Genomic DNA, 71,663 nt, shown 5'->3' with positions numbered 1-71,663 from the left:
ACTGAGGTATCTGCAGCAGACGTGGATTTAGCAGAGACGTTTTTACCGACCCTGTAGCGGAAGGGGTTAGAGGATGAGAAGAAAGAGAATAGTGGAGCTGAGTAAGGGAGAGGAGGTGGATTTACCATTAGCGAGGAAGGAACTTATAAAAGAGCAGAGACCTGATGAGGAGCTTGTGGCATTGAAGGAGACAGCTCTCTCTGAAGCGGGATTTAAGAAGGAACCAGTGGGCTACTATATGAAGGAGGGAGTATTAATGAGAAAGTGGAGGCCGACCACCGTGCCGGCAGATGACGAATGGGCGGGTGGTACACCAGGTGGTGGTTCTGAAGGTTCATCGGAACGAAATATTGAACCTGGCCAAACAAGATACCCCTAAGTGGACACTTTGGAGTAGGGGAAACGGTACATAGGGTTAAGAGGGACACGATTGAGGAGACCCTGGGGTTCAGCCCATTAGAGATTGTTTTTCGGTCACAAGCCCAAGGGACCTCTGGCCTTACTTAAAGTTAAATGGTCTAACCCGACAGTGCATGTCAATGTGATTGACTATGTTTTGAAATCCGAGAGAGGCTCGGCAGAATATGTGACATTGCCGAGGAAAATCTGCGAGACTCCCAAATTAAAACGAAGCAGTGGTGTGATAGACGAGCACAAGAACAGGGATTTCAAATGGGCGATAAGGTCTTGGTTCTGTTCCCATTCGTGACCAACCCCCAACAGGCGAACTTCCAAGGTCGGTACAAGGTAATTAAGAAAATACACTCTCCGAACTATGTTATTGAAACCCCTGACAGGAGGAAGCCGAGACAGTTGATACACGTTGATGTGCTGAAAGATTATTGTGATTCAAAAACTGCGCCAGTCGGTGCTGTCACGAAAACAAATGAGGCTGTAAGGATTGATAATGAGGGGCCCGAGCATCTTGAATAGATAAACATAGTGCCCACCAGACTAGAGAACTCTGTTATTTTGGCCAATTTTGCTGATAAGCTCAGTCATTTGAAGCCTGGACAGAGGGAGCAGCTGACAAAGCTAATTAACCGGCATGCAGATTTATGCCCAGACGTTCCGTGGAGATGCGAGGGAACAACACATGATGTTATTGTTACTTCAGCCCAGCCTATTAAGCAGACCCCCCCCCCCCCCCCATTGGATGAATTGGGAAAAGATCAAGCTCGTGGAAAAAGAAATTGAACATATGCAAGCTGCTGGTATTATCCAGGAATCTTCCTCAGCGTGGGCATCTCCATGTGTGGTTGTCCCGAAGCCTGATGGTAGTGGTAAGGTTCTGTACAGATTACAGATAGGTGAATGCCATCACAAATATTGATGCTTACCCTATCCCAAGGGTGGATGATTGCATTGATAAAGTGGGTAAAGCGAGATACATCACCAAGATTGACTTGCTAGACAGATACTGGTGTGTTCCTTTAACTGACAGGGCTCGATAAATTTCAGCATTTGTCACTCCATCAGGGTTATATGAGTATAATATCTTTCCTTCTGGAACGAAAAAAGCTCCAGGGACATTTCAGAGAATGATTGACTCAGTGATTAAAGGATTAAAGAACACAGGGGCTTATATTGACGATTTAGTGGTTTGGAGTGATACGTACGACGAGCACATTGAGGCTGTGGAGGAGTTGTTTACTCGAATATCTGCAGCCAATCTCACAGTGAACCTCGCCAAAAGTGAGTTCGGCCATGCCACGGTCACGTACCTGGGGTATGTGGTAGGACAGGGGCAGCTGGCTCCTGTGCAGGCGAAAGTACTGGCTATTTCTGAAGTTCCCGTGCCGACTGATAAGAGGGCACTGAGAAGGTTTCTGGAAATGGTGGGGTACTATCGGAAGTTTTGTAAGAACTTTGCGGATATTGCCCTCCCGCTTACAAAGCTCTTGCAAAAGGATGAAACGTTTGTGTGGAGCAATCCTGCCAAGAAACCTTTGAGAGGCTGAGAACTATACTATGTTACCTCCCTGAGTTAAAAGCACCTGACTTCGAAACCCTTCTCCCTGGCAACCGACGCAAGTGACGAGGCTGCAGGGGCAGTCCTACTGCAGAGAGCTGAGGGCGAAATTGAACACCCAGTGGCTTATTTCTCTAGGAAGTTCTATGTGCATCAGAGGTATTATTCCACTGTAGAAAAAAGAATTACGGTCACTTGTTCTGGAGTAACAGCATTTTGAGGTTTATATTTGTCCGGCACAGAAGCCAGTGATAGTTTATACTGATCACAACCCATTGGTATTTTTGACTAACAAGAAGAATAAAATAGACAGTTATTAAGTTGGAGTCTGGTCTTATAAGATTTTGATATTAAAATACAGCATGTAAAGGGAACTGACGCTGTAACTGCGGATTGTTTATCTAGATGTTAGATTTGAAATTATATCTGTGTTACTTTGTTGGTTAATGACTGCATCCGTATTAATATTAGATTCTGTAATGTGCCCTACTATTGAATCCCCCCCCCCGGTAAAAATACTTTTAAGGGTGGGGGTGTTATGTGTGAAGAGAAAACCAGTTGGAGATGGGGTCCAGAGTTGACCCCCCTGTGAACTATGCTGCTAACGAGAGAGAGATGAGGGGGGCAGGAGGCATCCTGTTGCAGATGGGGGGGGGGGGAGAGAGAGAGAGAGAGAGAGAGAGAGAGAGAGAGAGGAGAGAGAGAGAGAGAGAGGAGAGAGAGAGAGAGAGAGAGAGAGAGAGAGAGAGAGAGAGAGAGAGAGAGAGAGAAGGATTAAAATGGATGATTTAGTATTATGGCTTCTTCGCTGATTGTTGACTTTAACGCCAAGGACATTTGGCCTGTTTGTGTGGATCCCTGCTGACACAGCAGAGTGATACCAGGTGCCTGCTGAGACAGGGGGAAGTGGCCAGTTTGATGGACATGGACATGGTCAGTTGATGGATTGCTGATACCTCATCAGGAGAGATAAAAGACGGGTCTGCTGAGAACATCGGGAGACACGCCACGAGACCACTGCCAAGAGTGTTGTGCACCCACAGGAAGGTGGGGGCTTGGAGGACCGAATCTGGAGATCGGTCACAAAGCTCACAGTGTGACGGCAGGACCGATGGGGGCTTGTGTGTGTGTTCCACTCACGCCACAGTGACGAGTCCACCACGGAAGAACGGTCCAGCCGAGAACGGAGGGGTCATAACCGAATGACCACATCAGTACAACGGAACAAGAAGACAACGGAAGGTTTGCCTGCTGCAGCTGCTCACATCTCTCTCTCTCTCTCTCTCTCTCTCTGTCCAACGTCACAGCAACAACTACCTCGACTTAAACTGAACTGAACTGAACTCTGCATTATCTTAAAACTATTCATTTACCCCCAGACTACGATAGAGCATGGTTTTTTTTTCTTATTTCTACGCTTCTGTATTTATCATTGCTAACCTGTTTTATATGTATATTTGCATTTTTGATACTGTATTGCTTAGTTTACTAATAATCACCTTTAGTTTCAGTACCACCAGACTCCAACGTATCATTCCATTTCTGCTGGTTTGGTAACCCGGTCACGGGGTACGTGACAGTATACTCACTTTGCCCTGTTTTCTGTCCTTGCTCGTATGAAGGTGGTTTACCTACTTATGCAAGCACTTCTCTGACAATCGATGTGTAACAGCCTAATGTAACATTGTATGGAAAAACAAGATAACACTGATGCAGACATGTTTTATACATACAGTCAGTCTTTCAATGTTCGTCGTCAGCCGGGTCAATCTGTCCGTTGAACTCCCTGTCAGATGCTGCCGTACGCTCCAGTATTTGTTTTTTTTTAAGTTTTAAGTTCTCCTGCGAGTGAGCCAACGGCTGTCCGTCGTTTCAAGTTTTTCTATCTGTAACTACACAAACGCGCACTTCAACGGAGAGATTCGACACCAAACATGTCGCTTGTATTCGGTAGTTGTGTCCTGCGCATGCGCAGCAGGAGGAGATTCGCCGAAATCCCCGTTTCAGTGTGGATAGAGATATTTTCAAAAACGCATAGTGTGGACGCCTATTGTTTTTACGCGAAACCGGCGTTTTCAAATTATCCGGTCTAGTGTGGATGTAGCCCAAGAGTTAGCAATGTTATGCATATATATAGGTATAAATATAGTTCTCAATCTCATTCAAGCTCAGTGGCAGGAGTTACAGTCTTACGATGGTACGTCAGGAAGTTCCGTTCACTCCACAGAACTGAGGCGAGAGAGAGAGGTATTTGTAATCCGAATAGACAGGTGTCGCTGATCTTCCCGTTGCTCACCGAATCCTTCAGGTGAGCCAAATGTTGACTACACCATGGGTACCGTCTTCAGGTGCTACTGACCCAGGCAGGGGTTAAACACAGCGGTAGTTCCCACACTGTGACAGCCCACTGGTCCAGTTCCACGACGTACGAAGTAACTCCAACAGTGATTTCCCTTCTTCAGTGAACTATCACGCCCAGACAAGGGTAAACACGCAAGTGGTATTCACAATGGCTTCCGCCTCACCAGAGAACCCACTCCTGTGGATTAACGGTCTGACAATCACACTTCCGTATTCGAACGGGATCGAACTCACCACTCACGGGCTACTTGGAGGGAGAGTCCAAACAGAGATCTCTTTGTCACTAGGTTTTCTCTGTTTCAAACCTTCCTCTCCTCTCTGCAAACTTCTTCTCGCTGCAGCGCTTGTGAGAGTCATTTATCAACACTCTGGATCGATCTCCACTCACCCCTTTTAAACTCCTGAATGTTTAAATCAGCCACCCCATGCACTGGTGTATTTCATTGACCGAAGCCTTCTCGACTCTAACAGTGCCCTTGTATATTGCAACTCTACAAACCTCTGGTGAGACCGCAATTAGAGTATTGTGTTCAATTCCGGTCACCTCATTATAGGAAGGATGTGGAAGCTATGGAGAGGGTGCGGAGGAGACTTACCAGGGTGTTGCCTGGTTTGGAGAACAAGTCACATGAAGTAAGATTAGCAGAGCTGGGACTTTTCTCTTTGGAGTGTAGAGGTCTACAAGATTATGAGTGGCATAGATAGGGTGGATAGTCAGTCCCTGTTTCCCAGGGCACCAAGAGCAAACACCAGAGGGCATCAGTACAAAATTAAGAGGGGAAGTTTAGGGCAGACATCAGGGGTAAGATTTTTACACAGAGGGTTGTGAGTGCCTGGAATGACTTCCCAGGGATGGTGGTGGAGGCTAAAACATTATGGATATTTATGAACCTCTTGGACAGGCAGATGGATGCAAGAAAAATGGATTTATTTATTTATTTATTTGTTTATTTATTTATTTATTTATTTATTTATTTATTTATTTATCTTTATTCTCTTTCGGGAAAATCCTTATCCGTGAAGGTTCGGAGATAACCGGAAGGATTTTTTTTCCTCTCACTTTTTAAAAATTTTATCCTCAATTGGGACTGCCCAATGTTTCTTTTTCTTTATTTTTTTCGTTCTTTTTTTGTTTCAGTTTAGTTAGTGGGGGTGTTTGTTCCCTTTATCAAATAACAATTCCAATCGTTTTTTATGATTGCTATGAGGAGTTGTAATTTTTTTTGACCGTTGTATATATAACAGCGTAACATTTTACCTGTCTGATTTTGACATTATATACGTTCTGAATTGTATTACTCTTTATATGTCTTTTATATTATCTGTTTGCTAAACTCCTCCTCTGCTTTGTATATTCTTTATTGGAAGATCAATAAAAAGATTGAAAAATGAAATGAAATGAAAAACTGGAGGGTTACAGGGTAGTGTGGGTTTAGTACTATTTTTTAAGGATTATATGTGTCGGCACATCATGAAGGGCTGAAGGGCCTGTACTGTGCTGTAGTGTTCTATTCAAAACAAGCCGCAGGGAAAAACATTCATTGTCCATCAGATAACTCCACCTCCCGCACCATAGTAAACAAGTCTTTCTCACCCCCCCCACCTCCTTTCCAATTTCTCTCTCTTCTCCCCCCCCCCCGTTCCAATCTCCTCTTCCTTTCGACTTTCTGGCTCTCTCTCTCTCTCTCTCTCTCTCTCTCTCTCTCTCTCTCTCTCTCTCTCTCTCTCTCTCTCTCTCATCTCTCTCTCTCTCTCTCTCTCTCTCTCCTCCCCTCTCTCTCTCCATCGCCCCCCGTCTCATCGCTCTCTATCACCGTCCCCCTCTCTTTCTTCATCCCTCTCTGTCTCTCACCCACTCTCTATCTTCCCTCTCTGTCTCCTCCCTTTTCAATTCCTCTCCCACTCTCTCTCTGTCCCTCCTCCCGCACCCTTTCCACACACACTCCTTCGCTTCTCCCCTTCACCTCGCTGCTTTCCCTATTCAGTTTGTCTCCTTTCTCTCTCACATCCACTGTCCCTTTCAAACGCATCTCTCTCACTCTTTGTCCTCTCCACACCTCTCTTTCTCTCTCTCTCCTCCTCCCCCACCCCGTCTCTTCTCAATTTATCTCTCTCTCTTTCTCTACGGCAGACCATCGCCTGCCTGGTTGCGAATGTGATCTGCGCCCTCGCCTGCACTCCCGCCGTCATCCTGTACTCGCTGAACGTCCGCACCTTCCCCTGCATCGGGTACTGCTACACTGGATGCCGGATGGTGAGTGTTTCGCCCGCCCCCCAACACACACACACACACACGCTAGCGAGCCAGCCCTCATCAACACACCCCCACCTCGCACCCACGGCCTTCCCCATCTCCCGTGGCGCAACCTTGCTCCCCTCGCGGTAGCGCTCCCCTCTCTCCATGCCAAGCCTCCTCCGAACCCTCCCTCCCCTCTGTTGTAGCGGCCTCTTACTCCTCTCCTCCCCCCTCCCTCCCTCGACCACTTCCTCCGGAAGCTCCTTCCACAGACGGACCATCCATATCCCTCTAAACCTTTCCTATCCGTGTCCCTGTCCGAGTGTCGTTAATGTACCTGCCCCGACCACTTCCTCCGGCAGCTCCTTCCACAGACGGACCACCCGTATCACTCTAAACCTTTCCTATCCCTGTCCCTGTCCGAGTGTCGTTAATGTACCTGCCTCGACCACTTCCTCTGGCAGCTCCTTCCACAGACGGACCACCCCGTATCCGTCTAAACCTTTCCTATCCGTGTCCCTGTCCGAGTGTCGATAATGTACCTGCCTCGACCACTTCCTCCGGCAGCTCCTTCCACAGACGGACCACCCGTATCTCTCTAAACCTTCCCTGTCCGAGTGTCGTTAATGTACCTGCCTCGACCACTTCCTCCGGCAGCTCCTTCCACAGACGGACCACCCGTATCCCCCTAAACCTTTCCTATCCGTGTCCCTGTCCGAGTGTCGTTAATGTACCTGCCTCGACCACTTCCTCTGGCAGCTCCTTCCACAGACGGACTACCCTCTGGGCGAAAAAGTTCCCCTCGGGGTCCCCTATTAAATCTCTAAAATCTGTGCCCTCTGGTTCAAGATTCCCCGACCCTGGGGGAAAAGTCTGTTCACATTCACCCTATCTGTGCCCCTCGTGGTTTTCACACCTCTGTAAGGCCCCGTACGCTCCAGGGAATAAAGTCCTTAGCTGCCCGACCTCTCTCCGTAACTCAGCCTCTCGAGCCCCCGGCGACACCGTCGTAAATCCTCGTGAGCTCCCGCCTCCGGTCCACGGTGCCCTGTCCGACGATGGCGGTCATGCTAAACGCCGCCTTCACCGCCCCGTCTGACTGTGACCCCCACTTCCAGGGAACCAAAAATCTAGGAAAATCTAGGAATCTAGGAATAATGGTGCATAAATCCCTGAAGGTGGAATCTCATGTGAATAGGGTGGTGAAGAAAGGCTTTTGAAAGCCTTTATAAATTAGAACATTGAGTATAGGAGTTGGGATGTAATGTTAAAATTGTACAAGGCATTGGTGAGGCCAAATTTGGAGTATTGTGTACAGTTCTGGTCACCGAATCATAGGAAAGATGTCAACAAAATAGAGAGAGTACAGAGGAGACTTACTAGAATGTTACCTGGGTTTCAGCACCTACGTTACAGGGAAAGGTTGAACAAGTTAGGTCTTTATTCTTTGGAGCGTAGAAGGTTGAGGGGGGGACTTGATAGAGGTATTTAAAATTATGAGGAGGATAGATAGAGTTGGAGTGAATAGGCTTTTTCCATTGAGAGTAGGGGAGATTCAAACAAGAGGACATGAGTTGAGAGTTAAGGGGCAAAACGAGGGGGAACTTCTTTACTCAGAGCGTGGTAGCTGTGTTGAACGAGCTTCCAGTAGAAGTGGTAGAGGCAGGTTCAGTATTGTCATTTAAAGTAAAATTGGATAGGTATATGGACAGGGAAGAATGGAGGGTTATGGGCTGAGTGCAGGTCGGTGGGACTAGGTGAGAGTAAGCGTTCGGCACGGACTAGAAGGGTCGAGATGGCCTGTTTCTGTGCTGTAATTGTTATATGGTTATAAACCAAAACTTGGCGCGTTCCGTTAATCGAAGGCTAAAGTTCTCCGTCTCTCAACCCTCTCCCTCTTTCACCCCCTCTTCACCTCTCACCCTGTCCATGTCTCACTCTCTCTGTCTCTGCCTCCTGTGTTATCCACCTTTCTTTCCTCTCCCTGTCCGACCTCTCTTATCTCCTGCCTCTCACCTCTCTCCCCATCTGACTCTCATGTCTCTCCCTCTACCAACTGTCCTCTGCCACCTCTCTTCTTTCTCCCCCTTCCCTACCCCCATCTCTCTTCCACCCACCCCCTCTCTTCCTCACCCATTGCCCCCCTTCTCTTCCTCCCCGTCTGGGTCACCCCACCTCCGCCTACCCCAATATCCACTCTCGCTCACATCCTCTCTCTTCCCCGGCCATCTCCACCCATGCTCCTCCCTCTCTCTCTCTCTCTCTTCTCTGTCTCTCACCTCTCCTCACACCCCATTTCTCTCTCTTTCTCTCTCCCCCGCTCCACTCCTCTCTTTCCGTCTGGCTCTCCCCCCTCCCATGCTTCCTTCGCTCTGTCCCTCTGCCAAACAGCGAATCTCGCAGAGGTTTGTCAGCGGGATCACGGTGATCTTGCTGGTCAACTGCCTGGTCTCGCTGGTGATATCCGACCTCACGGCCATCGCCAACTGCAGGGACCTCGAGTGCTGCGCCGCACAGCCTCCGGTGGTGAGTGGGATCTTCCTGTGCACGGGGGGCGGGTGTGTGTGGGCGGCGAGGAATGAGGCATGGGTACAAGAGACGGGGGGAGGTGAACACCGTGGGGAGGGAGCAAGAGAGCGGGAGGGGTAGAGAGATATGGAGGCAGAAAAGGAATAAAAGGGTGCGGAGAGGGGTGGAGAGAGGAGGATAGGGTGGGGAGAGAGAGGTCGGGGAAGAGATGGAGAGAGAAGAGGTGACAGAGAGAGAGGCTGAGGGAGTGGATCTCATCTCCTCTCCTCACCTTCTCTTTCTACCCTCCCATCCTCAATCTGACCCCTCCCTCTCACCCCACCCCCCTGCAGAAAATGGTGGTGATCCACGCCAACCAGCCCGCACCGCCAGACTCGCCTCCCATCTTCTCCGGTAAGCCGGCGCCCACTCCTGCCTTTGACGGGCCCCAGTGACGACACGTCCCCCTACTCCACGGGACAAGCCTGAACGATTCGGGCCGAGCGATCTGAGGCTCAGCCCGATAGAAAAGTCAAAGCAGGACTTTCGAAATTGAGGAGGGGAGGGGGAGGGGTAACGGTGCTAGCCTCTTCCCGTAGTCACATTCCTCCCCCGTGGGAACCCCCCAGTTCCATCTCCCTTGTTACGAGCCGCCGTCTTCCACCCTCGGCTCCCGTCACTTCTGAAACACTCCGCCCTCTGTCCCCCTCCGCTCTCACCCTCTATCACCGCCCATCTCACCCTGGCTGGCGGCCATTTTGTGATGGTTACCATTGACAACTGCTCTCCCTGCATCATAGAATGAGGCAAACGCTTTTCCTCACCTTCCACTCACTTCCCTTCCTGTTTATCCAATCTCAACTCCTCATCCCTCCTCTCCTTCCCCTCGGTGCCCGATCTCCCGACTCTCCATTTAACCTTCTGCTGACAGCCATTTTGTGACAGTGTGAGACCCTCCTTCCCACTTCCTCCACCACGAAGTGTGTCACTCCCTCACCATCTTGTCACCCTCCTTCCCATCCCAACACTCGCAAACTCCTTCCCTCCCTCCCCTCGCTCTCCTCTCCCCACCATCTCGATCCTCTGCATCGTACGCTGTTTGGCTACCATTTTGCGATGCCAATCTTCACCTCTCCTCATCGCCCTCTCTCTCTCTCTGTTACCCAGTGATTCACTCCCCTACTCAGCCCGTCACTCCTGACACCCCTCCCCTCTCTGACCCCTTGCCCTTTCTCCCGTCATCCACCACATCTTGGGTGGTGAACATTTTCTGATGGGAAATTCTGCTCCCGCACCTGATCCCTTCCCTCCGTCGTTGAGTGAGTCGCTCCTCTCTCCCTCTGTTGGGACACTCAACTCTCCGTCTCATCAGCCCTGGCCGCGTCCCCGACTCCCCCCACCCCCGCTCCCCCCTTGCCTTCGAGCACGCCCCCTTTCTTGCAGCTCGTCTTATTTGCGAAGGCAACTGTCCACCACCCATTCATCTTCCACTATTGAAAACGTCACTCCCCCACACTCCACATCCCGTCCAATCAGAACACCCTCGCGTCCCATTACATCCCCTCCCTCCCCGTCCCATCACTCCCACTCCCTTCCTGTCGTTTCACTCCTCCTCACCCCGTCTTTGTCTTCTCCATGTCGGCCACCAGTATGTGACAGGAACTTTCGCCCCTCCCCTTTCCGTCCCCTATTGAGTCAGTGACTTCGCCACGCTCACCGTCTCATCAGTCCACTCCTCATCCCATCACTCCTCTTCCTCCCAAACCCCTCACCCCTCCTCCCCAAAACCCACATGTATATTGTGTATGTGTGAATATCTGAGATATGTACATTAGTTTATTCAATGACAATATTATTGGACTTAAAACATATGTACAACGCCCAAGACTATATAAAGCACAAATTAAAATAGTTATTACAATCAATAACACACTCGATCCCGGGATTGTATCCATGGGCACCCGCATGTTCCTTCGCCATAGATTCTGTGTGTGACAGTGGCCATTGTAAGTCAGTGTCTCACTCCATCCCTGGCGGCCACATTAACCAAAGATTCGCCCATTTTAAATCAGCGCGTCCCTCCCTCTCTTGTGCTCACTTCTACCAAAGCCATCACTCCCTCTCCAGCGGCCATTTCAAGTGAAGCGTCGGACATCCCACCTCTCCCGAAGTCCCGGGAGTCTCCTGCATATTGATAGCGGCTCCCTGATGCCCGCAAATTATATACAATCTCCCGCAAATCGATTTTTTTTGAGAGGGGGAGAGAGAGGGGAAGGGAGGGGGAGAGAGTGGGAGAGAGTGGGAGGGAAAGGGAGGGAGCACTCCATGGCAGAGTATTTAAAAAAAAGAAAATACAAAACGTACTTCACCCCAGACTACACTAAAGTGTACCCCTGCCTAATAGGGGTCAGGAATAATGACAGTGTTGCTCGCTGCAACTGTTCGCAACAGTGACTTTTCTATTGCTCATGGGGGGGTTAAATCACTGTTGAGGTGAGTTTAAACGGGTGTCATTCGTTCATTAGCATAGCTAACGCTATTTAAACTAGCTGGCTAGCCGCCAAGGAGCTGCTCTATTGCAGACATCCCACATCTCCCGGGAGTTCCGGGAGTCTCCCACAAATTGATGGTGCCTGCTTCCCTGAAATGAGATTTTGCAGGGTGGAATTAATTGAGTGATGGAATGGTGCAGACGGAGCTTCACTGTGTGTTTGGCATTGCAAATGTGTGATGGGACGGTGTGGAGGGAGATTCACTCTGTGTCTGACCCCGGGAGTGTGTGATGGGACGGTGTGGAGGGAGATTCACTGTGTCTGACCCCGGGAGTGTGTGATGGGACGGTGTGGAGGGAGATTCACTCTGTGTCTGACCCCGGGGAGTGTGTGATGGGACGGTGTGGAGGGAGATTCACTCTGTGTCTGACCCCGGGAGTGTGTGATGGGACGGTGCGGAGGGAGATTCACTCTGTGTCTGACCCCGGGAGTGTGTAATGGGACGGTGTGGAGGGAGATTCACTCTGTGTCTGATCCCGGGAGTGTGTGATGGGACGGTGTGGAGGGAGATTCACTCTGTGTCTGATCCGGGAGTGTGTGATGGAACGGTGTGGAGGGAAATTCACTGTGTCTGACCCAGGGAGTGTGTGATGGGACAGTGTGGAGGGAGATTCACTCTGTGTCTGGTCCCGGGTGTGAGTAAATTTACAAATGTAAGTTAAACAACGTGTGAGCTGCTGACGTGCGGGAATAAATAAGCTGCTCCCGACTCACTCACAGTCACACACAATTAACTGACCGGAGACAACGAGTGACAGTTTGAATGATCAGTCCGGTTTCTCACCGTCACTCTGCATCGGGGAACCGATGATTATAAAATCACACTTCAGGGCCGTGTCCGGGATCACTGCAGATCCAGGGTCACTGCTGAGGGATTTGTCAATTTAACATCATTATATCGGCCAGGCTGCCGAATGCACCGTCCACAGCAAAGGGAGCAAAAGGATTCTCTCCCAGGATAATACCCCCCACCCCGGGACACCGGTGTCCCAGACTGAGCCCCGGTCCCCCGGCTCTTCCTGTCTGGGTAATTCTCCGGGGTGTCACGTGGGAGTCTCGAACACGCACATCCGGCGGTATGTGAGCTGCTGGAGAGGAGGCGGAAATACGTCACTGCGGGACCGCTCCGAACGACGCACGCAGCGCGAGACTGAAGCCTGTAATGTTCCGTTAAAACCGTTGGGAATCAGCCCCCGCCGCGCGGCCCATTAAAGGTAAGGGCGGGAGTTAAAGGGGGAGGGCGGGGAGTCGGCCAAATGTCCCCATCCCGCGGGAGAGGATGTTCACACATTCAGATCTTCACAGTACACTCCCAGTCCGGGTCTGACTCCCTGCAGAGGCTCCAATTCCTTCCTCCCGGTCACACTGAACCGATTCTCGTACAGCCTGAAACAGATGGGAGAATAAAGATGAAATAAACAGATTACACAACAGTGTCAGTAACAGGGGACCGGGGTTAATGTTTCAACAACACTCACAGACAAATATCACCAGAAAAACCCGCGGGATCCGCTGATATTTTATCACTTTGAACATCAAACCAAACACTCACCAGATCCGCTCCAGACTCGGGAGGGTCAGTATGAGGCGGCGGAGAGCAGGGACAGATCCGTCTGTCAGAGAGTTTGATCTCAGGTCCAGCTCCGTCAGTGATGGGTTTGTACTGAGAGCGGAGACGAGATCCTCGGCACCAGAATCTGTGAGACCGACATCCCTCAGCCTGGAGATGAGAGAGAGTGAGGGTGAAGGACACAGAGAGACAGGAGATGGTACAAATCCCCAGTGTTTATCAGTAACACAATTACTGATCACATTAATGTTCAGGGTCAGACAGCCAGTGACTGTAAACACAATCTCCCACAGTCTGGTGCTTACCACAGTTTCTGTATTTTACACTCCGGGTTCCTCAGAGCCGCAGACACCAGTTTCACTCCTGAATCCCCCAGTTTATTATAACTCAGGTTCAGCCCCGTCAGTGATGGGTTTGTACTGAGAGCGGAGCCGAGATCCTCGGCACCAGAATCTGTGAGACCGACACCCCTCAGCCTGGAGATAAGAGAGAGTGAGGGTGAAGGACACAGAGAGACAGGAGACGGTACAAATCCCCAGTGCTTATCAGTAACACAATCACTTTTTTTTTCTTCAGCACGACTGTGCAAGTCGGCCAGTGAGAACAGCGAGAAGAGTTTAAAAGGAAGACAGATTTACAGAGCGAGCGTCAGAGGAGAGGGAGACAGAGTAGGAAGGCTTTGGCTCAACGGGGCTTCGGCGATAAAGGGTCGAGGCGAGGTAGGTTATCTGTTTACACACAGACAGAGAGTATGTGTGTGAGGCTGGTTTTCTGTGCTCGGTGTCAGATGTGGGAGATCCTGGAGACTCCCAGCCTCCTGGACGGCAACATCTGCACCCGGTGTGTCGAGCTGCAGCTCCTTAGGGACCGAGTTAGGGAACTGGAGATGCAGCTCGATGACCTTCGTCTGGTCAGGGAGAGCGAGGAGGTGATAGAGAGGAGTTACAGGCAGGTGGTCACACCGGGGCCACGGGAGACTGAAGAAGTGAGTCACAGTCAGGAGACGGATGGGCAAGAAGCAGGAACTAGTGAATACCCCTGTGGCTGTACCCCTTGACAATAAGTTCTCCTGTTCGAGTACTGCCAGAGGGGGCTGGCCTACGGGGTTGGGTAGCATCAGTGTCAGTGCATCTGGCACAGAGTCTGGCCCTGTGGCTCAAGAGGGCAGGGAAAGGAAGAGGATGGCAGTAGAGATAGAGGACTATAGTTAAGGGGGTCAGACAGACGATTCTGTGGACACAGGAAAGAGACTCGGATGGTAGTTTGCCTCCCAGGTGCCAGGGCCCGGGATGTTTCTGATCATGTCCAAGATATCCTGCAGTGGGAGGGAGAACAGCCAGAGGTCGTGGTACATATTGGTACCAGTGACATAGGTAGGAAAAGGGAAGAGGTCCTGAAAGTAGACTACAGGGAGTTAGGAAGGAAGTTGAGAAGCAGGACCTCAGAGGTAGTGATCTTGGAATTACTGCCTGTGCCACGTGACAGTGAGAATAAGATTAGGATGAGGTGGAGGATAAATGCATTGACTGAGGGATTGGAGCAGGAGGCAGGGATTCAGATTTCTGGATCATTGGGACCTCTTTTGGGGCAGGTGTGACCTGTACAAAAATGACGGGTTGCACTTGAATCCCAGGGGGAACAATATCCTGGCAGGAAGGTTTGCTAAGGCTACTGGGGAGAGTTTAAACTAGAATTGCTGGGGGGAGGGAACCAAATTGATGTGATGGAGGAGAGGGAGGTTGGCTCACAAATAGAGAGAATTTGGAGACAGTGTGAAAGGGAGGATACGCGGGTGATAGAGAAGGAGGCACTCAGTCCGATGGTTTGAGATGTGTCTATTTTAATGCAAGGAGTATGATGAATAAAACGGATGAGCTTCGAGTGTGGATCAGCTCTCGGAGCGATGATGTGGTGCCCATTACAGAGACTAGGATGGTGCAGGGGCAGGAATGGCTACTTCAAGTGTCAGGATTTAATTGTTTCAGAAAGGACAGGGAGGGAGGCAAAAGAGGTGGGGACGTGGCACTGTTGATCAGAGATAGTGTCATGGCTACAGAAAAGGAGGACACTACGGCATCTCTGGGTGGAAGTTAGGAACAGGAAGGGGTCAATAACACTACTGGGTGTTTTGTATAGACCACCCAACAGTAACAGGGACATTGAGGAGCAGATAGGGAGACAGATTCTGGAAAGGAGTTTTTAATAACAGGGTTGTTGAGGAGTGAGATTTTAATTTCCCAAATATTGATTGGTATCTCCCTAGAGTGAGGGGTTTAGATGGAGTGGAGTTTGTTAGGTGTGTTCAGGAAGGTTTTCTGACACAATATGTAGATAAGCCTACAAGAGGAGAGGTTGTACTTGATCTGCTATTGGGAAATGAACCTGGTCAGGTGTCAGGTCTCTCAGTGGGAGAGCATTTTGGAGATAGTGATCACAATTTTGTCTCTTTTACCACACCTTTGGAGAGGTATGGGTCAGTTAAGTTAGGGAAACCTTTAATTAGGGTAAGGGGAACTATGGGGCTATCAGGTTGGAACTTGTAAGCATGAATTGGAAACAGATGTTGTCAGAGAATAGTACCGAAGCAATATAGAAAATGTTCAAGGGATATTTACATGGGGTTCTGAGAAGGTGCGTTCCAGTGAGACATGGAAAGGATGGTAGGGGACAAGATCTGTGATGTACAAAGGCTGTTGTAAATCTAGTCAAGAAGAAAAGAAGAGCTTACAAAAGGTTCAAAAACGAGATAGTGATATGAATCTGGAAGATTATAAGGCTATCAGGAAGGAGCTTAAGAATGAAATCAGGAGAGCTAGAAGCGGCCATGAGAAGGCCTTGGTGGACAGGATTAAGGAAAACCCCAAAGCATTCTGCAAGTATGTGAAGAGCAAGAGGATAAGATGTGACAGAATAGGACGAATCAAGTGTGACAATGGAAAAGAGCGTATTGAACCGGAGGAAATAGCGGAGATATTTAATGAACCATTTGCTTCAGTATTCATGACGGAAAAGGATCTTGGCAATTGTAGGGATGACTTGCAGTGGACTGAAAAGCTTGAGAATGTAGATATTAAGAAATATGTGGTGGAGCTTTTGGAAAGCATCAAGTTGGATAAGTCACCGCGACCGGGAAAAGGTGTACACGAGGCGACTGTTGGAAGCAAGGGAAGAGATTGCTGAGCCTCTGGCGATGATCTTTGCATCATCAATGAGGACATGAGAGGTTCCGGAGGATTGGAGGGTTGCGAATCTCGTTCACTTATTCAAGAAAGGGAGTAGGGTTAGCCCAGGAAATTATAGACCAGTGAGTCTTACTTCAGTGGTTGGTAAGTTGATGGAGAAGATCCTGAGAGGTAGGATTTATGAACATCTGGAGAGGCAAAATATGATTAGGAATAGTCAGCATGGCTTTGTCAAAGGCAGGTTGTGCCTTACGAGTCTGAATGATTTTGTTGAGGATGTGACTAAACACATTGATGAAGGAAGGAAGAAGATGCAGTGTATATTGATTTCAGCAAGGCATTTGATAAGGTACACCATGCAAGACTTATTGAGAAAGTAAGGAGGCATGGGATCCAAGGGGACATTGCTTTGTGGATCCAGAACTGGCTTGCCCACAGAAGGCAAAGAGTGGTAGTAGACAGGTCATATTCTGCATGGAGACCAGTGACCAGTGGAGTGCCTCAGGGATCTGTTCTGGGACCCCAAGTCTTTGTGATTTTTATAAATGACCTGGATGAGGAAGTGGAGGGTAGGGTTAGTAAATATGATGATGACACAAAGCTTGGGGGTGTTGTGGATAGTGTGGTGGGCTGTCAGAGTTTACAATGGGACATTGATAGGATGCAAAACTGGGCTGAGAAGTGGCAGATGGAGTTCAACCCAAATAAGTGTGAAGTGGTTTATTTGGTAGGTCAAATATGATGGCAGAATATAGTATTAATGGTAAGACTCTTAGCAGTGTGGAGGATCAGAGGGATCTTGGGGTCCGAGTACATAGGACACTCAAAGATGCTATGCAGGTTGACTCTGTAGTTAAAAGGGCGTACAGTGTATTGGCCTTCATCAGTCGTGGGATTGAGTTTAAGAATCGAGAGGTAATGTTTAACAGTTGAGAGATTATGAGGGGGGATAGATCGAGTTGACGTGGATAGACTTTTTCCATTGAGAGTAGGGGAGATTCAAACAAGAGGACATGATTTGAGAGTTAGGGGGCAAAAGTTTAAGGGTAACAAGAGGGGGAATTTCTTTACTCAGAGAGTGGTAGCTGTGTGGAGCGAGCTTCCAGTAGAAGTGGTAGAGGCAGGTTCAGTATTGTCATTTAAAGTAAAATTGGATAGGTATATGGACAGGAAAGGAAAGGAGGATTATGGGCTGAGTGCCGGTCAGTGGGACTAGGTGAGAGTAAGCGTTCGGCACAGACTAGAAGGGCCGAGATGGCCTGTTTCCGTGCTGTAATTGTTATATGGTTATATGTTGCAGCTATACAGGACCCTGGTCAGACCCTACTTGGAATACTGTGCTCAATTCTGGTCGCCTCACTATAGGAAGGACGTGGAAACCATAGAAAGGGTGCGGAGGAGATTTACAAGGATGTTGCCTGGATTGGGGAGCAAGCCTTATGAGAATAGGTTGAGTGAACTCGGCCTTTTCTCTTGGAGTGACGGAGGATGAGAGGTGATTTGATAGAGGTGTACACGATAATGAGATCATTGATCATGTAGATAGTCAGAGGCTTTTCCCCAGGGCTGAAATGGCTAACACGAGAGGGCATAGTTTTAAGGTGCTTGGAAGTAGGTACAGAGGAGATGTCAGGGGTAAGTTTTTCTACACAGAGAGTGGTGAGTGCGTGGAATGGGCTGCTGGCGGCGGTGGTGGAGGCGGAAACGATCGGATCTTTAAACTCCAGGAAGGCTACATGGAGGGCTATGGGTAAAACCGAGGTAATTCTAAATTAGAAACATGTTCGGCACAGCGTTGTGGGCTGAAGGGCCTGTATTGTGCTGTAGGTTTTCTATGTTTCTTTGTTTCTACTGATCACATTAATGTTCAGTGTCAGACACCCAGTGACTGTAAACACAATCTCCCACAGTCTGGTACTTACCACAGTTTCTGTATTTTACACTCCAGGTTCCTCAGAGCCGCAGACACCAGTTTCACTCCTGAATCTCCCAGGTCATTCTCCTCAAGTCTAAACACAAACAGACTGATTGATGAACAAAGTGATTCAAACCGTGGGTCTGGGGGAATTTCTCTCACTTGGATATTTCAGGAAACATTAAACCCTTCAGTAAATCACTGATCGGAGTTCCCATCACTATCAATGTCCCTCCCTGCCCAGCACCAGCGTATTCACCAAATGTCGGTAATTTTGTCTGTCGGTGTGACTCTGTAAACTCCACATATTCTGTCCCATTCCCCGATGGCTAAACAAAATGTTCCTGACAGAAAAGCAGAAATGTCAATGGGACACAGTGAAATAGACCCACCCGAGCTAAAGGGATGGGGAAGAGAGATCCCACAAGAAGAGTGGGGGATGGGAACAGAGGCCCCACACGGGAAAGGGTGATGGTGAATAGAGATCCCACAGGAGGAAGGGGGATGGGGGAGAGAGATCCCGCAGGAGGAAGGGGAATGGGGGAGAGGGATCCCATAGGATGAAGCGGGATGGGGGAGAGAGATCCCACAGGAGGAAGGGAGATGGGGAAGAGAGATCCCACAGGAGGAAGGGGGAGGGGGAAGAGAGATCCCACAGGAGTTCGGATGGACGAGAGATTTGAAAGTAGGAAGGGGGATGGGGAAGAGAGATACCACAGGAGGAAGGGGGATGGGGAAGAGAGATCCCACAGGAGGAAGGGGGATGGGGAAGAGAGATCCCACAGGAGGAAGGGGGATGGGGAAGAGAGACCCCACAGGAGGAAGGGGGATGGGGAAAAGCGATCCCACCGGAGGAAGGGGGATGGGGAAGAGAGATCCCACAGGAGGAAGGGAGATGGGGAAGAGAGATCCCACAGGAGGAAGGGGGAGGGGGAAGAGAGATCCCACAGGAGTTCGGATGGACGAGAGATTTGAAAGTAGGAAGGGGGATGGGGAAGAGAGATACCACAGGAGGAAGGGGGATGGGGAAGAGAGATCCCACAGGAGGATGGGGGATGGGGAAGAGCGATCCCACAGGAGGGGGGATGTGGTAGAGAGATCCCACAGGTGGAAGGGGGAAGGGGAAGTGATAGATCCCTGAAGAGGAAGGAAGATGTGGAAGGGAGACCCACAAGAAGGGTGAGGTATGACAACAGAAGCCCCACAGAAGAAAGGTGGATGGGGAATAGAGATCCCACAGGAGGAAGGGGGATGGGGAAGTGAGATCCCACAGGAGGAAGGGGGATGGGGAAGAGAGATCCCACAGGAGGAGGGGGGATGGGGAAGTGAGATCCCACAGGAGGAGGGGGGACGGGGAAGAGAGATCCCACAGGAGGAAGGGGGACGGGGAAGAGAGATCCCACAGGAGGAGGGGGGATGGGGAAGTGAGATCCCACAGGAGGAAGGGGGACGGGGAAGAGAGATCCCACAGGAGGAAGGGGGATGGGGAAGTGAGATCCCACAGGAGGAAGGGGGACGGGGAAGGGACATCCCACAGGAGGAAGGGGGACGGGGAAGGGACATCGCACAGGAAGAAGGGGGAAGGGGAAGGGAGATCCCACAGGTGGATTGCTCCCCGTGCTATGTGCTAGTGAGGCTAGAAATAGGAAGATAATGCAGCTAAATACGTGGCTGAGGGGATGGTGCATGAGGGTGGGGTTCATGTTTCTGGACAATTGGGCTTTCTTCCAGGAGAGGTGCGACCAGTTTGAATTGGACAGTTTGCACCTGAACTGGAGGGGACTAACATCCTTGCCGGTAGGTTAGGCAAGTTCTGCTCAGGGGATTTTAAACCAGATTGTAAGCGGAGGGTGCAGTGTGTTAGAGCTGATAGTGATGTGGAGGAGGATACGGGTCATGTGAGGACTGCTTGTATAGACAGATATCAAAGATTTGTACGTGATAGAAATGTTCTCAGGTACATCTATTTCCATACGAGGAGTATTGTAGGTGAGGCAGATATGTTTAGGTCGTGGATTGGCACATGATGATATTGACATCATTGCTATTAGTAAGACTTGGTTGCAGGAGGGGCAGGACTAATAACTATATAAACATATAACAATTACAGCACGGAAACAGGCCATTTTGGCCCTTCTAGTCCGTGCCGAATGCTTACACTCACCTAGTCCCACTGACCCGTACTCAGCCCATAACCCTCCATTCCTTTCCTGTCCATATGCCTATCCAATTTTACTTTAAATGACAATACCGAACCTGCCTCTACCACTTCTACTGGAAGCTCGTTCCACACAGCGACCACTCTCTGAGTAAAGAAATTACCCGTCATATTACCCTTAAACGTTTGCCCCCTAACTCTCAACTGATGTCCTCTTGTTTGAATCTCCACTATTCTCAATGGAAAAAGCCTATCCACGTCAACTCTATCTATCCCCCCATAAGTTTAAATACCTCTATCGTCCCCCCTCAACCTTCTATGCTCCAAAGAATAAAGACCTAACTTGTTCAATCTTTCTGTGTAACTTAGGTGCTGAAACCCAGGTAACATTCTAGTAAATCTTCTCTGTACTCTCTCTATTTTATTGACATCTTTCCTATAATTCGGTGACCAGAACTGTACACAATACTCCAAATTTGGCCTTACCAATGCCTTGTACAATTTTAACATTACATCCCAACTCCTATACTCAATGCTCTGATTTATAAAGGCCAACATACCAAAAGCTTTCTTCACCACCCTATTCACATGAGATTCCACCTTCAGGGAACTATGCACCATTATTCCTAGATCACCCTGTTCTACTGCATTCTTCAATGCCCTACAATTTACCATGTATGTCCTATTTGGATTATTCCTACTAAAATGCAGTACCTCACACTTATCAGCATTAAACTCCATCTGCCATCGTTCAGCCCACTCCTCTAACTGTTCTAAATCTCTCTGCAAACTTTTAAATCCTACTTCATTATCCACAACGCCACCTACCTTAGTATCATCTGCATACTTACCAATCCAATTTACCACCCCATCATCCAGATCATTAATGTATATGACAAACAACATTAGACCCAGTACAGATCCCTGAGGCCCACCACTAGTCACCGGCCTCCAACCTGACAGTTATCCACCACTACTCTCTGGCATCTCCCATCCAGACACTGTTGAATCCATTTTACTGCTTCAGTATTAACACCTAACGATCAAATCTTCCTTATTAACCTTCTGTGCGGAACCTTGTCAAGGGCCTTAATGAAGTCCATATAGACAACATCCACTGCTTTACTCTCGTCAACTTTACTTGTAACCTCTTCAAAAAATTCAATAAGGTATGTCAAACATGACCTTTCACGCACAAATCCATGATGACTGTTCCTAATCAGACCCTGTCTATCCAGATAATTATATATACCATTTCTAAGAATACCTTCCATTAATTTACCCACCACTGACGTCAAACTGGCAGGCCTATAATTGCTTGATTTATTCTTAGAACCCTTTTTAAACAATGGAACCACATGAGCAATATGCCAATCCTACGGCACCATCCCCGTTTCTAATGACATTTGAAATATTTCTGTCAGAGCCCCTGCTATTTCTACACTAACGTCCCTCATGGTCCTAGAGAATATCCTGTCAGGATCCGGAGATTTATCCACTTTTATATTCCTTAAAAGCGCCAGCTTCATGTTCCGGCGTTCCGTTGTTTCAGACGTGATAGGGGTGAAGGATGAAAGGAGAAGGAGTGGCATTACTAGTCAGGGAGAATATCACAGCTGTGCGTAGATGGGACAGCCTGGACAGTCTATAGAGGCCATATGGGTGGAGCTGAGGAACGGGGAAAATGTGAGCACACGAATAGGGTTGTATTATAGGCAGAGAGAATTGGAGGAGCAAATCTGTAGAGAGTTAGCAGACCGATGTAAGAAACAGAAAGTTGTAATCGTAGAGGATTTTAAATTTCCACATATTGACGGGGACTCCCACTCTGAGAAAGGGTTAGATGGCGTGGAGTTTGTCAAATGTGTTCAGGAAAGTTTTCTAAATCAATATATTGAGGTACCAACGAGAGAGGGTGCAGTACCTGATCCCCTATTAGGGAACCAGACAGGTCAGGTGACAGAAGTATATGTAAGCAAACATTTTGGGTCCAGTGACCATAATGTCATTAGTTTCAAGATAATTATGGATAAGGATAGGACTGGTCCACCAGTTAAGGTTCTGAATTGGAGAAGGGCCAATTTTGTGGAAATGAGAGAGGATCTGGGAAAAGTGGATTGGGATAAGTTGTTTTCTGGCAAGGATGTGTTCAGTAAGTGGAAGGCCTTCAAGGGTGAAATTTTGAGAGTTCAGAGTTTGCATGTTCCTGCCAGGATTAAAGGCAAAGTTAACAGGCATAGGGAACCTTGGTTTTCAAGGGATATTGGCGATCTGGTTAAGTAGGTGATTAGCAGGTATAGGCAACAAGGAACAATTGAGGTACTTGAAGAGTATAGAAAATGTAAGCAAATACTAAAGAAGGAAATCAGGAAAGCAAAAAGAAGACATGAGGTTGCTTTGGCAGATAATGTGAAGGTAAACCAGAAGGGTTCCTACAAGTATATTGAGAGTAAAAGGATAGTAAAGGACAAAATTGGTCCCCTAGAAGATCAGAGTGGTCGTCTATGTGTGGAGCCTCACGAGATGGGGGAGATCTTAAACAGTTTTTTTGCATCAGTGTTTACTCAGGAAACTGGCATAGCGGATATGGAATTAAGGCAAACAAACAGTTGTGTCATGGAACATATAGAGATTAAAGAGGAGGAGCTGCTTGCTGCCTTACAGTGAATACAGGTAGATAAATCCCCCGGGCCTGACATGATTTTTTCTCGGACCTTGAGAGAGACTAGTGTAGAAATTGCAGGGGCCCTGGCAGAAATATTTAAAATGTCCTCAGCCACGGGTGCGGTGCCGGAGGATTGGAGGGTAGTTCATGTAGTTCCGTTGTTTGAAAAAGGCTCCAAAAGTGCACCAGGTAATTACAGGCCATTGAGCCTGACATCAGTAGTAGGTAAATTATCAGAAGGTGTTCTGAGAGATCGGATATACAAGGATTTGGACAGCCAAGGGCTGATAAAAGATAGTCAACATGGCTTTGTATGTGGTAGATCATGTTTAATGAATCTTGTAGTGTTTTTCAAGGAGGTTACCAAGAATGCATATGAAGGAAAGGCTGTGGATGTTGTCTGCATGAACTTTAGTAAGGCCTTTGACAAGGTCCCACACATAAAAGGTCAGTTCAGAAGGTTCAGACAGTAGGTATCCATGGAGAGGTTGTACACTGCATTCGAATTGGCTGTGTGGGAGAAGACAGAGAGTGGTAGTGGATGATTGCTTCTCAGACTGGAGGCCTGTGACTAGTGGTGGGTCTCAGGGATCTGTGCTGGGACCATTGTTTGTTGTCTATATCAATGATCTATATGATAATGTGATAAATTGGATCAGCAGGTTTGCTGATGACACTAAGATGGAGGCGTTGTGGACAGTGAGGAAAGCTTTGAAAGCCTGCAGAGGGATCTGGACCAACTGGAAAAATGGGCCAGAAAATGACAGATGGAATTTAGAACATATGACATATAACCATATAACAATTACAGCACGGAAACAGGCCATCTCGGCCTTTCTAGTCTGTGCCGAATGCTTACTCTCACCTAGTCCCACCTACCTGCACTCAGCCCATAACCCCCCATTCCATTCCTTTCCTGTCCATATTACTATCCAATTTTTTTAAAATGACAAAATTGAACCCGCCTCTACCACTTCTACTCGTTCCACACAGCTACCACTCTCTGAGTAAAGAAGATCTCCCTTGTGATACCCCTAAACTTTTGTCCTTTCACTCTCAACTCATTCCCTCTTGTTCGAATCTCCCCTACTCTGAATGGAAAAAAGACTATCCATGTCAACTCTATCTATCCCCCTCATAATTTTAAATACCTCTATCAAGTCCCCCCTCAACCTTCTACGCTCCAAAGAATAAAGACCTAACTTGTTCAATAAGTGCTGAAACCCAGGTAATATTCTAGTAAATTTACTTAGTACTCTCTCTATTTTGTTGACATCTTTCCTATAATTCGGTCACCAGAACTGTACACAATACTCCAAATTTGGCCTTAACAATCCCTTGTACAATTTTAACATTACATCCCAACTCCTATACTCAATGCTCTGATTTATAAAGGCCAGTATACCAAAAGCTTTCTTCACCACCCTATCCACATGAGATTCCACCTTCAGGGAACTATGCACCATTATTCTTAGATCACTCTGTTTTGCTGCATTCCTCAGTGCCCTACCATTTACCATGTATGTCCTTTTTGGATTATTCCTACCAAAATGTATCACCTCACACATATCAACATTAAACTCCATCTGCCATCTTTCAGCCCACTCTTCTAACTGGCCTAAATCTTTGAACAACAAGCTTTGAAAACCTTCATTATCCACAACGTCACCTATCTTAGTATTATCTGCATACTTACTAATCCAATTTACCATTCCATCATCCAGATCATTAATGTATAATGCAAACAACATTGGACTCAGTACAGATCCCTGAGGCACACCACTAGTCACCACTTTAATGCAGACAAGTGTGAGGTGTTGCATTTTGGAAGGACAGATCAAGGTAGGACATACACAGTAAATGGTAGGGCACTGAAGAGTGTGGAGGAACAAAGGGATCTGGGAGTTCAGATACATAATTCCCTGAAAGTGGCGTCACAGGTGGACAGGGTTGTAAAGAAGGCTTTTGGCATCCTGGCATTCATAAATCAAAGTATTGAGTATAGGAGTTGGAATGTTATGGTGAGATTGTATAGGACATTGGTGAGGCCAAGTTTTGAATATTGTGTGCAGTTCTGGTCACTGAACTATAGGAAGGATATCAGTATGGTTGAAAGAGTGCAGAGAAGATTTACTAGGATGTTGCCGGGTCTTCAGGAGTTGAGTTACAGGGAAAGATTGAACAGATTACGACTTTATTCCTTGGAGCGCAAAAGAATGCGGGGGGATTTCAAAGAGGTTGACAAAACTCTGAGGGGTATAGAGAGGGTAAATGAGAATAGGCTCTTTCCACAAACATTAGGAGAGATAAATTACAGGAGGACTTGGCTTCAGGGTGAAAGGGGAAAGGTTCCGGGGGAAATTCTTCACTGAGAGAGTGGTGAGAGTGTGGAACGAGCTGCCATCCGATGTGGAAAATGTGGACTCACTCTTAAGCTTTAAGAATAAATTGGATAGACACATGGATGGGAGAGGTCTGGAGGGTTATGGACTGGGTACAGGTCACTGGGACAAGCGGAATAAAGTTTCAGCACAGAGCAGAAGGGCCAGATGGCTTGTTTACTGTGTGCTGGTGTTTTATGATTCTATGAAGGGCTGTGGGGAGGAGAGTTCACTCAGGCGTAAGAGCGAATGGGAAGAGAGCTCCCACAGGAGGAAGAGAGATGGGGAAGAGAGACCCCACAGGAGGATGTGGGAAGGGGAAGAGAGATCCCACAGGAGGAAAGGGGAAGGGGAAAAGCGATCCCACCGGAGGAAGGGGGATGGGGAAGAGAGAACTCGCAGGAGGGAGATGGGGAAGGGATATCCCACAGGAGGATGTGGGAAGGGGAAGAGAGAACTCGCAGGGGGAAGGGAGATGGGGAAGAGAGATCCCACCAGAGGAAGGGGGATGGGAAGAGAGATCCCACAGGAGGAAGGGGGATGGGGAAGAGAGACCCCACAGGAGGAAGGGGGATGGGGAAAAGCGATCCCACCGGAGGAAGGGGGATGGGGAAGAGATCTCACAGGAGGGAGATGGGGAAGGGATGTCCCACAGGAGGATGTGGGAAGGGGAAGAGAGAACTCGCAGGGTGAAGGGGGATGGGGTAGAGAGAACTCGCAGGGGGAAGGGGGATGGGGTAGAGAGATCCCACAGGAGGATGTGGAAGGGGAAGAGAGAACTTGCAGGGTGAAGGGGGATGGGGTAGGGAGAACTCGCAGGGGGAAGGGGAAAGGGGTAGAGAGATCCCACAGCAGGAAGGGGGTGGGGAAGAGAGATCCCACAGGAGGATGTCGGAAGGGGAAGAGAGATCCCACAGGAGGAAGGGGGATGGGGGAGAGAGATCCCACAGGAGGAAGGGGGATGGGGGAGAGAGATCCCTCAGGAGGAAAGGGGATGGGGAAGAGAGATCCCACAGGAGGAAGGGGGATGGGGGAGAGAGATCCCACAGGAGGAAGGGGGATGGGGAAGAGAGATCCCACAGGAGGAAGGGGGATGGGGAAGAGAGACCTCACAGGGTGAAAGGGGATGGGGAAGAGAGACCCCACAGGAGGAAGGGGGATGTGGAAGAGAGACCCCACAGGAGGAAGTGGGATGGGGAAAAGCGATCCCACCGGAGGAAGGGGGATGGGGAAGAGAGATCCCAAAGGAGGAAGGGGGATGGGGAAGAGAGACCCCACAGGAGGAAGGGGGATGGGGAAAGCGATCCCACCGGAGGAAGGGGGATGGGGAAGAGAGACCCCACAGGAGGAAGGGGAATGGGGAAGAGAGACCCCACAGCAGGAAGGGGAATGGGGAAGAGAGACCCCACAGGAGGAAGGGGGATGGGGAAGAGAGACCCCACCGGAGGAAAGGGGATGGGATAGAGAGATCCCATGGGAGGAAGGGGGAAGGAGAGAGAGGGATTAACCAGGATGAAGGGGGATGGGGTTGAGAGATCGGCCAGGAAGAGGTGGGATGTGGAAGACAGTTCCCAACGGAGGATGTGGGATTGGGAAGAGAAATCTCACAGGAGGAAGGGGGATGGGGAAGAGAAATTACACAGGACAATGGGGCATGCCAAAGAGCGATCCGACAGGGTGGCAGGTATTCGAAACAAGGCCCTGCAGGAGTAAGGGGATGGGGAAAAGAGATCCCACAGGAGGAAGGGGGATGGTGCAGAGAGATCCCACAGGTGGAAGGGGGATGGGGAAGAGAGTTCCCAGAGGAGGAAAGGGGATGGGGAAAAGAGATCTCACAGGAGGAAGGGGGATGAGGAAGGAAGATCCCACAGGTGGATGGGGGATGGGGAAGAGACATTCCTCAGGAGGGAGGGAGTTGGGGAAGAGAGATCCCACAGGACGAAGCGGGATGGGGATGAGAGATCCCTCAGGAGGAAAGGGGATGGGGAAGAGAGATCCCACAGGAGGAAGGGGGATGGGGAAAATAGACCCCACAGGAGGAAGGGGGATGGGGGAGAGAGATCCCACAGGAGGAAGGGGGATGGGGAAGAGAGATCCCACAGGAGGAAGGGGGATGGGGAAGAGAGACCTCACAGGGTGAAAGGGGATGGGGAAGAGAGACCCCACAGGAGGAAGGGGGATGGGGAAGAGAGACCCCACAGGAGGAAGGGGGATGGGGAAAGCGATCCCACCGGAGGAAGGGGGATGGGGAAGAGAGACCCCACAGGAGGAAGGGGGATGGGGAAGAGAGACCCCACCGGAGGAAAGGGGATGGGATAGAGAGATCCCATGGGAGGAAGGGGGAAGGAGAGAGAGGGATTAACCAGGATGAAGGGGGATGGGGTTGAGAGATCGGCCAGGAGGAGGTGGGATGTGGAAGACAGTTCCCAACGGAGGATGTGGGATTGGGAAGAGAAATCTCACAGGAGGAAGGGGGATGGGGAAGAGAAATTACACAGGACAATGGGGCATGCCAAAGAGCGATCCGACAGGAAGTGGCAGGTATTCGAAACAAGGCCCTGCAGGAGTAAGGGGATGGGGAAAAGAGATCCCACAGGAGGAAGGGGGATGGTGCAGAGATCCCACAGGAGGAAGGGGGATGGGGAAGAGAGTTCCCACAGCAGGATGTTGATGGGGAGCAGAGAGTGCACAGGTGGAAGGGGATGGGGAATAGATATCCCACAGAAGTAAGGGGATTGGGGAGAAAGATGGTGGGGAGGAGATATCCCACAGTTGGAAGGAGAATGGGGAAGAGAGATCTGACAGGAGGATGTGGGATGGGGTTGTGAGATACATGTGAAGGGACAAGACAGATCCCACAGGAAGAGGGGGCATTATGATGACCCACAGGAGGAAATGGGATGGGGAAGAGCAATCAGTCGGAAGGAAGGGGGTGGTGACAATAGATCCCACAGAAGGAATGGGAATGGGGAATACAGATCCCATAGGATGATCAGGCATGGGGACGAGAGATGAGACAGGAGGAAGTGGGTGGGGAAGCGAGATCATACAGGAGGTTGGGGGATGAGTAGGAGAGATCCCATAGGAGGAAGAGTGATGGGGAAAATAAATGCCACGGGAGGAAGGGGGACGGGGAAGAGAGATCCCATCCGATGTAGGGGATTGGGAAGAGAGATCCCACAGAACGAAGGGGGATGGGGAAGAGAGATCCCACAAGAGGATGGGGAATGGGGAAGAGAGATGTATAGGAGGAAGGGAAATGGCGAAGCGAGATCCCGTAAAAAGTGGAGGGATGGAAACAGAGCCCCCACAGGGGTCAGGTGGATGGGGAAGAGAGATCCCACTGTATGAAATGGGATATTGAAGAGAGATCCCACAGGAAGAAAGGGGTGGGGAGTTTAAATCCCACAGGAGGAAGGGAGTTGGGGAAGACAGATCCAACAGATGGAAGTGGGATGGGAACAGAGGCCCCAGAGGGTGAAAGGGGATGCGGAAGAGAGATCCCACAGGAGCATGAGGGGTGGAGAAGAGAGATTCCACTGTAGGAATGGGGATGGGGAAGAGAGATTCATCAGGAGGAAGGGAGCTGGTGATGAGAGATCCCACAGGAGGAAGTTGTATAGGGAACAGAGAGCCCACAGGAGGAAGGGAGATGGGTAGAGAGATCTCACAGCAGGAAGAGGGATGGGGAAGGGAGATCCCACAGGAGGAAGGGGGATGGGGTAGAGAGATCCCACAGGAGGAAGGGAGATGGGGAAGAGAGATCCCACAGGAGGAAGGGGGATGGGGTAGAGAGATCCCACAGGAGGAAGGGGGATGGGGAAGAGAGATCCCACAGGAGGAAGGGGATATAGAGAGAGATTAAACAGGATGACGCGGGAAGGGGTTGAGAGATTGGCTAGGAGGAGGAGGGATGTGGAAGAGAGTTCCCACAGGAGGATGTGGGATTGGGAAGAGAAATCTCACAGGAGGAAGGGGGTTGGGGAAGTGAAATTCCACAGGACAATGGGGAATGCCAAAGAGAGATCTGACAGGAAGAAGTCGATGGGGGAGAGAGATCCCACAGGAGGAAGGTGTATGGAGAAGAGACATCCCACAGCAGGAAGGGGGATGGGGATGAGAGATCCCACAGCAGGACGGAATGGGGAAGGGAGATCCCACAGAAGGAAGGGGGATGGGGAAGAGGGATCCAACGGCAGGAAGGGGGATGGGGATGAGAGATCCCACAGAAGGAAGCGGGACGGGGAAGAGAGATCCAACAGGAGGAAGGGGGATGGGGAATAGAGATCCAACAGAAGGAAGGGGGATGGGGGAGAGAGATCCCACACGAGGAATGGGGATGCTGAGGAGAGATCGAACAGCAGGAAGGTGGAGTGGGAACAGAGAGCACAGAGGATGAAAGGGGGATGGAAAAGTGAGATCCCACAGGTGGATTGCTACCCGTGCCACGTGCTAGTGAGGCTAGAAATAGGAAGATAATGCAGCTAAATACGTGGCTGAGGGGATGGTGCATGAGGGTGGGGTTCATGTTTCTGGACAATTGGGCTTTCTTCCAGGGGAGGTGGGACCAGTTCGAATTGGGCAGTTTGCACCTGAACTGGAGGGGACTAACATCCTAGCCGGTAGGTTAGCAAGTTCTGCTCCGGGGGTTTTAAACTAGTTTGCAGGGGGAGGGGGCAGAGTGTTAGAGCAGATAGTGAGGTGGAGGAGGATAAGGGTCATGCGAGGACTGCTTGTATAGACAGATATCAATGGTTTGTACATGATAGAAATGTTCTCAGGTACATCTATTTTGATGCAAGGAGTATTGTAGGTAAGGCAGATGAGTTTAGTGCGTGGATTGGCACGATAATGATATCGACATTATTGCTATTAGTAAGACTTGGTTTGCAGGAGGGGCAGGACTGGCAGCTTCATGTTCTGGGTTTCCGTTGTTTCAGAGGTGATAGGGCGGAGGGATGAAAGGGGGAGAAGTGGCATTACCAGTCAGGGAGAATATCACAGCTGTGCGTAGACGGGACAGCCCGGAGGGCTCGTCTACAGAGGCCGTATGGGTGGAGCTGAGGAACGGGAAAGGTGCGACCACACGAATAGGGTTGCCATTATAGACCGCCCAATAGTCACAGAGAATCGGAGGAGCAAATCTGTGGAGAGTTAGCAGACCAATGTAAGAAACAGAAAGTTGTAATCGTAGGGGATTTTAACTTTCCACATATTGACGGGGACGCCCACTCTGAGAAAGGGTTAGATGGCGTGGAGTTTGTCAAATGTGTTCAGGAAAGTTTTCTAAATCAATATATTGAGGTACCAACGAGAGAGGGTGCAGTACCTGATCTCCTATTATGGAACCAGACAGGTCAGGTGACAGAAGTATATGTAAGCAAACATTTTGGGTCCAGTGACCATAATGTCATTAGTTTCAAGATAATTATGGATAAGGATAGGACTCATCCACCAGTTAAGGTTCTGAATTGGAGAAGGACCAATTTTGTGGAAAAGAGGGAGGATATGGGAAGTGTGGATTGGGTTAAGTTGTTTTCTGGCAAGGATGTGTTTAGTAAGTGGAACGCCTTCAAGGTTGACATTTTGAGAGTGCAGAGTTTGCATGTTCCTGCCAGGATTAAAGGCAAAGTTAACAGGCATAGGGAACCTTGGTTTACAAGTGATATTGGTGATCTGGTTAAGTAGGTGTTTAGCAGGTATAGGCAACAAGGAAGAAATGAGGTACTTGAAGAGTATAGAAAATGTAAGCGAATACTAAAGAAGGAAATCAGGAAGGCAAAAAGGAGACATGACGTTGCTTTGGCAGATAATGTGAAGGTAAACCCGAAGGGTTTCTACAAGTATATTGAGAGTAAAAGGATAGTAAAGGACAAAATTGGTCCCCTAGAAGATCAGAGTGGTCGTCTATGTGTGGAGCCTCACGAGATGGGGGAGATCTTAAACAGGTTTTTTGCATCAGTGTTTACTCAGGAAACTGGCATAGTGGATATGGAATTAAGGCAAACAAACAGTAGTGTCATGGAACATATAGAGATTAAAAAGGAGGTGTTGCTTGCTGCCTTACAGTGAATACAGGTAGTTAAATCCCCCGGGCCTGACATGATTTTTTCTCGGACCTTGAGAGAGACTAGTGTAGAAATTGCAGGGGCCCTGGCAGAAATATTTAAAATGTCCTCAGCTACGGGTGCGGTGCCGGAGGATTGGAGGGTAGTTCATGTAGTTCCGTTGTTTGAAAAAGGCTCCAAAAGTACACCAGGTAATTACAGGCCAGTGAGCCTGACATCAGTAGTAGGTAAATTATCAGAAGGTGTTCTGAGAGATCGGAAAAACAAGGATTTGGACAACCAAGGGCTGATTAAAGATAGTCAACATGGCTTTGTGTGTGGTAGATCATGTTTAATGAATCTTGTAGTGTTTTTCGAGGAGGTTACCAAGAATGCATATGAAGGAAAGGCTGTGGATGTTGTCTGCATGAACTTTAGTAAGGCCTTTGACAAGGTCCCACGTAAGAGGTTAGTTCAGAAAGTTCAGACACTAGGTATCCATGGAGAGGTTGTAAACTGGATTCGAATTGGCTGTGTGGGAGAAGACAGAGAGTGGTAGTGGATGATTGCTTCCCAGACTGGAGACCTGTGACTAGTGGTATGCCTCAGGGATCTGTGCTGGGACCATTGTTGTTTGTTGTCTATATCAATGATGTAGATGATAATTTGATAAATTGGATCAGCAGGGTTGTGGATGACACTAAGATAGATGCGTTGTGGACAGCGAGGAAGGCTTTCAAAGCTTGCAGAGGGATCTGGACCAACTGGAAAAATGGGCCAGAAAATGGCAGATGGAATTTAATGCAGACAAGTGTGAGTTTTTCCATTTTGGAAGGACAAATCAAGGTACGACATACACAATAACGGTAGGGCACTGAAGAGTGTGGAAGAACAGAGGGATCTGGGGATTCAGATACGTAAGCCCCTGAAAGTGGCGTCACAGGTGGACAGGGTTGTAAAAAAGGCTTTTGGCATCCTGGCATTCATAAATCAAAGTACTGAGTATAGGAGTTGGAATATTATGGTGAGGTTGTATAAGGCATTGGTGAGGCCAAATTTGGAGTATTGTGTGCAGCTCTGATCACCGAACTGTAGGAAGGATATCAGTAAGTTTGAAAAAGTGCAGAGAAGACTTACTAGGATGCTGCTGGGTGTGCAGGAGTTGAGTTACAAGGAAAGATTGAACAGGTTAGGACTTTATTCCTTGGAGCGTAGAAGAATGAGGGGAGATTTGATAGAGGTTTACAAAATTATGAGGGTATAGACAGGGTAAATGCGAATAGGCATAGATTAGGAGAGATACAAATGAGAAGACATGGCTTCAGTGTGAAAGGGGAAAGGTTTAGGGGGAGCATTAGGAGGAACTTCTTCACTCAGAGGGTGGTGAGAGTGTGGAACGAGCTGCCATCTGATTTGGAAAATATGGACTCACTCTTAAGCTTTAAGAATAAATTGGATAGATACATGGATGGGAGAGGACTGGAGGGTTATGGACTGGGTGCAGGTCAATGGGACTAGCGGAATAAGGTTTTGGTACAGACTAGAAGGACTGAATGGCTTGTTTTCTGTGCTGTAGTGGTCTATGATTTTATGATTCTATGGGGAGGAGAGTTCCCACAGGCGAAATGGGGATGGGAAAGAGAGATCACAAAGGAGGAAGGGGATGGGGAAGTGAGATCCCATAGGAGGAAGAGGGATGGGGAAGAGAGAACCCAAAGGAGGAAGGGATCACACAGGAGGAAGGGGATGGGGAAGAGAGATCCCACACGGGGAAGGGGGATGGGGAAGAGAGATTCCACAGGATGAAAGGGGGATGGGGAGAAGAGATCTTACAGGAAGGCGTGGGGGGGGGGGTGTGTGGGTTGTGTGGAAAAGATATCCCACAGGAGGATGAGGAAAGAGTAATAGAGAGCCTACAGGAGGAATGGGGGTGTGTGCAAGATTCCAAAGAATGGAAGGGGGATTGGGATGAGAGGTCCCACGGAGGATTCCAAGGGTAAACGATAATCCTACAAGACGAGAGGATGCAGAAATTTTTTGTATGTGTGTGTTGGGTCGGAACAGAGCCCCAGAGGAGATGCGCCCTCGCTCTTTGCGTATCTGGAAGTGAGCAAAGTCACACACGGGGAAGGGCAGGGGAGGACAATCTCACAATGGTATTTCTTTCCTTCTCACTGGGACAGTCTGCTGACAGTCTCTTGTCCCTCACCGGGAAGGGGGAGTGAATCTCTGACCCACCTGCTGCAGTCAGTGTCGGTCTGGGTGTCAGTAACAGTGAGAAGGAACATTGTCAATGGACAGGTCACAGGCAGCGAGAAACACGGCCATTCCTGTGATTTACTACCATTAAACCAATGGTCGTTGTTCACTGATCTGATGAAGTCTCCAACATCCCTTCACAAGGAACCAAAGAACCCTCCTGTCCTTGGGGAATTACTGACCGATCCCCTGGGCATTTGTCATAATTCTTCACAATCTGATTTACTACAAATTTACCGAAATTCCTTTCCATTGAAACAACACAATGGAACAGTTTCACAGTTCAGAGTGAGAGATAAATCAAGTTACCTCAACTCCTGGCACTTGTGCAGCCCGGGTCCCAGCCGTTGGATTCCTTCATACTGAATGTGGCATTTCTCCAGGTCGAGGTGTTTTATTGTATCACAGAGTCCGATGACATGAGACAGGACCGCGCAGTCAATCGGGGTCAGTGTCATTCCACTGAATGAAAGTGTTTCCACAGATCCCAGTGTGGCCTGAACTAGGCCACGATTCTGAGACTCAAACAGGTAGTGCAATGTGTTCAGGAGGCTCCTCTTACCAGCTTCACTCCATGTGTTCCCACTCTGGCGTTTAACCTCCTCCTTCACCCAGTCAATCACCCGGCAGGTTGTTTGATGAGGAAATGGACCCAGAAACTCCTCCAGGCCCCGAGCTGTCATTGGGGAGGAGAGACCAGCAACAAAACGGAGAAATACCTCAAATTGCCCATCTGTCGTGTTGTGGGCTTTGGTGAGGAACTTCACGATATCCCCGGGATGTGGATTCAGGAATTGTGCGACTGCAGCTACAAACTCTTGGATGGTGAGGTGTGGGAATGTGTACACCACACTCTGGGCAGAATCCTCTCTCTCCAAAAGCTCCATCAGGAATCCGGACAGGAACTGGGAAGGTTGCAGATTGTAGTTGATCAAATCTCCATGTGTAAACACAATCTTCTTCTCAGACACGCCTCTGTAGGCCATCTGACCAACCCTGAGTAACACATCACGGGGGCTCTCAATCTCACGGCCGTGGTTTTTCAGGATGTTGTAAATATAGTAGGAGTACAGTTGGGTGATGGTTTTGGGAACTCGCTGTGGGTCCCTGACTCTTTGTGTGAAGAAGGGGCCCAGTGCCAGAGTGAGGATCCAGCAGTAGGAGGGGTTGTAGCTCATGGTGTACAGGATCTCGTTCTCCTTCACGTGTTTGAAAACAGCTTCTGCCACCGTCCGATCTTCAAAATACCTGATGAAATATTCCTTCCGTTCTTCACCAACAAATCCCAGGATTTCAGCCCAGACACTGATGTCTGCCTTTTCCAATAAATGTAACGCAGTGGGACGGGTTGTCACCAGCACTGAACACCCTGGGAGCAGCTTGCCCTGGATTAAACTATACACAATGTCAGACACGTTGCACTTGAATTCAGGATCTGTGTACTGTGATTCTGTGTCTCTCCGACCATCAACAAAGTTAATTTTGTCCTTGAATTCATCCAATCCGTCAAATATGAACAGCAGTCCCTCTGTGTGTTTCCAGACTTTTCCCAGAATATTCCCAAAGTAAGGATACTGATGCAGAATCAGTTCTTTCAGGTTTATTCTGCAGTTAATGGAGTTTAAATCCCGGAATTTGAAACTGAAGACAAACTGGAATTGTTGGTATATCTTCCCCGTGGCCCAGTCATAAACAATCTTTTGTACCATTGTTGTTTTCCCAATCCCTGGGACTCCGGCCACTGCTGCAGACATCCCAGATTTGTTTCTAAAGACAGATCTTTTCAATTTTTGAACAAAGCTCTTCTTGAATAACTGATCAGTCCAGATTTTTTCCAGCTTACCACGGAGATATTTTTCTCTCCACTCCTCGTGGTCTCTGCCTCTTGCCAGCAGCTCATGTTCCACCAGTCTCCGATCTCGAACAGTAGAAATGACCGTGAGCTCAGCGTATCGATCAACCAGCTGGAAAACCTTCACCTTCTCCCTCATCAGGATCGTGTTCACTCTCAGTGTTTCAGTTTGTGTCCGCAGAGTCTCCATGTGTTTCCTTCGAACATCTTATGACGGACAGAAATAGGTTGTCAATGCCTGATCTGATGAACATGGAGCTCACAACATATTTTCTTTAATAAAAAAATACCTGTGAAAGACACTGTTTGTGTGAAATCGGGTGATCAGAGATTAGAGTGTCTGAAAATGGACGATGGCCCAGAAACATTTCTGCTCTGATTCAGATCCGCTGTTAAAGGCTCCACTCTCCCCTCTGTTGGTAGTTTGCAGATTCCCCGGTGTTCCAGCGAGCACCAAGTGCACACGTGATTCTGGAGAGGAGAGTGTTGTGTGGAGCGGGTGGTTTCACTGCTTTCACTGCTCAGCTTCTGCTGAACTGTGCAACCCTGCAGAGGGTAACAGTGGGGGGGGGGCATTTACTTGTTCTACTGACTTTTACTTTTCTCACAATGGACCCCATGTTCTTGACAGTCCTTTAGGATGAAGCTGTCAGTACTGAGCCACAGAAAAGGAATTTTCCACGCTGAGCCAGTCACGATGTAACACACCCCGCACTGGTCTACAGTCTCTTATTCTCCGAGGAGCTGGTCCATGAACTCAGGCAATTCCCCAGTGATGTGTGGAAGAGCAGGAAGCCGAAGAGGATGGCAGCGGGAATAGGGAACACTAAAGTCAAGAGGGCAGGTAGCCGATTCTGTGGACACCGATGGTACTTTGCCTCTCAGGTGCCATTGTCCGAAATGTTTCTGGACGCGTCCACAATATCCTGAGAAGGGAGGTTGAGTAGCCAGAAGTCATGACAAACATTGGTAACAACGACATAGGAAAAGCAAAGGGAGGAGGTCTGGAAAACCGAACACAGGGGGTTAGGAAAAAAGCTGAGGAACAGGACCTCAAAAGTAGTGATCTCAGGATTGCTGCCTGTGCCACCCGACAGTGGCAATAGGAATAGAATGAGGTGGCAGAGAAATGTGTGGCAGAGCATTTGGAGCAGGGGGCAGGAATTCAGATTTCTGGATAATTGGGACCACTTCCTGGGTAGGCAGGACCTGTACAAAAGGCACGGGTTACACGTGAATCCGATGAGGACCAATATTCTTCCGGGCAGATTTACTGGAGCTGTTGGGAGTGTTTTGGCCGGGGGACTGGAACTAGGACGATGAGGACCAATATTCTTGCGGGCAGATTTACTGGAGCTGTTGGGAGTGTTTTGGCCGGGGGACTGGAACTAGGACGATGAGGACCAATATTCTTGCGGGCAGATTTACTGGAGCTGTTGGGAGTGTTTTGGCCGGGGGACTGGAACTAGGATGATGAGGACCAATATTCTTGCGGGCAGATTTACTGGAGCTGTTGGGAGTGTTTTGGCCGGGGAACTGGAACTAGGACGATGAGGACCAATATTCTTGCGGGCAGATTTACTGGAGCTGTTGGGAGTGTTTTGGCCGGGGGACTGGAACTAGGACGATAGAGCTGTGGATGAACCAGCAGTTTTACAAGTAGATGATGGGTTTAACATGAATGTGAGGAAGGACAAGCCAATGACTGGGTTCAAATACAGACAGAGCAAACTGTTAAATTGTACCACATCGACAACATTCAAAAGGGCAGAGATGCAGGACTAAACGCATTGTATTTAAATGCGCACAACATTCAGAATAAGGTGGACGAACTTTTGTCGCAATTAGAGATTGGTCGGTATGATGTTGTGGGCATCACTGAGTCGCGGCTGAAAGAAGACCATAGCTGGGAGCTTAACGTTAAAGGATAAACGTCTTATGGAAAGGACAGGCAGGAAGGCATAGGCATTGGTGATGTGGCTGTGCTGGTTCGAGGTGGAATCACATCTGTAGAAAGAGGTGACATAGGCTTAGAGAATGTTGAAGCTTTGTGGGTGGAGATAGGAAATTGTAAAAGTTAAAAAAAAAAGCTTTATAGGGACCCTATATTGGCCTGAAAATAGCGAATGTATGGGGTTGAGATTGCAAAGGGAGTTGGAAAAGGCGTGTGTTAAAGCTAAAGACACAGTTGTAATGAAGGACTTCAATGTGCACGGGGAATAAGAAAATCAAACAAACGTCAGGAGTCAGATCGCAAGAGAGGGAATTTATTGAATTCCCACAAGATAGTGTTTTAGAGCAGCTTGTGCTTGAGACGACTCAGTGAAAGGCTATCTTTGATTGGGTGTTGTGTAATAGCCCTGATCTTATGAGGGAGCTTAATGTAAAAGAACCATTAAGAGGTAGTGATCATAATATGAGTGAATTCATAATACAGTTTGAGAGGGAGAAGCATAATTTACAGTATCAGTATCGCAATGGAATAATGCGAATTACAGAGGCACGAGAGAGAAGCTTTCCCAGGTAGATTGGAGAAGGATACTAGCGGAGATGATCGCAATGGAATAAAGCGTATTACAGAGGCACGAGAGAGAAGCTTTCCCAGGTAGATTGGAGAAGGATACTAGCGGAGATGGTCGCAATGGAATAAAGCGAATTACAGAGGCACAAGAGAGAAGATTTCCCAGGTAGATTGGAGAAGGATACTAGCGGAGATGATCGCAATGGAATAAAGCGAATTACAGAGGCACGAGAGAGAAGATTTCCCAGGTAGATTGGAGAAGGATACTAGCGGAGATGATCGCAATGGAATAAAGCAAATTACAGAGGCACGAGAGAGAAGCTTTCCCAGGTAGATTGGAGAAGGATACTAGCGGAGATGGCTGAAGCTTCTGGGAATAGGTCACAAGTTGCAGGATGGATACGGCCCACAGAGGAAGAAGTTCTCAAGTGACACGTGTAGGCAACCATGGTTGACAAAGGAAGTTAAAGATTGCATAAAAGCCGAGGAAAGGCCATGCAAGATAACAAAAGTGAGGGAAAGTTGGATGAATAGAAAACTTTTAAAATCCAACAAAAGGCAACTAAAAAAGCGATAAGAAGGGAAAAGATGAAATGTGAGGACAGAAAAGCCAATAATATAAAGCAGGATAATAAACAATTTTTCAGTTATATGAAGAGTAAAAGGGGGGTGAGAGTTGATACTGGAACACTGGAAAATGATGTTGGTGAGATAGTAATAGTGGACAAACAAATGTCAGAATAACTTAATGTGTACTTTGCATATATCGTCACTATGGAAGATACTCAGCGTGCAGTGGTCTGCGAGTGACAGGCAGTAGGAGTGAGTGCCATTGCTATTTCAAAAGAAAAAAATTCTTGGCATACTGAACGCTCTTAAGGTGCAAAGTCACCTGGGCCAGATGGACTACATCCCAGAGATCCGAGAGAGGTTGCTGAAGGGATGACCGATGGATTGGTCATGATCTTTGAAGAATCACTTGATTCGGGCATGGTCCCGGAGGACTGGAAGATTGCTATTGTCACTCTACTCTTTAAAAGGGGGAAAGGCAAAAGAAGGAAAATTATAGGCCAGATAGCTAAAACTCGGCGATTGGAAAGAGTTGGAGTCTTTAATTAAGGTTGAGGTTTCGAGGTACTTTGAGACTAATGACAAAATAAGTTAGCAATAGTTCTGTTAGATTTCACGGTGGATGTAAGAAGCAGGCTGGACAAAGGAGAGTCAGTGGATGCCATTTACTTGGATTTTCTGAAAGCATTTGATAAGGTGCCGCACACGAACCTGCTTAAGCAGATAAAAATCTATGATGTCACAGGAAAGATACTGGCACGTGATGCGGAATTGCTGACAGGCAGCAGGCAGCGAGCGGGAATAAAAGGGGCCTTTTTCTGATTGGCTGCCAGTGACTGGTGGTGTTCCTCAGGGATCAGTATTGGGACCGCTGCTTTTCAGATTGTTTGTCGATTATTTAGATGATGGAATAAATGTATTTGTGGCAAAGTTTGCGGATGATACAAAGATAGGTGGAGAGGTAGGTACAGTGATTGCAACAGGACAGAGGCCGACGGGAATGTCTGTTTATCAAACTCATAGAGGCCTCTAGGTGCCGATCCCGAGACTGGGAAGGTGCCGGGTGTTGTGACAAATGCAAATTGCTTCCTGTCCTCCAGCCACAGCAACAAAAACCCATCTCCCAGACTCTGACAGTCTCTAAACAGGCCTCTAAAGAGACGTATTCAGACTCTCAGTGTAAAATAACAGCAAAAACCTGTCTCCCAGACTCTGACCATCTCTAAACAGGCCTCTACAGACAGGTATTCAGACTCTCAGTGTGAAATAACAACAAAAACCTGTCTCCCAGACTCTGACAGTCTCGAAACAGGCCTCTAAAGAGACGTATTCAGACTCTCAGAGTGAAATAACAACAAAAACCTGTCTCCCAGACTCTGACCATCTCTAAACAGACGTATTCAGACTCTCAGTGTAAAATAACAACAAAAACCTGTCTCCCAGACTCTGACAGTCTCGAAACAGGCCTCTAAAGAGACGTATTCAGACTCTCAGAGTGAAATAAAGGCTTTGAGCTTTCCAGTCCATCACTTACCTTTCAAATGCGCGGGCACTTCATATAAACCCCGCTCAGTGTCCATGTAGGTGAACTGGCCGTCACCTATTCAAACAGATTAACCTGCATGAAGTCTGTTCTGTGTAATACTGTAAATTCATCAGCATTGACATCTGTAACACACAGTGTATTGTTCACCCTACCACGTTCCCGTATTTCATTCAATATTCTGCTCAGCTTCGGTAAATGGTGATGTAGTTTCACAAAAGATTCCCACATCACCCTCCGGGCCCCGGAGCCCTTCTCCATCACCAGATCCAGGAGGAGTTTGGAAGCGCCCGCTCGGTTTCCCTTCTCCGCGAGGTCAGTCACGCTCTGTAATGAACAATGGGGAATATATTGAGGAGTGGAGGGATGGGTTCAAATCTACCCTGAACATGGACTGACCCAACACATTCTGCTCGTCACAGATCACTGACAGCAATTGTTCGTAGCAGGAAATTTAAAAGAAGTTAGCGTGGCCAGTGATGACTTTCTGAACGCCACAGATTACGGGGTACTTATCCACTTGGCAATGTTTAAAAGGAGCAGACATAGTGTGAGTGAGCCAGAGATAGAGTAGGTTATTGAGGCTTTGTGTCAGAGAGGGTTCAGTGAGGAGAGGCGGAGGCTTGGGTAGATCTTGGGTAATATTTCCCTTCTCTGTTTCACTGTTAGAACAGTGGGAATGCCAGGCAGCCTAGTGGGATGCTCTTCCTACAGGGTGCGGCAAGTCAGGGAGACCTCCAGTGTCCCTGACAACTGCACCTCCGGGAATTTCATCCAGCTGCAGCTTCTTACAGACTGTGCTGAGGAATTGGAGCTGGAGCTGGATAAACCTGGGATCACTCGGGAGACTGAGAGGTTGACTGACAGACTTTACAGGGAGGGAGCTATACCCAAGGCGCAGAACACAGGAAACTGGGTGACTGTCAGGAGGGGGAAGGGAACAGGCAGCCATTACAGGAAACTCCTTGTAACTGGTATACGGATTTCTGTTTCGGGGTATAGTCTCACAGAGGAAAGCCACGGTGATTATGCCTCTGACTCTGAGTTTGGCTTTGTGACTCAGAAGGGATGAGAAGTGCTGATCTGCACTGACAGGGGGAATTCAATGGTCAGGAGAACAGACTGGAGATTCTATTTACGAGAACAGGATTTTTGGATGGTGTCTTGCCAAGGTCAGTGATATCTCATATCGACTCTGAAACTTCCCTAAGGGCAGGATGAGCAGGTCTTGGTCCACGTTGGTACCAATGACAAGAGTAGGAAGTGTGATGAGATCCTGCAAAGTGATACAGATCCAAAATTTCTTGAAAGTGTTGTCGAAGGTAGATGACGTTGTAAAGCTTTTTGGACATGGGGCTTCATAAATCAAAATATTGAATACAGAAGTTGGAATATTATGTCGAAGTTGATGTTGCAGAGGCTAATTTGAAGCAATGTGTACATCTACCTCCCGGAATGATATCAATAAGATTGAACGAATGCAGAATAAAATACAGATTGTTACCAGGAGTTGAGGATCTGAGATATAGAGAAAGTGTGAATAGGTTAGGACATTATTCAATAAAGTGTAGGAGGACCATGAGAGATGTGACAGAGATATACACGTTTATAAAAGGTATACAGAGAGTTATTGCGAAAATGCATTTATTACTGAGGTTGGGTGGGACTGGAATTAGAGATCATAGGGTAATGATGACAGGTGAAAGGCAATAGGAGGGGGAACTTGTTCACTCAGAGGTTGCTGAAGAGCGCGGAACGTGCTGCCATCTTAATTAGTCGATGTACATTCGAGTTGATTATTTATGATCAGTTTGGATAAGTTCATTCAATGGGGGAGTTATGGACGTCACCAATCCGGGTTCAGATCAATGGGACTAAGCAGATAATAGGTCGGTGTGGACTAGATGGGCAGAAGAGCCTGTTGCTGTACTGTAGGGTTTGATGACTATGACTAGGTGATACTATGGCCGGGTTACGTTGATTTTCGCCAGGGTAATCCCTGGTGAACCGCAGCAGCTTCACACTTCACTGCCAGGCTCCATGAGGGGTCCAGTGCCAGCCAACAGCTGGAAACTGGCAGTGAGGAGCAGCCAGCAAACTCAGGACTATTGTGCATGTGTGACAGACCAAAGCCAACTGGTGGTAATGTTGAGTAAGAAGTATGGACTGAAATTGTCAGCTGCCTCACGTGGAATGTCGTGTTCAGTATGGTGTCTGGCTCTTCACTAATATTCATTCTGGGTGGCAATAGGTGAATGCACTCCAGTAGCACGAGGACCATTGGAAAGCTGTTTCTTTGTAATTCTATGTTAGCTGTAGATGTTTGGAATATTTTCAGTGGCACTAACGTTGCACTTCCCATGTTAACAGTATATGCTGTGGTAATTACAAACTCAAATTGGAAGTCACAAGGAACAGAAGGTAACAGAAACATGAGGCATGTTGGGATATTGATCAAAATAAGAGTCAGCAGTTCAAATGAGAGACGAGTCAGTGTTGCCTGAGTTGAAAATGGGGTTGAAGGTAGACTGAGAATGAGCTGCGAAATATGTCACTATATATTTGATTTGTGGGAAACCTGTGGGTCATGAGAAGAACACAGATTGGTGAATGGCCACTAAGGTCGAACTCTGGGAACATGATGTGATGTCAGACTGAGTGGTGTAGAGTGGTTCTCTGTCCACTTGCAATGTCCGTCAAGTGTCACATCACTAAATTCACCTCTCAATCATTGCCTGTATCCTAATCTGTCTATAAATGAATGTGATCAGAAAACTGGAGAGAGGCTTGTATTGGTTAATAAAAGTTCCAGGTTTTCGCAGATGAAAACACTTTTCTTGATGTTGACCACAAGCATTACAGGATTTTCACTGCCCAGAGGTGTCGTTACACCGGTTCTGTTGGTCTGTGATTGATTCGGTAGAATCTACACTCAGTGTATGTCCATTCCACTTACGTGATACTCTGGCCCAGTGAAGTGATCCTCGCCCATTAACATGAAACCGACTCCCTCCACACCCTCCTCAATCGCCTGCTCCAGACGCTCCATGTAGAATCTCGTCAACTGGAACAGTTGGTGATCCTCACAATTTGACAGGAAAGCGGAGATGGCGGAGTTCAGATCTGTAGTCGGTCATAGAACATAAAATAATAGATGTACCATGCGTTTGCAGACACAATGCCAATTTAAACCAATCCCATCTTCAGGAACATGATCAATATCCCTCCGTTCCCGGCCTGCTCATGAGTTCAAACGCCTCTCAGATGATGCTGAGTATCTGTTTGCAGTCCCTCCCTCGGCAGCTCATTCCAGACACCGATCACTCTCTGTGGAAAACATGCATCCTAAATCCCCTTTAAACTTTACCATCTAAACAAACCTGTTACCTCAGGTTTTTGTGGTGAAACTCGTCTGCACCCTCTACAGACCCTCCACATCATTCTCGATTTGTGCACAATACTGAAATTGTCTCTTAACCAACGTGTATCCTGTTACAGTCTAACTTTAACAAATACCTCAACTCATTGTTAGCACACTACCATTTGTGTTGCCACCTTCCGGGAGCTGTGCATACCCATCACAAGACCCCACAGTACATCAATCTTATTATCTGTCCCAACATTCACTGTGCACATTGCTCACGAATTTGACCTCTCAAAATGCAACTTCTCACATTTGCCTGAATTATCTGTACTTGGTGACTCTCTGTTCCTATTTCTAACTGGATGCTGAACACTTTGACAACAGTCCCAAATTTATTCAACTCCTCCAACTCTGTAAATCAACGAATAAGTCTACCCAGTATATCATATGATTAACCTATTTGATTCACACACACGACGCATGGCGAAACAGTGATCCTTGCGGACACGACTGGTCACAGACCTTCAGCCAGAACAACGCTCCTCTAGTGCTGACTCCATTTTATGTACCCAGGACGACTTTGAAATCAATTTACAGATTCTCAGCCCGAAACGTTGAAGGTTATTTTTCCTCTATAGGTGCTTCCTGACCAGCTGGGTTCCTCCAGCATTTTGTACGGTGTCCTCTCCACTTATTATTTTGTTTTACTTTAATCCTATTCGCCAAGGACATTTCATTGCTTCAGTAGCCCCCCCCCCCCGATTCCCTGTGTACAATTTCTCTTGTTCACTATCTCCTGCACCCAGCCCGTCCACCCTCAATATAACGTTCTTTAACTCGGCCACAGAAAACAGACACCGGAAACTCCCCTCACCTCCATTGTGCAACAACCCGTTAATCTGGGGAGAATTCACCATTGCCCTTCCAAACAGAAAACAACTTCTGTTTCTCTCAACGGCTGTCGGAGGCATTTCCCACATCAGGTGTACCAAATGCTGACGGAAATTCTGTCTGTTCCCTCGACTGTTACATTGCCCGCTGTTGTATTCCTGTCTGAGTGTTACCCACTCCCACCTTATTCAGGGGCTTCTTCTCCTTTCTCTCAGGTGAAGATTTGCCTGATGAGCGGAGTGATTCGACCATTCCCGTTGTTAGGTCGCTGCGCTGGAGCTGGTAAATTGTTCCAGTGCTCAAAGTCGCTTTACCAGGTGGAACAATGACCCCGTTTGATGGCACTTTCTTTCTGCCCCGTTATCGCCCAAGTTTATCCCTCTGAACTATTGATAATTTGACTACACGTGCACCATAAGGACAGAGTTTTAATGAGAATGAGCTCAGTGAGCATACCTGTGTCCATTCTGAGTCTGACTGAGGTTGGTTGATTGTCGTCTTCTTGTCTGCCGTCTGGGTGGCAGAAAGCTCCACCTGCTGGCAATGACCTGAATTACACAAATAAAGGAGTGAGTCAGTTACTCTGCCCTTCATAATATAAACCATGTTTGTAAGGTCACTGCTCACTCTCCTACATTCCAGGGAGCAAATGGAGATTGGAACAAAGACCTCCAACTGAACACAAAGTTCAAGAAGATAGCAAGGAAATATAAGGAAACTTTCTTAAAGGAGCGATGCACTGAAGCTGAAGAAGCCAACAGAATTGGAAAAAGAAACACGAGATCTTTTGCTGAATCTTAGGGAAATCAAAGGAACATTTCATGTAAAATGAGCGTAGGAAAAGACCTTACAGAAGCAAAGGACATCAAAGGGAGTTGGTAGGAACACACAGAAGAATTGCAGAAAGATCCAACAGCGAAGCCACCTGCAATCACTCCCTCATCGATCTAGAGCCAGGCATTCTGGAAAGTGAAGTCGAATGGGCCATAGAAAACATTGCCAATAATAAGGCTGCAGGATGTGACAGGAGTCCAGTTGAATTGTTTAAAACTCTAAAAGGTGATGCTGTAAATGTGTTGCATACAATTTTCCAGCAGATCTGGGGAAAAAATAGCAACAACAATGACCTTTAAGCTGGATTAAGATCTGTCTTTATCCCCATACCCAAGAAGGGAAATGTAAAGGATTGTTCAAATTACCGAACATTTTCATAAGCTAGAAAGGTAATTCTAAAGATCGTGCAAGCAATACTCCAGCAATATATGGAACCCGAACTGCCAGATGTACAAGCTGGTTTTAGAAGAGGCAGAGGCACCCGAGAGCAAATTGCAAACCCATGCTGGATAATGGAGAAATCAAGAGACTTCCAGAAAAGTATTTATCTGTGTTTTATTTACTACTCTAAAGCCTTCAACAGTGTGGACCATAATAAACGACAGCAAATCCTTAAGGAAATGGGGATACCTGGACATCTGCTCTGCTTTATGAGAAACTCAGATAATTTGGTCACATCAAGAGAAGACAGTATTCCATGTTGGGTAAAATAGAAGGTAAAGGAAGGAGAGGACAACAGAGGTGACGATGGCTAGATAATACTATCAGTCAATGAGCCTGACCTTGTGGAATCTTGGATAGGCAGTTTCCAACAAGGCAACGTGTTGTGCAGTAATGCTGTTTTATTTCACTGTATTCATCGGCTTTCACGTATGGTTGACTGACTATTGAATTTGAACATAAATTGGACAATGATTGTATCATAAACAATATACAATAATAAATATAAATGTTTTCAGTCAATATCAGACTTGTAAGTGTTGCATTTTGTCCCTCAGATAAATCGCTAATGCAGACAGGAAGAAACCATGTTCCAAGCATCTGTCCCCACAACACACATCGGGACAGCCTGCTGGCACGAGGTGGGTCTGTTTACTCCGTTGTTTAAACCCAGACACCTCAAACAAAAGGCAGCCACCGGTTCCCTCCAACTCATTGTGTCATACAGAAAGATCGTGACTTGTTCTCAAAATCACTCAACACCGCACTTGCAGGTTAACACTTTACCGGTGTCCGCTATAAATATAGTGAAGCCTTCTTCAACCTCGCCACTTCAGAAGAGATAAACCCCCAGTTCTCCCACTTCAATCGTTGCCCTTACAGCTCTGCCAACTCCTTGGCGAGAAAGAGCAGCGTTAAAAAAACGAGCTTGTTGGCTCATTCCCGGGAGTTTTGTTAGGAAACACATAGTGGGGTCTATGGAGGGAACCCCTTAATGATGAAACGCATATCCCCATTGGTTGGTATGCTAAATTGGCACTTGCTGTCACCAATGAGGGATAAGTGAATTTCACAGCGCTTCACGAGAGATACCGGGCACGCGCAGCATTTTTAAATCGTCTCAACGTCAGCCCGACAGCGCGAGGGTGACGATGCTTCACGAGAGGGCGCACGTGGGCAGTGGGCGGGGCGGTGAGCTGTTGCGCGCGGTAGACTGTAGAGTCAGTAACAGGGAACGGGGAGCACGGCCCTCGCTCCCGCACCGTGCTGGCCAGGTCACCGCCCCGCCAGTTTCTTTATAAAGAAACTGGGCTCTGAATGGAATCAAGGTTTTACTTTCACTGGTCAGTGTGCAGAAAGATTTGCTGACTCCCGCGATTAACACCGGCAAAACAATAGAAGGGTGAGAGGTGGAGTGAGGGGGAGGGGAAACTGTTGCTCCTTTTCACTACATGATGCCCTGTCCACAGCCAATCCTTCCACAGTCTCTCTGAACATTGCATCTACCTTAATATCAACTCCTCCATCATCTTGCCCAACACCTGCTTCCTATCCCGATATGACTGACTATAAACCGACTTCGGAAGCTATAGCAGTGCTGGCCGCAAGGATATTTATTCAACTTATGTACAGGTATAACCCATGCTTTGGCACAAGATCAAATGGGAACATTGCAAAATCTATTTCTACTTAATCACAGATTCATAGGTTCTGAAAATTTATTAGTAGAAAAGTACTTGATGACGACAGGGTATGTAAATGTAAATTATTGGTTGGCATTTGCTAGTTAGGACTGAATGAAATGTGGTGCTGGGACATTTGGCTTCAAGAGGGTTTGCTCTCAGCAGAGGCTTGCACGATGATATACTCGAGGGCAAGTGTATCATTGCAGCTTGCAATAGAGAGAGGAGTCAATGACATGTTGCTGTAGTTCATGGTAATTCCACATTTCTGCAGCCACTACAACATGAAGCACTGCGGCGTCTTATAAAGGGAGGAAATAGTCAACGCATTTTGAGATTATTGCGACCTAACACCGCCAAGCAAGGAAGCAGCAGAGCCGATAAGAGATGAAATGAGCAAACAATGTTAGGGAATTTGCGTTTCTTCACGGAGCTGGGATGCTGACAGAAATGAGCAAATCTGGAGTGATTGCAACTGGCGTAACTGGCACTTCTTCAGTTATTCAGTCCCACGCCAGTTATTTCCTACCTTCCTTGGTACAGAAACTTAATGTCCAAAGGACCAGTGTTAGAGTAAATGAGACTCACCAAACTTTCTCCTGACTGAATCAATGGAAACTCTGAGTCAGATGGGTTCTCTCCAGTTGATGCTCTCAGTCCTCAGGCTGGTTCACTTGTTGTTGTTCCCTTGCTTTCAGTCGTGGTTTGCTTCCCGTTGTGGACTTTTCTTCAAATAAATCTCTCGCCGCAGGTCTAACTTTAACCAGAGAGATGTTGGAACACGTTAACAATACAAAGGAGAACCGAGCATTAAACTGAAATTTAAATCTTGAACGCATAAATAATGATCCGAGTGAAGAAATCTGGAACTGTCCCTCACACTTTACAAAACCTGAGATGCGATACAAAGGAACACACACAATAGTGGAGAAACACGTCAGGCCAGGCAGCAACTGTATGTCGAATCGACTCTCTTCCATAGATGCTGCCTGGCCTGATGAGTTCCTCCAGCATTTTGTATGTGTTGCTTGAATTTCAAGAAACTGGTGATTTTCTCTTGGTCGTGATGGGATACAAAGAAGTCATTGCTCAGTCATGGTATAAGATACAAGTCATAATACATAGGGTTAGAATTAGGTGATTCGGTCATTCTAGTCCGCTCCATAATCAATCATAGACGATTATTTTTCCAAACCGTATTTTTGCTTCCCTGCTATAATACGCGACCTATTTAGCAATGCAAAACATAAATGTACCCAACGATAGCCTCCATCACTTTCTGTGGCATCAAATTCCACAGATCAACCAATATCTGGCAAAAGTAATTTCTCCCCTCTCAATTTACAGTGGAGTTTATTTTTATCCTCAGGCTGCACTCTCTGATCACAGACTCTCTGTCTAATCGAGACGTCCTCTCCTTTCCTATTATATCCAGGCTTGTTGGTATTCAGTTGGTGTAAATAATCACCCCCAACGCCGTCCCCCACCCCCAACCACCATCCCTCTGAATTCCACTGGGCACAGGCCAGGGCCATCAAATGTTCCTCATGCATGAATTTTATTATCCCTCAGCTTTATCTTAGGAACCTTGTTAGCAACAGCTGTACTGATCATATCTCCAGGAATAACAGGACAATTGATACCAGGATAGTGCACTGGGGAAAAGCTCTGATTTCTTCACTGTTCTACTATCACAAAACGAGAGCTGGTGCCCTGAGCCATTTCCAGCAGATTTAACGTGTTCCATGGTGAGTGTAATGACGAGAAAGTGGAATTAAAGAATCACACAGCAAGTAAGGAACTGCCGTGGGGAGAGGAGCAAAGTTAACAATTCGGTTTCCCGACCTTTCGTCAGAATGGATTCAAACAAAATCCATTTTTTAGTGGAAATCTTGGGTTGTTCTCCTTGGAGCGGTGTGGTCTGGGGGGAGATCTGATAGAGGTTTATAAGATTATGAAAGATATTGATGGAATAGACAGGGAGTATCTTTTTGCACAGACACAGGACTGTTAGCTGATCCAGTCTGTGTCATGTTCGGTGTGGTCCCATCCCCCTGCACACAGACAATAGCCCTCCATACCTTCTCATCCATGGATCTCCCTAAACATCTGTTAAGTACTACAATTGAACCTTCATTTCTCACTTCTGCTGGGAGCTGTTCCCGCATTCGCACCACCCTCTGTGAAGTAGTTAGCCCTCAGATTACCCTTAAATATTTCACATTTTGCCCTAAATCCATGACATCACCCAACCTGAGGGGCAAAAGCTTACTTGCATTCACCCTATTTATACCATCATACTTTAGTATAGCTCTAGCAGGGGTAAACAACCTGGGTTCCATGGACCTCTCAGTTGATTGTAGGGACAAATAGCATAAAAAAGTTGGAACCATGCTAGCATTTCCCTTCATTCTCCTGTATTCGAGGGAATCAAGTTTGATAATTTTTTCCTGAAATACCAGCAACGCCCATGTAATTTTCCCGGCACTCTTTCACGCTTATTGGTATCTTTCCTCCAAGTAGATGACGAGAACTGAACACAATTCTGCATATTTGGATTCACGGTGTCTTTTACCACTTTGGTATTAATATCCCAGCCTCTCTTCACAATAGCCTGCGTGAGTTATAAATGTCAATATATGCCCAAAGCTCTCTTTACGAGTCTGGAGCTACCTGCAAGTAATTGTGGATCTGTATTCCCATGTCAATTTGTTTCATCACACTTCACAGCCCCTAACAGTCACTGTGTAAGTCAAAACCTGGTCTGTCCTGCCAACGTGCAACACCCCACACTTATCAATATTAAATTCCATCTGATAGTTTGCAGCCCAGTCCCCAGCTACACACATCTCCAATTCCCATGAGACTTTTAGTACTTTCTAAGTACTCACTTTTACTACATTCTAAGACAATATATTAAAAAGCTACAAATGAAATAAACACTCAACAGATAAAGATCATGTGTGGAAAGATAATTGTTCAGGTCAGTGTTGGAATGGCTTTGAACAATTTCTGACTTGTTTTCAGGCCTCCAGCATCTTGAGTGTTTCTTTAATTTCCAGATACTCACAGACAGGCAACTGTGAGTGGGAATTTCCAAACTTGGTGAGAATACCGGTGAGTGAGAAAGAAACCCCCAGACGTAAGGAACCGCGCACGTGACGTCAGATGGCAAGTAGCCTAACTCTGCTCCAATGTTTTATGGTTTTATGTGGGGGCGCCAGAGTGACGTCACGTGTGGGTGAGGCAAGTTAGTGGAGGTTTTAATGATTTCAGGAGGAGAACGAAGGTACTTAACGGGTTCCATCACTGAATCCGATGCTGTGTGAAGTAAAGTCCCTTGCCAGGTGCCCTGCTCTGCCATGTTGTCCGTAGAGTAGGTGTTTCTCTTGAGTTGGGTCACAAAACTCAGAATGTTTCTGAAGAAGAGTTTCCAGGGTGATCTGATCAGTCAGTGCAGTGTCTCGTTGTTTAGTATTTTCATAAACAACAGTTTTACTACTGTAAACCGGAATTGCCAGTGGGGAAACACTGATTAGTATTAGTTAACAGAAGACCTCTCGTCCCTGCAGTCCTTGTCTCCCGGCAATCTAAACACCCCGACAGTGAACGAATCATTCAGACAGCTGATCTCTGACAGGGATTATATCTCTTGGTCGTTAAAGTTCGCCCAGAGTCGGTTGGATGTTGATGTGATGTTTGGAGGATGTCACAGAGAATGAACCGACACCTGAACACTCTCTGCTGTCCCTCTGACGTCCTGCCACAGGTGGCGCTGCGGGGACGTCCTGCAGATCAGAGCACAGTGCCGAACCCAGCGGATGCCGGTGGTTCTCCTGCTCGGGCGGCGGTGAGTGAGGGGCTGATCTCAGGTTTGTGTAATTCGAATGTCGGTTGAAGTGGGTAAGGGCTGGGACGTAGCTAGGCATCTGGGGGGTCCGGGGTCTCCTGTTTTTAATTTCATTTTATTTTTGCGCCCGAGCCGGGAATGTATGATCAGTTAGTTATGACACCCAAGCTGAGAGGGTGGATGTTGGTGAAAGGGATCTGTCCACATGTGCGATAGTGGGGTGAACGATGGAAACGATGTGGGCCTATCGGCGGGGTGGAAGGAGATTGGGGTCAATAGACAATAAGTGCAGTTGGCCATTCGGCCCTTCTATCCAGCACCGCCATTCACTATGATCATAGCTGATCATACACAATCAGTACACCGTTCCTGCCATCTCCCCATATCCCTTGACCCCGCTCTCTATAAGAGCTCTATTTAACTCTCTCTTGAATGCATTCAGAGACTTGGCCTCCACTGCCTTCTGGGGCAGAGCATTCCACATATCCACTACTCTCTGGGTGAAAAAGTTTTTCCGCATCTCAGTTCTAAATGGCCTACCCCTTATTCTTAAACGGTGGCCTCTAGTTCTGTACTCACCCATCAGCAGGAACATGCTTTGTGTGGGTTAGCGTGGGTCGTGTGGGTTAGCTAACACAGCTTGACCGGGGATGATGGGTGCCGGGTCAAATCAAGTTGTAAACAACGGAGGATCTTTCCCTTTGGATCAGACAGGATATGTGTTCTTTCAGGAAGCAACACATCTTTTGTATTAGTTACTGTCTAATCTTGCTGTTAACAATTGAGTTTGTTACAGAGCCCCAGAGTCTGGAAATAGATGATTGGTAAGAAGCAGAGGATGACGGTGACGGGCTGTTTCTTAACTCGAGTCCAATGCTTAGTGACATTCAATTATTGGGTTGAGAATTTAAAGGGTATAGGTAGTAAGTTTGCAGCAAGTAAATCCAAGCAGTTACATTTTTTGAAAGATATTAAGTATAAACAAATCACTCTCTCCACTCAGAACTGACCAAAAACAACTTCAGAAAATGCAAGACCTTGAAATGAGGTAAAGTGAGTGGCTTTAAAGAGCTGTGCTGCTGACAGCACATTACGACACCTAGAGTGATTGTAACGGGGTCTGACAGAGGCATAACTGGTACTTCTGAGCAAATTCAGTCTCACTCCAACTGTTTCCTACATTCCTTTGTACAGGTATGTAATGTCTAAAGGACCAGTGTTTGAGTAAATGAGACTCACCAGACTTTCTCCCAACTGAATAAATGTGAACTCCGAGTCAGAAGGGTTCTCTCTGGTCGGTGCTCTCAGTCCTCGGGCTGGTTCACTTGTTGCTGTTCTCTCGTTTTCAGCCGTGGTTTGCTTCCAGTTGTGGGTTTTTCTTCCAATAAACCTCTCACCGCCGGTCTAACTTCAACCAGACAGATAATAAAGCACATTACCAATACAAAGGAGAGCAAAATATATCCGCTTAACAAAGTTTAAATGTTGAAGACAAATATAACGATCTCAATGAACAAATCTGAAATTGTCCCTTGCACTTCACAAAGCCTGATATGGAATACGAAGGACACATCGTTCAGTTATGGTCAGACACAAGGTGTAGGAGGAGAATTAGATGATTTGGTCCAACGAGTCTGCTCCACTATTAAACCATGTTTTGTTCCACCACCATATTCCTGCCTTCATCCTTTAACTCTGAAGCTACTGATCAATCAAGAACATATTTAAATCTGCCATAAATATATGCAAATCGCAGCCTCAACAACACTCTATGGCAACAATTTCCACACAGCAGCCATCCTTTGGCTGAAGAGATTTTTCTCATCTCAATATTTAGGGAAGCGTCTTTACTCTGAGACTGTGCTCTCAGATTGCAGACTCTCCATGTCCACTGTATCGAGGCGTTTCAGCATTCAGTAGGTTTACTTCATCTCCCCACACCACTCCCACCGTCTGAACTTCACTGAGCACGTCCAGACTCATCAAATGCTCCTCCGATCATTCCTCAGATTATTCATGTGAACCTTGTTAGCAACAACTGCACTGAACACATTCCCAGAAATAACAGGCAAATTGGTACCAGGATAACTTAGTGGGAAAAGTTGTGGTTTCTTTACAGTTCTCCTATCACAGAATGAGCCATTTCCATTCCCAGGTTAAATCAGGCCCATTTCAGGAAATTTAAACCATTCCAGGGTGAATGTAATAAAAACAAAACTGGAATTACCAGAAACATTCAGCAGGTAAGGAACAGCTGTGGGGAGAGGAACAAATTTGACGATTCAGGTTCACACATTTCGTTAGAATGACTTCAAACATTTTAAGTTTTTACCGCAGACATCCATCATCAAAATCCGTTAGATTTCCACTGCCTGACAGACAGGTGACAGTGAGGGGGAATTTCCATACACGGTTTGAAGACTGAACCCCCAGACCAGAAATACTCGTTCAACACCTCATAAACCTGGGCAGGTTGATCCTCGGGTCCATTTTACTTGGATCTAAAATGATGATATCCCATGACCCAACCTCACAGGGTCACACGGCTGAACCTGTCACTTACCGACGCCAGAAGCCTCGCACATCGTCCACACATCTCACAGCAAGTGGTGTATTCTGGGATACACCCACAACTAATGTCCAAATACTCGAGACTTCTGATTCATTTGGAAGGAGGAATAGCGTGTCCCATCTGTATAAGTACTGACCTTGGCCAAATCTCAAATACTGAGAGCTCCATAGGCCGGAGTTTCCAAAGATTACAGCCCAAACAGCAACTCTCCCAGGACTCCTTGCTCCGGTAATATGATGTAGTGTTTCGGCCAATCAGAGTTCAAAAACACTCCATCAACCTATGGCAGAAGGGGAACCTGATGGTCATCTGACTGGACCAATGATCGGGCTGGAAAACCTGGGTGTGAGTCACCAGTTACGGGCCTACATTTCACACTGTCTTCAGCCGCTAAACTGAACTCAATTTATCATTAACTTATTGTTAAATGAGGTTTTGCCCAGCACAATTGGCCATCATATTTCCTGTAGGATAACAGGAATAAAATGCTTTTGATACAAAATTGAAATAGTATTACTGGAAACTTGTTTCATCAGATAGGATGTGTGGAAACAGAAACTGTGGAAGACGCAGTATCAGAACTGGGACTGTCCAAGATGCTGCCCGGTCTGCTGAACGTTTCCAGCTTTTTCGCTTTTTTTACTTTAAATGATGTACAACTATTAACTGACTGCAAGACGTTTGTGATGGCCTGAACAAAGCTGCACAAATGTAATGCCCACATTCATTAGTTTTGTCTGCATTCCAACACAGGAATAATACAGTCCATACTGTCAATGTTCACACCATTTTCCTCACCCCACTATCAGTCTGTTACATCTGCTCCCGAGGCCGCTGTCACTCACTGAGGTACCGTGACCAGAGAGTGATAAAATTGAGAACCTCTCCCTGCAAGTCACATGGGTTGTTACCCTGGCAACAGAGAAAGTGGCTCTCCAAAAAAGACCAAAAAAAAGAAATAACAGACTCACTTTGAATGCTGTCAAGATTAACACTTCGCCATTATGTAACGTTGAAACTAAAAAAATGTACTTATTGATGCGATACAGACTGGCCAGAAATTGACAAATATCATTGAAGTGAGGGGATACAGCCTGGACAGAGGTTGAACAAGTTGGTTGATATATATCATTGAGGTGGTGGGATACAGACTGGACAGAGGTTGAACAAGATGGTTGAGATATATCATTGAGGTGAGGGGATACAGACTGGACAGAGGTTGAACAAGATGGTTGATATATATCATTGAGGTGATGGGATACAGGTTGGACAGAGGTTGAACAAGATGGTTGATATATATATCATTGAGGTGGTGGGATACAAACTGGACAGAGGTTGAACAAGATGGTTGATATATATCATTGAGGTGATCGGATACAGACTGGACAGATGTTGAACAAGATGGTTGGTATATATCATTGAGGAGATGGGATACAGACTGGACAGATGTTGAACAAGATGGTTGATATATATCATTGAGGTGAGGGGATACAGGCCGGACAGAGTTTAAACAAGATGCATGGGGAATGAGCAGATGGAAAAAGGGATCATCATTAGTTTTCTCTTCATTCCAACACAGGAATTATTCTGTACACACGGTCAATGCTCACAACTTCCTCCCCACCCCTTTATCAGTCTGTTACATCTGCTCCTGAGGCCACTAACTCTCACTGAGCAACGGTGATCAGGGAGCGATAAAAATGTTTACCGCTCCTTGCCGGTCACATGGGATGTTATCCTGGCAATACGGAAAGCGGCCCTCTGAAAATGACCGAAAAATGTAAACAATGGAGTCAATTTCAAACGCACTGAGTCTCGTTATGACAAGATTAACAGGATTCGATATTACATGTACTTGTTAAAAATAAGTCTGTGAACCTTGGTTTTCAATAATTGGTGTGACCCCCCACTACCCCATATAGCAATAACTTTAGCCAAATGCTTCCGATAACTGTAGATATTCCTGCACATCGGCTCGGAAGAAGTTTAGGCCATTCCGCCTGACAACACTGTTTCAGCTCTGGGATGTTGGTGGGATTCCTTGCCTGAACTGCTGCTGCAGGCCATTCCACAACATTCCCATGGGATTAACGGTAGGACCTTGATTCGACCATTCCAAAAATGCGAAATTTTCTTTTGAAATCACTCTCCTATCGATTTACTCTTGTCTTTCAGATAATTGTCTTGTTGGATTATCCAACTTCAATTAAACTTCAGGTGACGGACTGCTACCCTGACATTGTCCTGTAAAGTGACTTAATATAAAATTAACTCAACTGCTATTTTATAACGTTGAAACTGAAATTGTAATGTTTGCCTTTACCTTTGTAGGCCAACAGGAATAAAAGGCTTTTAATATAAAACTGAAATAATAGTGCTGGAAACTCGTTTCATCAGATTAGATTTGTGGAAAGAAAACTGTGGAAGACCCAGTGTCAGAACTGGGACTGTCCAAGATGCTGCCCGATCTGCTGAACGGTTCCAGCATTTTCTCTTTTTACTTTAAATGATGCACAACTATTGACTGATTACAAGACGTTTGTAACGGCCTGAACAAAGTTGCACAAATTTAAGTCCCACATTCATCAGTTTTCTCTTCATTCCAAAACAGGGTTAATACAGTCGATACAGTCAATGCTCACAACATCCTCCCCACCCCACTATCAGTCTGTTCCATCTGCTCCCAAGGCCGCTAACTCTCAATGAGAGGAAGTGACCAGAGAGCGATAAAAATGTGCACCACTCCCTGCAGATCCTGTGGCTGTTCCTGGCAACAGGGAAACTGCCTCTCCAAACATGACCAAAACAGGAAATAACAGACTCAATTTTAAACACTGAGAGTCTCCGTCTGACAAATATTAACACAGCGGCCATTTGGTAACTTTGAAACTAAAATTGTAGTGACTGTCTTTATCCTTCCTCATTCTGCATTAAATAAATCCTCTGGTAGTTCCAGGTAACAAACACTGATTTCAGAAATAATTCCATGAGGCAAAATACTTCACAAAATATCTTCGGAGTGAAGATCTCACAACACGGATCGACCTCGATGGGTTTTGTCCAGGAAGGGGGTGAGACCGCGAGTTCGGGGAAGTTACCGGGACTCACTGCCCAGCATCGCTCGGGACCGGACTCAGTACTCACCGCATGGATCTTGTCGGTCTCGCTCCGCTGAGAATAATCCGACCCCCCGGCTCCCCGCCCGAGGGGGGCGAGGACCCTCTGCCGATCCGGATCCCGCCGACAATCCGCCGCTCCAGACCCGCTTCAGCAAAGACAAAGAATCACCGCCCGTCCCGGGAATGTGAGCATGCGCAGTGTGCATATTACGTCATCACGGAGGGGGCGGGGCCTCGGATACAAACCCGCAGATGCCGCCAATCCGCGGTAAAACAGGATCACGTGACGGTGGTGGGTCTCCCACGTGACCCGGTGACTGTTCCTCGCCCCTCACACGCTGCTCGACCCATCGGCCTCATTTCCCACATTATTTCACATTCACAGCTCTCCCACCTCAGACACGTTTCTGCCCGATCCCCATTTCCTCGATCATGGAATTAATTTCCATCTTCTGCAGCCCCGTGTCCAACACTCACCTCCCACCCCCGATACTATTTCCACCTTCTCACCTCCCCCTCACCTGGATCCACCTCTCACTCCCGAGCTCTTGCCCCATCCTCACCCCTCACCTCTTTTCTCTGACTATTTCCCGTCCACTCTCAGTCCAGAGGGAGGGTCTCGGCCCGAAATGTTGACGGTCCATTTTCTTCCACAGATGCTGCCCGACCCACTGAGTTCCTCCGGCAGTTTGTTCTTTGGTCTGTATAACCCGTGTTAGTATGGGGAGCAGGATTTTACACCATATTCCAGGTACAATCTTAACAAAGCACAAATAATTGTCACTTTGCCCGGACCACTGGCCCCGCTTGCAGGGCAACAGTCTGCCGGTGTTTGCCCCCCAATGTGGTGAATCCCTCTGCTCGACACCACCGTGGGCTCAGACATTTCCACAGATGAGCCCCTCCTGTCCCCACCGGGACAAACATCCTGTCCGCCCCCTCTCTCACCATCTTCATACTGTCAATAAAATACCTCGTCTCCCACCCTCCCCGGGGATCCGGCATCAAACCGACGGGCCGAGCGGTCTCCTTCTACCTCTTAGCAATACATCAGACGCCGGCCGCAGGAGACGCTTCACAAACGCCCCAACTTCCCTCGTAGGGAAATAGAAATAAATCAGAAAGCGGACATTTACTTTGAGGTATTCTCCGCTCTGAGGAGGCTGTCGGCGCTTGAGCGGGAGACGGACTCAGCGGGGTAACGCCCACTCGGCCTGTCCGCCTCCGCGACTGGTTGTAACCAGTGATTGACATCGCTTCGCACCAATGGGAATAGCGCAGCTCCTGAATCCTCTGTTGAAAGCTCGAGCACAGCAGCGCGTGTGACGTAAGACACCGCGCACGTGAGGGTAGATCCCGGTGTGGGGAGCCCAGGTGTGACGTCAGGCCCGTAGTGGGAGGAGCTGTGGACGTCACCTGTGGGGGAGCGCTGGCATTTAAAAGCACCTTAATGGACTTTTCAGTGGGACAACAACATTAATGACGAGTTTCATCACTGAATCCAGTGTTGTGGGATGTAAAGTCCGCTGTTATGTGTCCGGCTGTGCCGTGTTGTTGTTGGAGTGGGCAGCGTGGTGTTTGTCTCGATTCGGGTCACAACACCAGAATTGCCAGCGGGGTCCACACACAGTGTATTAGTCAACAGAAAACCTCTCGTCCCTGCAGTCTTTGTCTCCTGGTAAACTCAACACCCTGACAGTGTTGACCATAGATACCCCTTCCTCTCAGAGTCAGGGGATCATTCTGACAGCTGATCGCAGCGAGGAATTATATTTATTGGTCATTAAAGTTCACCCAGGTTCGTTTGGACAGATTTGATGTGGAGTTCGGGGTGTCACAGTGAAAGGGCCGGACGGCCGAACTCTCTCCGTTGTCCAAACATCCTTCCAGGTGAGGCCACACTTCACCTGTGAATCTTCCGGGGTCGCCTGTTGTGTCCGCTGCTCCCGATGCGGCCGCCTCTACACTGGTGACACCGGCTCCTCCGCAGTTGTGCGGGGTAGGAGTGTTTTTTTTTGGGAGGGCGGCGGTCGATGACATTGTTCCCTTTTGTGTGGGAGGGGTGGGTTTTGGGGGTTTGATGATCGGGATGTTTTGGGAGTTTAATGCGGGGGTTGAGGTGGGAGTTTGATTTATCTCTCTGAACGACTTTCATGCTCTTTCTTTGTTTCGTAGTTTTCTGTAGAAGAAAAAAAGCTCAAAAATTGTTTACGGATACCTGCTTTGATAATAAATTAACCTTTGAACTATCCGCTCCGAGCGGGACTTCCTGTTGTCCAACAATTTTCATTCCGATTCCCTCTGGGGAATCTTTTGATGTTGAAAATGATCATAAACCTCTGATTGCATTGTTTTATGCGGGGGTGGGGAGTGTGATTTTTCTCTCTGATAGATGCTACCCGGCCGGCTGACTTCCGCCAGCGTTTTGTTTGTTGTGCTTTGGATTTCCAGCATCTGCAGACTTTGTCGTGTTTGTCATTTAACGCTCCGTTGTCTCTCCCGCCTCCGGCCAGTGTGCCTCTGTAGGGACCTCCGGCCACGGCTGGTGCAGCCCAGAACCTCCTGCTAAACGCAGGCGCAGTGCCGACCGTAGCTATTATTCTGTTCAGGCGTCCGTGAAGAAGGGTCTGATCACGGGTTTGTGGCAATCGGGGGACGGTTGGTGTGGAATCACAACTTTGTGGGCCGAAGGGCCTGTATCGTGCTGTAGGTTTTCTATGTTTCTATGAAAAGTGCCGGGAACGAGCTCTGCCGGACGGCTGGAGGCTCCGGGCTCTCCGGTCCCGCAGCCCAGGTTTTAGCTTTGCGCCCGAGCCCGGGCTGTGGGATCAGTTAGTTGTGGTTCCCAGGCTGGGAGGGGTTTAGGGTGAAGGGAATCTGTCTGTGTGTGTGGGGAGAGGTTACGGTGGACTGTGGGTATGGGGTGAGTGGAGGGAACGGTGTGGAACCGTAGTCGGGGGGAGGAGGGTGGGGTTGCTGTTGTGAGAAAGTGGGATGATCGGACGTTTCGTGACCCGGGTCGAATAAAGTTGTGAACAGGGCAGGATCTGTTCCATTGTATCGGACGTTCGCGTGTCTTTTCAGGAAGCAGCAATTCTCTCTTCAAATGAATTACTGTCTAATCTTGCTGTTAACATGGTGTTTGTTACAAAGCCCCAGTGTCTGGAAGAGCTGTCACCGTCATGGGCTGTTGATGCAGATTGGGATGGCGGTGGGGTATCAGTGACCTCTGTATTTGAGAACAACATGGGTTTCTACATCCTCCTGTGAGATATAAATGTACCTCACAGTGGATTCAGATCAGCTGGCATATCTGGAGTTTGCAAAGGCGAATGGAACAGGGAAGGGGTGAGGAGAGAGAGTTTTAACCAGCGAAACATGCTCTGGGGTGGAGGGGTACAGGGGCTGCCTGATAGATCGCTTTACAGTAATTGTATTTTTATATAATCTCACAGACGGTGACTGAGGAGGAAGCTTGTTGAGGGAGGATACCCGGAGGTGAGCAGGTCAGACACGGTATCAGGAGAGTGAGAGAGATGTGATTTCCTGTATCACGGGTACAGACAGTCGTCTCAAGTGAGGAGTTTGTGTGGAGATGCAGCTTCCCTGGAGGTGAAGGAAAGAGGACACACCAACAGGTGGAACCAGCTGTGGGAAGACACGGTTTGTCAGGTCTGACGACGAGCTGAATATACAATAACTTTAAGACTGAATCAGAAAACCATTCCGAGAGTATTTGAAATGTCAGAAGCTGGGGAGATGTGATCACATGTGCAGAGGGCACGGGTTGTGTCTCCATCAGACCCTCAGTGAAATGCTTCATGTTACAATGTGCTGGGATGAAATCACAGTGTTTGGGGCCGGCTTTAATCATTCATTCTGATACAGTGAGAGGGTTAGTTTAGCTGTAAGGCAGCAACATTAATGGAAGAAGACACAGGAACTTCATCAATTGCCAGTTGTTTAGCAGAAGTGATCAATTTGTATATTACTTTGACAGAAACAGATATTCGCAATGGTGACAAAGGGGTGCAGTCTGGTTTATTTCAGGTTGGAGTGGGGTGTGGAGTTTTGAAATCAATGCCTTGAATTCCTATCGTTAATTTAGCATGTCCAGAGTGGTGGATCACACAGGACGGAAACAGGCCTTTGGCCGGCCATACCTGTTCTGACCATCCACTCACTGTCTACACTCGTCCCATTTATCAGCACTTGGTTCGTAGCTGACTCTATCCCGGCAGTTTCCATTCCCATCCATTTCGTAAATGTTGTGAAGGAACCTGCCTCCACCGCCACCTCGAGCATTGAGCTCCAGATTTCAGCTACCCTCTGAGTGACAAATCTCCTCCTCAGATCCCTCTAATCCTCTTCATCCTCTGCTTAAATCCATGCCCTCTGATCGGTGACACCTCTGTCCCAGGATCGGGGCCGATATGGGCATCAGTGAGGCCTTTGATAAGGTTCACATGGTAAGTTGCTGTGGAAAGTCAGATCACACGCGATCCAGGGAGAGCTGGCTCACTGGATGCACAGTTGTCTTGATGGTAGGAAGCAGAGAGTGATGGTGGGAGGCTGTTTATTGGACTCGAGGCCCGGGCCGAGTGAGGTTCCCCAGGGTTACACCCCATTGCTCTCATTATTCATTGATATTTAATGATATTTGCATTTGCACAGTTTGTTGAATTCTATGCTCCACTTGATCTGACATTGATCCTGTTACTATTCTATAGATTTCCCAAGTGTTCCTGTAGGAAAAACAATCTCAGGGTTGCATGTGGTGACATATATGTACTCTGATAATAACATTTACTTTGAATATCAACCATTGCTGCTTGTCATCTAGATCAATAATTTGGTTGCGAATGTACAGGGTATGGAGAGTATGTTTGCCGCAAGTTCAAACAATTAGTTTTTCTGAAAGATATTAAGTATAACCTCTCCCCTTTGTTTCCCACTGCGCACTCGACCACCCCCTCCCCTTACTGTCTTCCCTCTCTGCCCCTTCCTCCCTCTCACCCTGACATTGGACATACGTTCAGGGTGAAAGTGAATTATTTTCGGGGAACATGAAGGGGAATTCTTCACTCAGAGGTTGGTGAGAGTGTGGAATGAGCTGCCAGTGGAAGTGGAGGATGTGGGTTTGATTTAGACACTAAAGAGGAATTTGGGTGAGGACGTGGATGGGAGGTGTATGGAGGCTCTGGTGCAGGTAGCTGGAACCAGGCTGTAACAAGAAAAACAGGTCAGCATGGACTAGAAGGGCTAAAAGAATGCAGAAAAAATTATGCGGCTATTGCCGGGACTGAAAGTTTTCAACTAAAAAGAAAGGTTACATATGTCAGCACTTTATTCCCGAGCGGGTAGGGACCGAGGGGAGATTTCATAGAGGTGTACAACACTATGAGGCGGATGGAGAGTGTAAATGCAAGCGGACTTTCTCCACTGATGTTCGGCGAGAATACAACTAGAAATCATGGGCGAATGGTGAAATGTGAAAAGTTTACTGGAAACATGAGGGGAGACTTCTTCACCCAGAGGGTGGTCAGAGGGTAGACAGTGTCGCCAACGCACACAGTGATTGAGATTCCGATGCCAATGTTTACGAAATAATTGGATAAGTACTGGGATATGGATGGCCACGGTCCGGGTTTAGTCGATGGCAGTAGGCAGTTTAAGTAATTCCTCAGTGGCCTGACGGGTTGAAGACCCTGTTTCTGTGCAGTGGATCCCTATCGGTGTCTGACTGTATGTCTGGGTTAGAACTTCAGTGTGTCGCAGCTCCGACCAATCTATAAAGTCGTTGATACTGTTCTTGAATGGTTATAGCATGGGAAGATGGAAGCTTTGGAAATTGTTTATTCTGTATTCCCCAATTGCCTGCGATGGTTTTCAAGGAAGACAAGTATGAGCCCAGATATTTGCTTTGCCTTCGCTGCGTTTTCAGTTTGTGTAGATTTGTGTGTTTCATTTATTATTGATTTCAGAGGGAGACACGGATTCCACACCGGCCATGTGGATTCAGGGTTAAATGGATCGAAATATGAGCGTATCTGCACCCGATACGATAAAACCACGATTCAGAGGTAAATTGGCATTCAGATGAATTGGTGTGTACCTGAATTGGGAATATGGAATTGACATTTTGGAAGGCTGGTTCTTTTAATAAGCGCCAGAAGCTGCTGCTGAACACTTTGAAATGCTGGTTTTAAGTTCTAGGGCTTCACTGGAAATCAGGTTGTAAAGTCATTGTAGCATTTGCCCTGTAATATGTAAATGGCAGGTCAGTTTAGAAAACGCGCTGGTGCAGTCAATCGCTCAGCGATTTGTTCACATCGTCAGCCCTAATTCCATTAATTATCCAGGTGCTGCTGTGTGATCAGATTAAATCGATTATTTCCTCAGCCCTATTTCTTGGAGCACTGTAACTGCGGACTCGCAATAGAGTTGTAAAGTGTACCGAAGTTTCGACTATCCATGCGGAACACGGCTGTCCTTTGTCTTCCAGCCAGAATTCACTCTGTCTACCACATCATCTGCTTTCGTTTAGGAAGCCAATACTGAATCAACGCAGTCAGGTTTCCCTCGATCCCATGCCTTCTGACTTTCTGAATGAGTCCACTATGGGGAGCTGATGAAAAGCCTGAGCATAATTAATGCCCCCACATCGACTGTTCTAATTCATCTATTTGATTTATTTTCACTTTTTCAAATAACTCAATCTGGCTAATAAAGGACAACATGCCCTGTTGTTTCTCCTTAACCAGACTACGTTTCTCCAAATACACATAATTCCTTCTTCGATTATCCTCTCCAGTAGTTTACCCACTACTGCTGTAAGACTGACTGCTTATAATTAAAAGAAATATCCCTATTATCTTTCGTCAACAAATGAATAACATTTTCCACTCTCCAATCATCTAGTTCTACCTCCGTGGCCAGCTAAGACACAAATATCCTGTCCAAAAGTGCAGCAATATCTTTGCTCGCCTTCCAAAATTACCTGGACTATATCTCTTTCGGCACCGGGGAATCATCTATCATAATGTTTTCCAAGTTTCCAGCGCATCCTCTTTCTCAGCGTCGGCAGGTTCTGGCATATCTGCCATTTGACGCTGTGTTCACATTGACCTATGTATTCAGTGAGGAGCTTCAGGGCCTCTTTGGACTCCAGACACAAGTTTTCCTCTTTTACATCTGATCTGCCCACACTCTCTCTGGTCATCTTTCTGTTCTTCACTTATCTTAGTGCATCTCTACTCCCCTTCTAACTTTGAAGTCCATTGTTAAATTCATTTTCTATCTACATTGTTACTCGCCCTAAGCCAATCTAATCCTTTCTTCCTGAACCTTAAGTATCTTTCTTTCTTCCTCTTGACAAGCTGTTCCAATTTCTTGTCAGCAAGGGTTACTTTCCGCTATCGTCCTTTCCCTGCCTCAATGAGACAAGCTTTTACTGAACCCCATGTAAGTGTTTCCTGAACAATCTCCACATATGTGTTGTGCATTTCCCTGAGTACATCATTTTCCTATTTACTTCCCAAGTTCCTGCCAGGTAGCCCGATATATCGCAATTAAATAATTCCGTGCTCTCCGGTCCTATCCGCGTGCAGGGTGGATGTCGAGGAGTTCTCCCTGTCGTTCTGAAATGCTGACCCGCGGAGAGATCTGTCACCTGATCCGTTTCCTTATCTAATATTAGATACCGTATGGACTGTTCGCAAGTCCGCCTGTCTTCATATAGTGACATGAATCCTTCCAGCACACAACTGAGGATTTCTGTCATAACCAAACCTTTTACCCTGGGGATGTGCCAAAGAATATTAGGGAACTTTCAGTTGCCCTTGCCAATAACATGACACGTGTCCAAGTTCCGCTTCCCGATCGGTACCTCCCTGTTTCATTCGCCGTTTTTATTTTTGTTCAACTTGTGGGCAGCTGTATAGAATACTCCAAAAGGAGAGATCACGTCCTTCATGTTTCTGTGTTCGTCTCACAGTCTAACAACAAACGAACGCTCCACGTTGTCCTCCCTTTCTGCAGCTGCGATACTATCCCTGGTTTCATATCGGACTCCCTTTACACTCTGTTACACGACCCTGTCCATTTTGAAACACCTAAAACTCGGAAAGCCCTGAAGCCATCCCTGCCTTGTTGACACATTTCAGTGGCCATTGACATTGTCAATTTATAATTTCCTGTCAGACACATATCATGTTCAGATGTTCGCGCAACCAGCGTTTATTTAAGTACGTAAAATTAGTCCATGTACATAAGAGAATCTTATGTACCTTTCACAGACAGGCGAGTGTCTGTGATAGATTGTAACATAATTCAACCAATCTAACAATCACGGTAGCAGCATTGAGCGTTTGTATTGCTACCTACCTGAACTGTATCACGTCAGCAATCTTCCGCCAATTCTCCAATTCCCGGATGACCAGGCATATGAATGTTTGAATTTATGACATATTTGCCAAGACTGTTCATTGTAAAACGGCTTTGTTTGAAAACTCCGCTGAATTGCCATTGGAGGCGGACGTTATCTACACAGATGGCCATTTAATGTAAACACACACTTCATTCCATTCCTCAGCTCCTCTCTGAATTTCCTCTGTGTCAGTGTATAGATACAAGTATTGGTGCACATGCTGATAAATTGTAACATGAACCCAAATTGTTGTAGGATGTATACCGGGGAACTCAAATATCTGTCCTCGTAAAAAAAGTTTTGCGCTTGCCATTTTAGAGAACGGGCTACATGGGGCATCCAAAATAATATGAAATTAGCTGATATAGAAAACAGCAAAATCATCGATTTTCTGCGTTTTTCCACCTCGGCATCTTTCTGATTATCGCTGCTGTGCCGAAGCCTTCTGCGGACTCTATTTGCCACAACGATATGCCTTACGGTTAACCCGTTAAACAACAGGATTAAGCCGATTGGTAGCAATGGTGTTAAAATGCTCTCCAGTAATTCGTATCCTTTCCACACGGGTGAAGTAGCGTATTCATATGTGGTGGTGCACCGCCACGGCGTGTTGTCAATTATGACGTAAGGTTCAATGACAAAGTAAAACGGGACCCCTGTCCCGCAGCTCACTATAACCACGGTCACGATAACCACAGTTGCTGTTCTCTCGGTGCAGTATCGCTCCCGCAACTTTTCGCAACATATTGCAATGAAGCGATCGAAGGTAAAACTGACCGTGAACCAAACAGAACAGTCCGTCATTACAGCCCGCAATACAAGTGTCAGAGCGCATACAGGAGTGATGAGCAGGGATTTGGAATAAATGTAGATATTGTTGGTCTGTTCCATTAAAACAGCAACGATAACCACCAGCAGATCCGCTGTTGCCATTCCAACCAGGTAACGGGTGATGCATTTGGAGAGTCCGCATTTTCCCCGAGAGAGGATCACAATCGCCGTTAAATTAACTGCAAGAAATTTGAAAAGAGATTAGAGATATGGTCATCTCCCTGAATGCCCCCATTCTACCGATGGTATGCAGGGTTGGGTCTTGGAAGTGGAAAGCGGGAGTCTGTGTCGCTGCACTCCGGCTGGGCAGGTTAGAGCAAAGAATCTGAGTTCCACGGCTCACGTACCGGTGAACGGACGATCGTCCCAGTAAACAACACCATTTCCATTACTAGAGGTGAAAGAGCTGAAGGGATTGTTTGCAGCCGTGACAAAGTGGAATCAAAAGATACAAAACACAATTTATCATTTACAGACCCGCGTGTCGGAAATAGACTGGACAGTCATTTAAATAAGCTGCTATGTTGTTTTTAGGTCGAAGTGTCTGCACTGATTGAAACTCGGACCTAAAAAAGCAGAGACCGGCATCACTTCAGAAAGCCTAGCGAGGTGAAATTATGAAACAATGGCAATATCGGCATATACGTAATTGACAAAAGAATAATCACTTCGAACAAAGTACGCAAATGGAAATAAAACCATTAGATGCCTGAATCCTCCATTCCGAAAACACGTTTCAGCCGACGGTAGCATCGGTGCTTAGTAAGAGTGTGGATACCGCAGCAGAGTAACGACGGCACCATACATAAAGTAACCAGCTCCGGCCTCTTACCGGGGACACCAACCGCTACAAGTGTGGGATAGAAAATGGCCGCGATGTAGTAAATCGCCGGATATCCCATATTCCGTCAGAAGCAGCGTTCAGTTCTTCGGAGCGTTTCAGCTGCTCAGATGGACTGGGCATCGGTTTAGCAGACTTTTATTGAGGAGAGAGCAATTCCACTGAGGCAATTAGCGTGGCGATCATGTGGGACATTAGTGACAACCAACTGCACAAACATTTACGTTAAACTATTTTTACTGTCTCAATCCCCTTGTCATGAATTTGACTCCTCAAGGGATTTTGCAATGTAATTACTTTAAAACAAAATATGATGTGCTTTTTTTCCCCATGTTATTTTCCATGATACCTGGCTTCAGCTATTTAAATGAAGATATATTCTGTCATTGTTGCTTTTAAATCAGGCATTCAGCTTGAAGTCGATTTATTTGAAATATTTGACGGAGCACATTCGCTTCTGAAATTGACGGGAGTTTGTTCTGGCGGGTGAATTGGAGAACACTTATTTATTAAAGGGGAACTTTCATCATCTTTTCTTTCCTTCGTTCCAGTTATTCCGGGCGGTTTGAGTGATGGAAATCAGAGTGACAGCTGACATGTGTTACAATAAAATACACTGCACATATTCCTCCAAACACTTTAAAAGATCCGCAGCGATATTCCAGAGACCTGTCGTCAAAAAGGGAACGTGTCCGCTGGAGATTAGCGAGGGCTGTGGACAGTTTGAAGAACAATGTTTTCCAGCGCACACATGGGCCGTTTGGCAGGAACTTGACCTCTGCCAGTGAAGGACCTGACCACCCCACACCCGTGACCTGCGATGCAGTCTGTTTAACTTTAAAGATATTCTCAGACCTGCCACAATTCTACCACTATTTCTCCATCCATTCTCTGTTTGAACAAATATAGTAAGCAAAATCTATGATCAATCAGCAGGTTCTCAGGCTGTTGTATCATTTGCCGCGAAGTTGTATTTTTTTTCCTCTTGATTTACTGTCATGTATATTGCCTTTCGAGCGTCTCTGTGAGTATGTGCAGAACAGCGGAAGTGTTCAAGCTCACCTGCCGATTGTGGTTCTCGTACCGATGAGCGGCCCTCGGCTTATTGGAGAGAGTCTCATCACTCTCTTTCCATTGTGGATCTCGTACTAATGTGCGGCCCTCGGTTGACTCGAGAGAGTATCACCTCAGCCTTCAAATTTATCCGCCCAAAGTGAATCACTTCGTACCTTTCAGGGTTGAACTCCATCTGTAACTTCTCAGCGCTGCTCTGCGTCCTGTCACTGTCCTGTTGTAAACTCTGACTACCTTGTATACTAACCCTAATTCCACCAACCTCCACATCATTGCAAATACAATAAACCACCCTTCCACTTATTTATTCACATCATTTAAAGCACAAATATCCTGGGGTCTCAGAACAGATCTCTGCAGGACACCACTGGCAACAGCATCCGGGGAGAAAACGCTCCACCCACAACTACCCTCTGCCTCCTGGGGCGTCAGTCCTGAATCCACAAGCCAACTTTCCCAGGATACCAAGCCTTCTGAAAGGTCCTAACAGGCTTAACCGTAAGTATAACCATCACATCCTCACAGAATTGAACCAGGGTCGTGAGACATGATCTGCCCCTCACAAAGCCATACTGACTCTCCCAAATTAGGTAATCTTTCTCCAAATTCTCGTAAATCCTGTTTCTAAGAAAGTTCTCTGATAATTTGCCCATCACTGAAGTAGGACTCACCGCTTCCCGCAGTCACTCAGGCTTTCTCCCGATCACACAAGAAGACGTATTTAACCTACTGTTTTTTTTTTCAAAGGTTCCAGTACATCCTCTCTCTTAACCTCGATATGTTGTCGCACATCGGACTGTTTAACGCTCTCCTCACAAATATCCCTCTGACTGGTGAATACTGAACAAACGTTTTAATTCCGGACCTGCCCTTCTTCATCCGACCTCAGGGGCCTGTTTCATTTTCTATCCCCGACCGGTCCTACACTCATTCCAGTCATCTTTTTCTTCACATATATCTAGAATGGCTTGGGATTTTCCTTAAAGCCACTGCAGACCTTCTGTAGACGTTTCTAATTATCCTAATTCCATTCTTCAGTTTGTCCCCGGCTACTTTGTAAATCTACAGTCATGCCTGATCCTTTCTAATCCTGAGGTCAGCTTCCTAAAGCTTCTTTCTTCCTCTTGACCAGCTGTATCACATCTCTTGACAACCATGGTTCCTTCACCCTACAGTTCTTCCCCTGTCTGAATGGGGCAAATCTGTCCAGAACCCCATGTAAGTGCAGACTAAAATACCTTCACATTTCCGTTGTGCATTTTCCAGAACAGGACCTGTCCGTTCCCGATTTATGCTTTGATGTTTCAGCATAATATAATCAGAATTCCACTTACACAGTTAATTACATTGGGGACTGACACGGGGCTATGGGACGTGAGCGGGTAGAGTGATTAATTTGGTTCCTGACACGAGGAAGTGTGCTGAGAGTGGGGCAATGGGATGGGTATGGGGAATGACACGAGGTTGTGGGGACACAGCGGGGCATTGAGATTACTTGGTGACTGACGCGGGCCTGTGTGATTAGTGTATGTAACCCTTTTACGAAAGGAGGGTGCTGGACCTCTTATGATTTGCCTTCCGACACCACTGATCGACAGACGGCGCAATGGCTGTTCTACACACCGTCCTTACACATCTGGAGAAGAAGGATGCTAATGTGAGAATGCTATTCTTGGACTACAGTTCAGTATTCAACACCATCATTCCCCCCAGGCTCGACAGGATGCTCAGGGATCTCGTTCTTGACCTTGCCTCTCAGATCGCTAGCAGGTTGTAAGAGTGGGCTCCCTCACTTCCACCCCTCTGACTTTCAACACAGGAGCCCCTCAGGGCCATGTACTGAGGTCCCTCCCTTACTCCCTGTATATCCATGACTGCATCGCCACCCACAGCTCCAATCTGTTAATTAAATTTGCCGACGATACCCTATTAATTGGACTAATCTCAAAAAATACCGAAGTGGCCTACAGGGAAGAAGTTATCTCTCTGACACAGTGCCGTCAAGTAAAAAAACCTCCCTTAATGTCGCAAAAACAAAGGAGCTGGCTGTTGATTACAGGAGGAATGGAGACGGGATAACTCCTATTGACACCAATGGATCTGAGGTTGAGAGGATAAACAGCTTTCAGTTCCTAGCGTCCACATCACCGAGGACCTCACGTGATCTGTACATACCAGCCGTGAACTGAAAAAGCACAACAGCTCGCTTAGAGATTGTAAGATGTTTTGGGCCGATGATATTAGGAAAATGGGCTAACATTTGAGTGAGTTTAACGAAAGTGATTCCAGGATTGAATACCTTATCATATGAAGAGAATATGATGGCTGATACAATTTAAACTTACCGAATGTCCTCGATGGGTTGAATGTGGAGGAGCTGTGTCCTATGGTGGGCGAGTCTAGGACCAGAGGAGACCATTTCTGAATAGAGGGTCGCCCATTTGCAACATTGATGAGTTTAGCCAGAGAGTGGTAAATCTGTGGAATTCGATGCCACAGGCAGAGTGGAGGCCGAGACCTTGTGCTTATTTAAGACAGAGGGCGATAGATTCTTGACTTGTCAGGACAAGAAGGTATACAGGGAGAAAGCCGGAGATTGGGTCTGAGAGGAAAATTGGGCCAGCCATGATGAAATGGTGGAGCAGACTCGATAACCTAACTCTGCACCCACGTCTATAGTCTTATGTTTAATATCCATCTCTCAGTTGTATTGTATCTGGTTGATCTGGTTCATACACTACCAGCTCTATTGCAACTTTCATAACTTTGCACTGCACTTATTCTGTCAAAAGTTCATGTTTATATCTTTAGAATATAGTTCTACTATTTAATTAATTCTTCAACCTTTGATGATGAAGGAGCAATCGACTCTCTATACAGGGTTTGTCAACCTCTAATAATTATTATTATATTTTACTTGTTTCTTAGCTCGAGCTGGTATAAGTTGAGGTACAGCGGTCGCGAAGCACACTCATTTCTCAGTTTTCTAAGAAATTGTGTGCTCAAATCTCTGGGATGTCTTCTATGGACGAACATGAGTGGTTCACTCGATCTTCCATGCTGACCATTTCTTCATATTTCTGGATTGTGCTCTCATTTACGTTTAGTATTGTCTATTTTTTATTAGTTTTACACATGCCGGCATTCAGTGCTCAATTCTGGTTTCGTTAAGAAAAACATACCCTGAGGAGGTTCTTTTTAATTAACACCCCTCCCCATCTCCCAGTTTCACCGATGAAGTACCTCCTTGCTATTCTTTCTCCCCTGCCTACTACACTTCTTACTCTGACTTATCATTCTCTTTTTTTAAAAAAAGCCAATAATTCAAGAGTATCGTGGACAGAAGTGAGTATAGAATCCATTACTAATGAGAAAATGTGCTTTGGCAGCTGGAACGCCTGGTGGTAGGTAAGACTCCTGGACCTGATGATGTACACCCCAGGG

The 71,663-nt window shown here is 47.1% G+C and overlaps 1 protein-coding gene across 2 annotated transcripts; it reads right to left on the bottom strand.

Moving 5' to 3' along the window:
* Positions 1 to 10,916: 10,916 nt before the first annotated feature.
* Positions 10,917 to 57,227, bottom strand: LOC140723446 (NACHT, LRR and PYD domains-containing protein 3-like). 2 transcript variants are annotated; one of them, XM_073038024.1, is made up of 12 exons: positions 57,071 to 57,227; positions 52,594 to 52,762; positions 48,093 to 48,261; positions 45,004 to 45,095; positions 43,249 to 43,415; positions 40,448 to 40,619; positions 40,284 to 40,349; positions 34,116 to 35,865; positions 18,304 to 18,390; positions 13,505 to 13,675; positions 13,182 to 13,349; positions 10,917 to 13,015 (listed from the first exon to the last, which is right to left on the bottom strand). In XM_073038024.1, exons 4-12 carry the CDS (start codon positions 45,011 to 45,013, stop codon positions 12,913 to 12,915), a joined length of 2,694 nt encoding a protein of 897 aa, XP_072894125.1. In that variant the 5' UTR covers positions 45,014 to 45,095; positions 48,093 to 48,261; positions 52,594 to 52,762; positions 57,071 to 57,227; the 3' UTR covers positions 10,917 to 12,912. The 2 variants fall into 2 exon arrangements, with proteins under 2 accessions (XP_072894125.1, XP_072894123.1); XM_073038022.1 differs by having other exon boundaries at positions 52,594 to 52,758.
* Between the last annotated feature and the right edge of the window lie 14,436 nt (positions 57,228 to 71,663).

Source organism: Hemitrygon akajei, unplaced genomic scaffold, assembly GCF_048418815.1.
Source record: "Hemitrygon akajei unplaced genomic scaffold, sHemAka1.3 Scf000113, whole genome shotgun sequence".
In the NCBI taxonomy this organism is placed as follows: domain Eukaryota; kingdom Metazoa; phylum Chordata; class Chondrichthyes; order Myliobatiformes; family Dasyatidae; genus Hemitrygon; species Hemitrygon akajei.
Note: the sequence above shows the minus strand (reverse complement) of the source record. Positions and strands in the feature narration are given on the sequence as shown.

Bases quoted from the DNA above. Each gene is read 5' to 3' on its own strand.
- LOC140723446 (XM_073038024.1), bottom strand. The intron at 40,620-43,248 runs GTAAGTGGAATG...TGTTCATTACAG, and splicing joins TCACTGGGCCAGAGTATCAC to AGCGTGACTGACCTCGCGGA. The intron at 18,391-34,115 runs GTAACTTGATTT...GTTTGTGTTTAG, and splicing joins CACAAGTGCCAGGAGTTGAG to ACTTGAGGAGAATGACCTGG.